We start from the raw sequence: 71807 nt of genomic DNA on the forward strand, positions 1-71807 counted from the left end.
ATAAAAGATATCACACTTTAGGTGTGCAGTGAGGGCAGTATTTATATCAGCCAGATGACGTCTTACGTTGTCATGTACTGCCCTAAACAAACACTAAAGTCCATAGACTTGGCTGACAAAAAATGACATCATAACTTATAAATTAGGCTCTAAAAATTAAAAAAAAAAGTCCACAGGACTTGCCTGGCCTATGACGTAATTACATCACATACCTTATTCTTATCCAAATTAAACAAAAAATACACAGAAATAAAACTGCATAATTATTATTAATTATACATTTCTAGGTATGACAAAACAGCAGCTGGGATATGGGAAATACATGTTTTGTTTTCTTTTTAAATGTAGGCTATAGGCCTACAGACACATTTCCTTCGGTAGGCCTATATTATTCCCATTTAAATTGTACTGTACTGTAGCCAGAGGGTATCATTATCAGACAATCTCAGCATAAGAACATGCGGGGTTGGACACAATGTGGGACTGGGTGGTACGGTTGGAAATCTTCTGTTCTATGTGACATGTTCAATTACTTTCAGAAAGCAGGAGACATAAGCCAGCCCCAGAGTCAAAGAAAGGAATTTACCTGGGTTTTTCCTCAACAAAAATAACGTTTGATGTGTGTGTGTGTGTGTGTGTGTGTGTGTGTGTGTGTGTGTGTGTGTGTGTGTGTGTGTGTGTGTGTGTGTGTGTGTGTGTGTGTGTGTGTGTGTGTGTGTGTGCCACAGATTTGTCCACGGTGTAACTCGGAAAGCCCTTTGGTCTCACATTTGGCCTGCAGGTCTCAAGTGACAACTCTGTATTATAGTTCATAATCCCAAATTGTTGTTTTTCCAAAAACTGTCCATCTATTTCATGGGGAATTGCCCATAGATCCGAAGTCCCGTTAGTCCGAACATGCACTGCTCCCGTGCTTGCGGTTAGGTTTAGGTTTGCTCTCGTGCTTGCGGTATAGGTTTAGTATAGGTTTAGAGATAGGGATAGTAATTTCGGAACAATGAACCTTCTGACTAATGACACGGCACCTATTTCATGTCAGCACTCAATCAGGGGGCAACAGGTCCTGCAGGCGGAATTGCTCTCGAACGTGTGGGCGCACGTCCTCGTTCATATCAACCAACTTCTCCAAGAAAGGAACGAGCTTCAGAAGTTCATTGTCGTTCTTGTCCACGAACCAGCTCTTTATTGGGATCCCATTGGAGAGCTGATAGGCGAAGGCTTGTGGTGAATTGTCAATGATGATGGTCTTGGAGAGGTCTCTGCCTAAGATGTTAAGGTCCTTGATGTAATTCCCTTGGACGCAGACACAATGCTCACGGAATAACCTGTGTTTTACTAGCTTTTTCTTCGGGTCCAAGATGGTGAGGAGTTTGTCCGCATACACCCTTTTTGAGGCTGTGAAGAGGATGACCTCGTAGATTTGAGACATGCGCTCCAAGAACTCTCTGAAGAACGGCCTCAAGCGCACAAAAACCTGATAAATGACATCCTGAAAAAGGACAGGGAATGTAAGTGCTGCGTCCTCCAGCTCATTTAAACTGCAATGAACCAATGTCTCGTCAAGGTCTAGGACCAGAGAGAATTCGGGCGCATTGCGTGTCTTTGGTGGCAAGGCTGACTTACGAGTAAGCTGCTCCTCAGTGAGTGGAGGGATGTGCTTGATGAAAAAATATGGGTCAAAGACATCCCAGTCCTCCTCATAGGTGTCCTCTGCTAGCACTTTGTTTGGAGCATCCACATAGGCCAACTCGGGTCTAGAGCCTTCCTCTGCCTCAAGGGACACCTCTGGGATGTGGTGAGCTAGCATCAGTGGATCTTGGGGCATGCTAGAGTAGAGCTTGTTGTCCATGGTGGTAGTGGCGTTTGGGGAATATGAGCCAGAGTAGAGTTTTTTAACTGGCGAGGAAAAGTTGCAGACGGGGGAGAAGATGGTCCTCAGAGGGGTCTTCCTGGGAGGGCTGGCGAGCACCCCAACGGCCTTGGTCTCCTCCTGGGGTTCGTTCTTCGTGTTCTCACTCCCGTCATGGTTTATTTCCTGTCCATTGGCGGAGCCCCCCCTACTAACCCCGGTGCTACGGGGCGCAGAGGTAATTAAGTTGTCGTCCATGTCAGGGTGGAGGTGTGCACTCCTGGCTGGGGTCTCCTGTTGCACCTTGACTGTATTTCCGCCAATGACCTTCTTGATGGTGGTCCATAAGCCGATGAGGCCACCACAAATGGTGCTGTCCTCTTCTACCTCTGAATGTCTCCGCTTGGTCCGGTGCGGGCGGGCCGCCTGCAGGCTAGGGTTTGGCTGCTGGGAGGTATGCACTCCCAGAAGGGTGGTTCCGGGAGGGCCGATGGGCACCTCAAGAGCCTGCTCGTTGAGATTTCCCTTACTCCCGTCAGGTTTTGCTTCCTGCCCATTGACGGAGCCCATCCTGTAACCCTTTGTGCTCCGGGGTGTAGAGGTGATCGCGTCGTCCACGTCAGAGTGGAGCCACGTCCTATTGGCTGGGTTATCCAGTTGCACCGGGACCGTATTTCCTCTGGTGACCTTCTTGATGGAGGACAATAGGGCGGGGCCACTGATGCTGTCCTCCTCTACCTCGGTATGTCTCCGCTTGGTCCAGGACGGGCGTTCTGCCGGGCTGGGGTTTTGTTCCTGTGACACCTCACGTACTTTCAGCCTCATTTCTTTAGCAGGTACGCGCGAGGTTGACAGCGATGCACAATATATCCAAATTGAGAATATTAAAACTTCAAGCTCGGGCAGCGGTGGGGCAGCGGTTGTAGTGTTCTGTGTAGTAGTCTCAATGGCCATTAGTGAAATGACACTGTTGTGTTTCGGGGTGACATCTCCGGCCTCAGACGTCTGTCTCGTCTTACACACCTCCTGTAACTTTCATTGTATTATGGAAGTTGACAGGGTCGGATCGGGCTGAAAGCTTTCATAGATACATCAGAGATATGTCATAGGTACGTCAGAGATACGTCATAGATACATGAAAGATAATATACAACACTGGTTCTCATCGTCAGGTTCGGGGACAACCAGGGGTGCCAGAGGTAAAGGATGGTTTCAATTGGGGTCCATGGCCTATAGTGCATAGGTAGGGGTCCCCAAATGAACAAAGGTTGATAATACCGTGAACCCATGTATACAGTAAACTCCTGTATGGTTCCATCTGTACACTCCCAGACTTACAGACAACTTAAGTCCGCTGAAGGCAGAGCCTATAGCGGAGCTGAAGCTGAACGCACGGGTTGCACACTCACATTCCGTGCTCAGCCAATCAGCTGAGCACATTCCGTGCTATACAGATATACACACAAAACTGTGCACGTAGGGAGAAAAACTATCACACCCGTGTGAAGTGAGGTAGGCTCTTATCTTACTGGCCAATCAGAATGCCTGTTGCCTGCGATTGGTTAGCTGATTTTCAAGTCTATACATATGACGTAAATTATACCTTCATTGTCAATGGCATTTAATGTTTGTGTTGCCACAAATGTACGTCAAATTTGACAGACATATGACTTAACTTGTCCTCTCATTGTCAATGGCAAATATGAGACGTGTGGGGATGAAAGCTGTATATAGGAAAAATCCACAGCACACGGCTGGCCACAGCAATTTGACGTCACAGTGTTAATAATATGATCTCATCACACTATAAGCCACGAGATCACTGTAACTTACGTTGTGACGAGGCATCTCTTTTCGCAGATAAGTAAGCCTGGGACCGAGGCTATAGGTTAGGGGTGGAAGCATCGGTTCTCTGGGCTTCTCTGGCAGGTGTGTGAAGCCCAACAGTGAATCTGTGAAGCACACCACTGGAAAATAGAACAGCGGCGTATCGGAGCGTCAGGCGAGGCGTGACGGTGAACGCGCGGCTGTTTTGACGCGCAGCGTTCACAGACGGTGTGTTGTTGGGCTTCAGACTCCTTGAGTAAGAGGTAGGGCTTCGTGCAGAGACTTTGCGCGGGGCCTCGGGTGATGTCATGCTGGGTCTGCGAACAACACATTCAAAAGGGACAAAGGAGGGAAGGGGTTTCATTTGAGGAGGGAGCAGGTTGGTGCTCAAAGTGCACAGAATTTGTGACCGGCTTTGTACCATGACTATAGGCCGCCACCCGTCCTAGTAAAGATTATGTCAAGAGGAAGTCATGCGTTAGAGACCCCATGTTGTTTGCACTACTGTAATATAATAATTCCATCAGCTAATGTGCCTCTTAGATCGATGCCTGAAATACAAGCATGTGCATTTTTTTTCATTGATCATTGTAACTCTGATCACTGTGAGAAAAATCCAGCTCAGATGTCAGGAGGCTTGTCAAAAGGAGATATTGTAATTTAATAGTATCAAATAGTTTTGCTTCCCTTGCAACATTCGTATAGATCCAGCATTGTATGGACTAAAATACTGTACGTATAGTACTTACTCTTGTATAGTTTTATTAACCAGTAAGACGCCCTGAGAAGGTAAGGGGTGTGTCTCATTTCTGTTTCATATAGCCAAATGATAATAACGATAATAACCTAATTTGTGGTGGCGCTACCAACTGAAAAGGTAGGTGGCACCAGTGCTACCTGTGAAAAAGTTAGTCTGTAGCCCTGTATGTGTGGCTTTCTGGAAAACAATCAATGTTTACGTTTATAGGCACCCCTGCGATCGTCACACTTTTTCTGTTACAAACTGACCCCGTTTTCCATCAGAGAAGGGAAAAGTTATTTGGCAGTTTGGGGACCCCGGCATAGGGGGTCAGATCAACATTATGGAATGTATTCTGTACCAGCCATATATGGAGCGTGTCTTGAGTGTACAGGGTTTGATGAGGTCAGGTCAAGTCACTGGCTCACACTAAAGGTCCCAAATGTAAACACAGAGTTGGGGAAAACAGCATTTTGTTTTAGTGTCCCAACCACGTGGAATGACCTACAGCTTAAATTAAAGATATGTTCACCCATAACATACGGTCAAATTTGAAATATGTGTATCTCAACAACACTTCAAATGAGGGTGACCTCAATGTCTTTCGAGAATGAATAAAGGTTTGAATGAATGAATGAATGAAACTCACGTGGCGTGATGACTGAAAACTTTATACGGAGGCGTGACACGAGACGCCAATAAACACTACAGTTGGTCCATCCGAATTGCCATTCGGCTCGGCACATGAGACAGACACCAAGTTATGTGACACACACACACACACACACGCACAGATTGGGTAGCAATTCTTCATACAATACTGTGCTCATTCTGTTTTTCAAAGCGACCGTCAGCCGTTCTCAGACTGGATGGATGCACATTATCCTTGAGTCTAAACTAATCAAATTCCGTTATCTGATGATTAGTTTTGACATCAGAGCTCACCCAGAATTACTGGCGGAATCTATCCTCTACACTTTGAAAGCAATACTGTACCATTATGCACAAGTTACTTTAGTTACAAATCCGCATTGCCCTTAAAAAGAACGCTGCTAAATTATATAGATGCACTTTACACCTTTGTACTTTCTTTGTGTATGTTTTTGTATGCTTTGTTTCCCAATGTAAGGTACTGTTTGCTTGTTTTGTTTTATGTTTTTATGTGCAGGGGACTGTGGATGAAAATTAGCATTTTTGCTGAAGCCGGTATTATTTACATTGCATTAATGTAATGTCCATTAATATGCATTGCCCCGTCTAAATAAACAAATAAAGTAAAGTACTGTGGTGAAGGAGAGGAACAATATATGACAGCAGGAATGCCCTATAATGTGGAGATGACCAGAGATATTGTGGCTTTTCCAGTGATGAAGACAAAAGGGGAGAACTAATTCCGCCGTGCGATAGTGTGTGACCCTCAACTAGGCTAGCAGCAAGGACTGAAACGTGTGGCGACAGAGGCTGAACAGCACTTAAGTCTCAACTGGGTCTCAACAAATGAGAGCCAGCTGTGATCTGTCGCTTAGCTAGCCTATACAGTCTTCCTTGTGAGACATACTCTAGTCTGAAACGCAGAGGAAGGCCTGCGTGCCGAAACACGTTCGTTTCTCTAGGTGGAATGACGTGTTTTCATGAAATAAAGAAACTTAAACTTTATACAAGAGAGTGTGGATATTCCCTTTTTCCTTTGCACTTGAGTCTCAAGTCATGGGCTAATTCCCTGAAAGTGAAAAGGGGATTTATTTCAGTTAAAATACTTTTACATCGACATATCTGACCAAAAAAAATAGCCTCTGTTCCCTTTCCCTGACAAGCGTCCAGTTGATGTAAAAATCAATTGGAGTGAGATAATTGTGCTGACGTTTAGAAAACACTTTAACCTGAGCTAAATATATTTTCGTTGGAGGACAGCCCAAATTACCTTTTCTTGTTGGTCGGCACATTCTTATCTGAGGAAGAGATGGCAGAGACAGTGACTGCAAAGGGATTGTGTGACACAGCATGTTAGCAAGCAGGAGAGTATTTTAGAGGTATAGGGTCTTTGCAGACAATGTCAAATCCAGGCTGTTTTGTTAAAGGGTTACCAATCTTTGCAATGCCAATCCTCTAAAATGTACTATTATTAAATATGCAACAATTTGCTGAATGAGTCCTGCACTTTTCAATACTTACTGTAAGGGTCGTGTCATTAGCTTGTGTGACCCAACAGACAGTCCATGAGGATTTTTAAAAACATATTATTTATTTACAGTAAACTTTGCTTATCCAGGTACATCATTGCGTGGCATACAGTATCTTTCTAATGGCAGAAAACCTTTGGAGAGACCAACAAAGAGATGTGATAACAGCTACATGCAGATCAATAGCATGGGAGTAGTATACATAACAGGCAATGTGGGAACCCATCGGCAAAAAAAGGGAGAAGAAAGTCTGTCTCTAGAGAGATTACACAACAGGTAATAGGAAACTACAGACATAATGATTATGTCACTTCAGTAGGAAAATATTCGACTTGTTTCTAAAGATATCTATGGTGACCTCAAATAGCCTACGCTCGTCTTTAGAAATATCAAAAATTGCAGAATAAATTGCACTTACTGTTACAGTAGGCTACAACCTTATTTACTGCCTGTGGTTGAACCTATATAGCCTACTGTACAAATAGCCTACTGTACAACCTATACAGACATGTATATTTAAACTTGCACCATATGCATTATTCACCAACCAACCATGATAAGCCTCAACAGCACAAGCAGCTAGAAAAGTGTACTGCTCAGAGCGCAGATCTCCGCCGGGCCTAACCCATTTTGGGGTTAGGCCTTTGTTATGCCTTTGTTATTGAAAATAACAGATCTACAAGCTCGTAGCTACGAGCTTGTAGGTCTGCTATTTTAGAAAAATCGAAGAACGACTTCACATATTGCCCACGATATAGATATACCGTATATTACCAATTAACAGCCCATGCGCAAATAACCGCCCAGCTTCTTATAACAGCCCGGGGTCCGAATCGATTTTGCATAATAACGGCCCGGGCTACTATTTGGTAATATACGGTATATATATATATATATATATATATATATAAAGGCATAACAAAGGCCTAACCCCAAAATGTATATACAGTATATATATATATATATATATATATATATATATCGTGGGCAATGTGGAAATTAGGGGTGAAAGTGATGTGCTCAAACAGGTGATTATTCAGAAAAACAAAAGCCTATCATCTCATGGGGAATCTCTCAGTGGAGCCAAGTGGAGTTTCAAAGCCATATGACACTTTGGTAGAGGATTGGGTTACCTTATGATGTAACTCCACATAATGCTAGATATCGTCAATAGTCTCTCCACTGATCACTGACACATGCAGTAACAGTTCTCAAAGTCACCATTTTAGCATATAAATGGATACAAATAAAGTAAATTCAGCCAACATGACAGGAGTTTTTGTTTATTAAATAACAACTTTCTATTGATTTTGCCATTTGAAAACCCGGACCCAGATCTGCGGATCCTGTCCAAATCTTTTTTTTACTGCGTTTGCCTTCTTTTGATTGGACAATACGGTGACATAGCCAACTCAACTCTTCCAATTGAACAATATTCCTATAGAGATAGGAAAAGGAAACCACACTCGCAATTCTGCAGGATTGCATCTTTCTAGTAAAACCAGTAAGACGCCTGAGGGCGAGAAGCGACCTCGCCCCTTTCTTGTCTTGAGTGTATAGGGTTTGATGAGGTGAGATCAACATATGGAATGTCAGAACAGAATGTCAGAACAGGTCAGCTCCATATATGGAGATCTAAGGGTGGCAGCGTGTCTTGAGTGTACAGCGCTTGATGAGGGCCAAGGTAGGGTCGGGCTTTAATTTTCGGGCCTTTTGATCACTCTAGTTTTCGCCGGCTACCGGACACGGCTTCACTAACTAGAAATGCACTCTGCCGAGCTGCAAACTTGTGCTTTGCACGATTTCATAGTAAATGCGAATTGCTGTCGCAATAATTGACAACTTTGTATATTAATTTAATTCATTCATGCATTTTGTTTGCCTTCATTTGTGTGCTAAAAGTAACTTTGAGAGCTGCAGGTTCACCGTTGAATTACATTTACATTACATTAACAATTACATCCCTGATGTTCAGTCATGGCAGACCCTGATTTGTCCCACAGTAGAGACGCATCTAATTTTGTATGCGTGTCCGCATCTACTTATTTCTGTCTCTGGTAGAACTTGGCAAACTTGTTGAAGATGAGAGTAATGGGCAGGGCCACCACAAGCATGCCGCTAAGGATGCACAAGGTTGCTACCAGCTTCCCAACTGGTGTCACGGGGCACATGTCCCCGTAGCCCACCGTCGTCATGCTAATGGTGGCCCACCACCAGCCAATAGGAACGGAATGGAACTTGGAGTCCAGCGACTCGTTCTCCACAAAGTACATGAGAACGGCAAAGATGGAAGTGCCCACAGACAGGAAGAGTATTAGCAGCCCGACCTCCTGGTAGCTGTTTCTGAACGTGGCCCCGAGGGACTGAAGGCCCGCCGAATGGCGGGCCAGCTTTAAGATGCGGAACATGCGCATCAACCGCAAGATCTGCACCACTTTGCCAACATTCCCCAGATCTGCGGTCTCCTCATTGTCCATTAAATCCAATGCCAGGGTGATAAAGAAAGGCATGACAGAGATAAAGTCAATGATGTTGAGGGGGCTGCATAGGAATTTCCTGGCCGAAGGTGCCACGGCCAAACGAACGACAAACTCCACGGAGAAGAAGACGACGCAGATCATTTCGACCAACACTAGCCCTGGGTCCTCAATCTCGTTGTCATTGATATCCACCTGATGGAATTCGGGCATGCTGTGGATGCACATGGCCAAAATGGAGACAACAACCACACTCATGGAGGCTATGGCCATTATCTTAGCGGAACGGGAGTAACCCGGGTTCTCCAGCCTGAGCCATATATTCTTCCGAACATCTTCACACCAGGAGCCCTCAAACATCTCCAACTCATTCTCCGACTCAGACGTTTCCTCAATAGAAGAATAGGAGCCTTGGAGTTCTTCCCATTCCTCCGAGTTAGCAAAGTTCAGTTCTTGAAATACGTCCGTGCAGCACGAGTCCAGGTGCCGCTCCTTAATGCCCCAATACTCAATCTCTTGACTGAAGGAGACGACGCACAGCCCGTCCATCAGGTGCATTTTCCCGGTGAGATAGAAGTTCAGGACGTAACAGAAGAAACTGGGGCTGCGGTCAAAGTAGTACTCCATTTCGGAAGGGCTGAAGTCGTCGCAGAGCTCCAGGATCGCCTCGTCGGAGCTGCAGCAGAGCAGGCGTCCGAGACGTGTCTGTGGAAAGCGTTCGAGAACGTCGCGCTCCACGCGCTGCTTGAAGCCTCCGACGTTGAGGTTGACGGAGCAGTCGCCTGCCTGTCCGTGCCTGTGAAGAATCTGTCCATACACCATCATGGAGCTGTGGTGGTTTGGGGGTTATAGGTCTGACTTATGTCAGCACCCAAACTCTGATGGGCGTTTGGTTGGAGGCTTGGATGAAAGGTCCCAATGGCCGCACTGTAGACAAGTATGAAAGTTTAAAATGTCACTATATCATTGGCAGTCCTGTATCAAAGTGAAAAGAGTTTATCTGTGGAACCATACAATGTAGGCCTACTGTAAGGGTGAAATATATAGCACATGCATCATGCATGCACACGAACAAGCACAATGTAATAAAAGTGACTTACTAATAGACAGTTTATTGAAAAGGGTATATATTCTTGGGTTACAGGCTATTATAGGATGTTTTATATTACAACAAGAAGTCAGGACAATGGTAATAGCGGATCAGGCCACAAAGAAAAGTCATTAAATTGACATGATGATATGGCCGATGATGATGCATGCAAAATATAATGCAATGGACTGTAGGCTATACCACTGATAGTCACAAAGTATAATTATATTCCTGTAGGTGGAACATGGAGGATCCATCCACCAATAGCCGGGGTCATCCCGAGTTCCATAGTATTATGTTCCCTGCTTACCTCCCAAAAAAGGTTAGGCTTAGGATTTATTAGATTTGTTTTATTATGGTGTCTATAGTGTTTTGCTCTTAGTATTATTTCAGTTGCAGTGTCACATAACATGACCTACAAAGTCACATTAACGCTTAACAGCAATAATGGCAAGAATAACATCCTGGTCAAGGTTCCATGCACACAGTAGTGGAAGAAGCACTTGTTTTATGTAAAAGTAGCAATACCACAATATGGAAATACAGTAGGCGCAGGCCTATACTGCATTAATGTGTGCATGACTTTAATGTCGCAGTTGGTGTTGCCGATTATTGCCTAAAGTAATTAGTGCGGCAGATTAACCTATAATAATAATAATAAATCTGTTAGTATATGTTTTGCATTTGCATTAATCAAAATCTGCAATAGCTAGTAGCCTAAGAAGGATGTCAAATGATGTTAGTGGAGTAAAAAGCACAATAGCCTAAATGCCCTGGAATAAAAGTATGAAAAACTATTTGAACATTTGAATAAAGTAAAAGTACATCAGAACTGTAGTACAGCACAAAATACAAATATTTTGACATAATTTGTTATCAGGCCTATGAGTTTTTTGTAATGCCTTTAGCCATTAAAAAAATGTGTAACGTAGGGTTTACACAGGCTGAATACAACATAGTAATTGGATACATTTTAAATGAAGTATTGCCTTTCTTTCTACCATTCCTTCTTTCTGCTCATTAATCAGCAGTAGTGGACTTAAATGTATAGGTCATACTTCCATTTGTAGTCAATCGACATCCCAAATAACACAGGAAATAGCTATGAAAACTTAATTCACATGAAATATTCAAATGCTAAATAATGTCCATGCGTGCATGCAGTTCACTCAGAATAATACAACCACTCCACAGAAACCATAGGAATGCAATGATATTTCAGAGACGCGTAGCCTGTACCTGCTGGCTGCTGCTGGCTGCTGCTGCGGATGCAGTGGGTCGATGTGGAGGCTGCCTCGGGGCATGTGACAGACAGACCCAACTGTCACACGCTGCCTGCATGGTGTCAGTCTGTCCGACTCCGTGGCAGTGGAGGAAAAAGGTATAGCCTATATACAGTACACTCACAAGTTATGTTTTACTTAAGTAAAAGTGTCAATACTGCCATTGTACTGTAGAAATCCTCGGATATACGAGTAAAAGTCTGGATTTTAAAATTAATTTGATTATTGAAGGTACAAAGGTTTTGGCATCCGAATGTACTTAAAAGTACAAAAGTAGTAAAAGCCTTATGCAGAATGTCCCATTTCAAGTTATTTCTTTTTTTGTTGATCGGTTATTATCAAATGGCCGAAATGTATATAGGACGCTGAAGTGGTTAATGTATGTTTTGTAAAAATGATAAAAATCTACAAAGTAATTAAAGTTTTAAAATAATTGTAGTGGAGTAATAAGATCGAGGTGTAGTGGAGTAAAAGTAAAAGTATGCCTCCTGAAAATGCCTAGGAAATAAATAGGCAGTAAAGTAAAAAAAAGATACCTAAACTGTGTTACTTATAAGTAGGCTATAGTACTTGTACTTAAGTTACTTTACACCACTGTGCCATGGAGGCATATCATTTCCCATACAGAAAACTTTTTCCTTCAAACACTACACTATAAATAATGATAATACAGACTGGCACATGTCTTCTCAAAGTGAATCTGCTATAGGCTACAACAGCACAGTTCTGGGACACTTATGTCATGTCATGTTGTGTGTGTGTGTGTGTGTGTGTGTGTGTGTGTGTGTGTGTGTGTGTGTGTGGGGGGGTACATTTGTGTAAATAATTTATGACTGCCGACCGGACATACTGTAAGCTAAGTGCGCACATGATTCTTTTAAGATCTTCTCCCGTTGTCAATTAGTTTACTGGCCTAGTTTTAAGACAAGATTTGTGTAGGCTTACACTGTATACTTTCTCTCCAGAACAAAGTTATCAACAGGACGTTTGGAAGCAATTGTTTAACTAGCCTATATATTGATATCGTTCTTGTCGGGCAGAAAGCTCTTATCTCCAAAAAAAACTGTGTTATTTCATAAATGAATGCCCTAATTGATCATACAATAGCATCACACAAAAGTATCAAAGATTTGAACATAACAGTAACAGTTTTGAGAAAGAGATGATATCCTGAGAGGATTATGAACTTTGTATTGTATAATTCGTAATTCCAACCACGAACTGTAGATGGCAGAAAAAGACTGCATTAGAGGCAAGAAAGAGCCAAGCACATCTTTGAAGTTAATTTCATAGTAATCAATCAGATGTAGTGATTAGTGAACATGTTTATTTGTAGGCTATAGTTTTATACGGTTTTAGTTCACGCCCAAAATGACTCTCATCAATAACTCACCCCATGTAGACTTGAATTCACGGATATGTTTTTTGGCGCATTCCTAAGCCAATCATTTGATGACCAGCTCCCTATGCTGGAGACACAAAGGAGACTCTTTGCATCTCCATAGGAAACCACATTCATCACGTTTCCTGGCCCCTTGTCTGGTGAGCCCTGCACGCTTGGCCATGGAACCCTGCATTAGGCTACCCAGTCTCAGTCTGAAACTCTGAACCTGTGGTGGAAGAAGAATTTAACGCCTGTACTGTACTTGAGTCATATACAGAGATACTCCCTTGTCAAATATTACACAATTACAAATTAAAGTTGCTCAGTCAAATCTGTACTGAATTCAAAAGCACAAAAATGTTTGTTTTAATAGCAATGCATTGCTGTATTAAAAGTTATACATTAGAAAAAAATAAGCTGTTTTTCCAGAAAATTTACAAAAAAGCAAATAGTGAAAACAGCAGATTTACAAGCCCACAGCGTGACGTTGTTTCCTTGTATATCTGCTATTTTCACTATAGGGCTTAAGTGATAATTCATAATGTACTGTACTTTTCCACACCCAACAAATGTAGTGGACTCAAAAGTGCAAAGTCTGTCTGTGAAATGTAGTCATAAGTATCAACAAAATACTAACTTAAAGTAAAGTACAGATACTAAAAACACAGGCCCAGTACTCAAGTACTGTAAATGTACAAAGTAACTTGTAACTGAAATGTTCAAATAATAGTAGTGGAGTAAAAAGTACAATATTCTACATTGAGCTGTTGTGGAGTAGAAGTATAAAGTATTGAAAACATTAAGTACCTCAAAATTGTACTTAAATACAGTAAATGTACATTATTACTTTCACCATAGTCCTGTCTCCTTGTCTGTGTGTCTATATCTACCTGTTCTGAATGCCCACGTAACAGTAATATTAGTTTCGGTCTAAAAGTGGTTTTGGAAAAGAAAAAAAACTACTTGTAAACGACAGGGCTTGACAGTCATCTCTCTAATGTGTGTTATGTGTTTCTACTATAGAGACTGTACAGCATGATAGCATTTAGCAGCCAATACAAAACATTATCAGCTTGAGATGTTTCTTGGCAATGAAAAATGTCTACTTAAAAGTATGAATAATACAACAAGGCTAAAAGTCTAATAGCCCTGTGGCTCCAAACAGGACATTAACAGGTTCAGTAAGACTTTATATTAAACTACGGGCAACATCAACATTTCTGTACGTGTTCCAGTGTTAGCCAGCTGGCAAATCCCAAATGGTATACACAAATATGTATGGAATGTTACTGGTAACTGCACATTGGAATGAACTGTGAAGCAAACTGACGTGACATTTTAATCTTACTGTAATAGACCATTGGAAAACCAAGTCTATCATCGTCGTTAATGTTCCTGTTGTTCTATATTATATTTACAACTTGGTACAAGTACAAACACACAGTTTGTGACAGATGTTTACTGTAAACGGTGATTTATAATTTGTACGGTAGCAGATCTACAAACTTACAAAATGACGCATCTGCGACATGTATGGGTATCTGTGTATACTATACCGTCGCTGTTAACATGTATGTAGGCTATAAAATATACAATGTACAAAATACACTGAGAAAAATAATTATTTATATCATCAAATTTCAATGAATATTTTAGAAAGCACACCAACGTTTAGTATTAAGGCAAAGGCAAAACAAATATTTCACCCGAAAGGGTCATAATTTAGGTGATGATCTGGTTCACACAAGACTTGTGTGCACGACGTCTGTATTAGAAGTCTAAAAGTAAAAATCGTTTTCCACTATATCTAAGAACGTCCTTGCTAGGCTTCAGGTCAGAGGGCTGTGACACAGAGGGCAGAACCTATATTTGCCGATCTCCTGCTCGAGGGCAGAGTGTTTACACACGGTGCACATCCAGAACTGGTACTCTGGGATCAGGCGGCCAGTCACAATGCATGTGGGCAACTTTCCATCCACCCTGACGAGAAAACAGACCACTGTGAATTAGATCAACACTTCAGGTTACAATTTACAATTTAGGCATTTAGCAGACGCTCTTAATCCAGAGCGATTTACAGTACATTAACCCATTCCGACCTGAGATCAGATTCTAAAAATGTCTTCTACATCCTGACAGTTTTCTGAAAAAGCTATGTTTCTATGTCAGTGGTTCTTCGATTTTTCAAAAACAGCAGACCTACAAGCTTGTAGATCTGCTATTTTTATAGCCATAACATAATGCTAACACCAAAAGGGGTTCCCGCCCAAAATGGGTTAAGCAGGGGGGAAAAAAGCATCATACATCACATAAAATCACATAAAAAGCATTTATCATGAAACATGCGTAAGCTAAGAACGTAACAGTGGAATATCTATATAATGAAACTATACATATAAACTATACATACCTGTATATACTATACTATGCTATACATATGTACTATGACGTGCTACTGTATGACTACATACAATGCAATTATAGTGCCGTCTACATACCATGCTATAAATCTGTATCAAATGCTATCTAAGTCTACAGAAATGCTATCTAAGGGGGTATAGCCAGGTAAGTGCTGACATGACATGACATAAGGCAGCTTGCAAACTCTAAAGGTTTACAGTAGACTTTATTCATTTATTTTAAAAAAAACGTGTTTGTACTAGTCCTAGTCCTATAGAAGTTCTACTATTTGAAGGGTGACATCGATAAAGCTCATGATTAGATTGTGAAGAATTCTATTTTCAATTCTCCAGGCACTAGGGAATTGACGCCGGTGGCGTCTAATGTTACCTTAAGTACCGCATGCGGTCTATATGTGGGTCTATAGGTCACACACAGTACACACACATAGCGGTGAGAGATGGGTGGTTTTTTTAAGTAAGTTTCAGGTTTGTGAGGAGAGAGGCAACCCAATACAACAGGTCCACAAGCCATTTTGGGTCACGACCGGATTGTATGTCTCAGTGCTGATTGCGAGAGCTTTTTGTACCAACATAGAGGGGAACAGCACAGGACACGGCACCTCGGTTGTTTTCCCCACAGATAATAGGCATGGGAAAGAGCCCAGGACACACTGGGCTCCAGTTTGATTAAAACCCATTCAGGCCCGACGTCGACATTTTAAATAAAAGTTTTCTAAATCATGACAATTTTCTGAAAGATTTGAGGCACATTTTGAACGATTTTAAAGAAATAGCAGACCTACAAGCTTGTGAGCTTGTAGATCTGCTATTTTTCAATAGCTAAATTATAACATAATGTTTGAAACACCAAAAGGGGTTCCCGACCCGGGATCTACTGAATGTGTCAAACTGCATATTGAGTCTATGACACAGTGTGGCTTTCCCCCAGTAGGCCTCCTTCACATTCAGTAGATCCTGTGATCTTCTGTGGCCAGATGCAATTTCCTGGGGTTTATTAGGACTATAGTAAATAATAAAAAAATAAATCGCCATAATATTTTGTAAAAAAATACATATTTAGCCCCATGCTTGAATGCCCCCGCCCCCCTGTCAAAAACAGCTAAAATTCCTAAAACGAAAGAAAGCAGCAAATGAAAAGAATTAACACTCATCTTTTACTTTCTCTAATAATAACCTAAAACATGAACCTTGGTTGAAAAAAACAAAAGTTGTCCTTTTTTTGTAATAATGATGTACAAGAGTACTGCTTACGCTTCAGCCGTCGGAAATCGGGTTGGTTTGTTTATAAAAGGATAGTTTACAGGAATTTAAGCACTTTATACCAGGAGCTCAACGAAAAGACGTGCACCTAGCTCAGAGCCATAACCACGCCCCCTAAAGTTGTCCTTTAAATTAATGCCCTACTAGTACTTCGTCATACAACGGTGCCGCGCAAAAGTAGCAAAAATAGGCAATCTACAAGCTCACACACAACATGCCACACTGCGACACGTTGCGAGCTTGTATACTGTATGCTGTTTTCGCCATTTCCGAAACAATTTTAAAGTTAATATTGAAGTCCTTAATACAGGTTATTTTTTGTGTGAAAAGTGACGTACAGTAAAGGCTCATACATAGTCTGGATTTTCGGTGGTGAGGTGACCACCGAACTACAACATGACGTCACGAGCCGCGGTGAAGCGCAAACCACCACCACCGCTCCAGTCCTTCTCTCTGTTTTTACTCACCACCGCTCAACGTTATTTCAGCTCCGGTGGTCACCTCACCACCGAAAATCCAGACTATGAATAGGCCTTACAATGAGGTTACTACTGCCCTACAGTGGCTCTGTAAAGGCTCATACATACTCCAGTTTGTGGAGATAGGTTATCACCGTTTTAGGTGATAAGAGTTTGAGGCCATCATACTCGCGGTGATGTCCTTAAGGATTGACCCCGCCTCCCTTTACCCAACTTCTAGACCAATCAGTGAACGGGGGTGATAGCGCCAGAGTGAAAAGAGATGGGTCTGTGTCCGCGGTGATAGCTGATCATCACCGCGACTGACGTAATGGTGTAGTTTTCCAACCCTTTAAAAACTACACAGTGGTGATAAGCCATCACGAGAAAACTGGAGTATGTAAGAGGCTCCGTGCTGCTCACCCCTCCGCCGTGCTCTCCAGATCCAGCGTGCGGTTGCTGTCCTTGGGGCTGTGCTGGGTGAAGATCTCCAGGGCCAGGTCCTCGTAGGGCTGCCTCTGCTCGGGCTCCAGGCTCTCCAGGGACTCCAGCTTGATGAAGGCCCGCGAGCAGGTGCTGAAGGCCCGGTTGGCCGAGGAGCAGATGGCCAGCAGGGAGTAGATCTCCACGGCCGGGATGATGTCCTCGTAGTCGCGGAGCTGCAGCGCTTCAGAAACAAAACCACAATGTGCTGGTCAGAGGGAGACAGTGGGGCGGACAGTACATACAGCGCACTGTATGTCGAGACCAGGGGGGCAGTCAGACAGATATTCTGTGAAGCCACTGAGGAAAGTTCATATAATGGCCTGTTGTGGCGCTGTCATTGGACCCAGAAAAACCCATAGCCCCGTAGAAGTCCATGTATTTGGGCCCAACTTCACCTAGACTGTATTATCTTAATAAACATGGTCATGAATACTTTCTGCTTCCAGTCACTAGTTTAAAGTGGAAAATGATGGTCCCATTTATTAAAAAAATTACCATAAAGTCACGTATGTTCTGAGGGGCGTGGCTACCGTTACAGTCTATGATCGGGATTCCCCTCCCACTCGAGTCAAAATAAAAACCAACGGAGAAGAAGGGGGGAAGTCCCGCCTCGTTGTCTGGGCCAGCCAATGGCCAGCTGGGCCAAAACGGATCTAGAAAGATGGCGACTTACAATACAAGGACTGACAGGCCAGTGGCGGAAGGTTCCTATAACGACAGTGGGTGCCCACCTTAGAGTAGCCTATATATTTTAAGGTGCCCACCCGCCCCGCAACTTATTATTATTGGCTTATTATTTTGCCAGTGGGTGCTTCGGCTCCTGCGCACCCGCGGAGTTGACGCCCCTGCTGACAGGCTTCATTTTACGTTCATGTTAGACCCGGAGAACGCTTTGTCCATATTTTTTACAGTCTATGGTCGAGACCCATGCGACCCAGTAAATATGCCCCTTTGTATGCATTATTTCAAAAGTTTAAGGAAATGTATTTAATAAATTATATTAAAACATTTAATAATCACCAAATAAAATTAAAAAAAACATTTAAAGGGATATTTCACTTTAAATTAGGCATTAGAATGTCCTACCCAAACTAGTGGAAATAGCAGATCTACAAGGTCACAACACACAAAAGGTTTGAAAACCAACCACTAAAAGGTGTATGTACTGTATTGTATTTTGGGCAGGAACCCTTTTTGGTGTTAGCATAATGTTATGCTTTAGCTATTGAAAAATAGCAGATCTACAAGCTGGTTAGGTCTGCTATTTTTGAAAAATCAAAGAACGACTGACATAGAAACACAGCTTTTTCGGAAAACCTGTCAGGACATTTTTAGAATCTGATCTCAGGTCAGACTGGGCAAAAACTCTCTAGGATGCCCAGCTCGAGGTGGGTGGGGCGCCTATACCTGTGCGCATGGCGTTCTCCATGTAGCCTTCATACAGCTGTCTCTGGGCCAGGAGGAAGAAGTGGTAGGCCTCTGCCCCGCGCCACGCGTGGTCCACCACGCGGTCGTCTGACGTGGACGCGTCCTCCTCCAGGAGCCCGGCTAGCGCAGACGTCGCCTAAATCAATGACATATATAGATCCATGGGTGTATGTATGTTGTGTGTCACTTTACTTTCAGCTTCTATCCTATACGGTATTCTGAGCATACAGCCTAAATCTAAAACGGCAATGAATTTGGACTCGTTTTGACATACCTCAACATTTTGTTACGGAGATAATAATAATTTGTGAAAATATTTACCCATTCTAACTATTAGAAACAGTGGTTGGGTACCATTAATATAATACAGCCCCCGGGGAGTAGTTACTAGTTAGGGGTCAAGTCTCGAAGGGACACTTCAGAGAGCGAACCGGCGACATTCTGGCCCCTATACCCATAGAATTAAGTATATTCTATGGGTACTAGAGAGGCCACAAAGTCGCCATAGAACATACATATTTATTCAACATACGTATGTATGGCATGGCCTACCTCAAATGTCGAACATGCATATGTTCTATGGCATGGGCAATTGGGCATGGCCTACCTCGGATTTCTTGCCTTTGGCCTTGCTCTGCTGGGACATCTTGACCTGGTCGTGGTAGTTTTCAACCAGGAGAGCAGCCAACACGTAAAGCTTCTTAACCCTCAGTGGCCTGGTTCGTTTACTGGCCTCCTCATCAGCGATCTGAAAACAGAAGCCATATAAACACTACAGACCCAACCCAATACGTGTGCACAAAACGTGAGGAGTGCCAGATTAAACGAGCCGTTTCAGTGCCCCCGGGATTGTTTTTTCAGCACCCGTGGGGGTGGGGGAAGCGCAGCGTGGAAAATGGAAGCTTTGCGGACGCGTTTCACCGTTCCGCCGAGCTACACCAGGGCTTTTCAAAGTGTGCGTACAGCCGGCTACACTGGGCGTGAGGAGGATATGCGAGCACCGCATACGCAGACTCTGACGCAACGGACATCTGAAAGAAAAGATTTGCCTACCTTAAACATGAGCTTGGCTGCATCGAGAAAATGATGTGCTTTCCTATAGAGCTCCACGGCATCCAGAGTTTTATTCTTCTCGAGGAGATGTGATGCGTACTTGGCCAGAAGAGACTTGATCTCTTTCATGTTGTGGTTCTTGGCCAGTTCCACGGCTTTGTTCCACTGTGAATGTGAATGAAAACACCACAACCGTTCAGAAAAACTAATTCATAGGATTTTAATATAAAAGGTCTAGAGGTTTGGTTTGTGTAGTTACCCGTTTCATGATGTAACTCAAAAGGTGGTGAAGAAATAATATCCTCCTTGTCCTCATTGACTTAAATCTTAAAGTCACTATTTAAGCCCATAAAGAAACAGAAAAAAAAGCTGATTCTGCCAATATAGAACACCACACAACCCAGTACTATTTTTAAATTAAAAATGTCAACTTTGTGTAGATTAAAACCAAACTGGGTCTTATTTGAATGGATATTTGTCAAAAATAAGTAATTTTAAACTTCAGCCATACCAATAACCAATATGAGCTTTCAGTGAAAATGTGCTGTCAAATACATATTCTAAACCTGGATACAAACAAAAAAAAAATCTGTTGATATTAAAAAGGGCATCGTTCATTAGACTGCATCCCACTGACCTCGCGGTCCCAAAACACTGCATTAACTGAAAATGGAGGATGCCAGTGAACTCCCTTTTTGATACTGGTTAAATTAGAGAAAGTTCTCTTGTCTCAGGAGGTAGAGCAGCTGCTTGGGAACCAGGGGCGTTCCAGGTTTTATCCCCAGCTAACCGCGGTTTTCGGTCTGCCTCTCACCTGGTTCAGGTGCACACAGACGTCGACGGCGGCTTTGGCCTGGTTGCACTTCAGGTAGGCGTTGACGGCCTGCTCGCACATGCCCACGGTGGTGAACATCTGTCCAATGTCCTACCACCCACGGACCAACGGTATAACAGCAGCATTTGTGAATGAGGAACAAAAAGGCCAGTAAGAACAGCACGCGTGAACGAAGAAAAAGAAAAAGGTCAGCTATCAACACTGAAGCTGAACAGCTCTTATCTCACCAGTAGCAGTTTGTGATTCTCCGGTAAAGAGCTGGTGAGTCTCTCAAGTCCGTCATAGTCTTCCAGCATGTAGTAGCATTCCGCTAACCTCTCCTGATTCCGCCCCTGATTGTAGTACTGCACCGCGTTGACCCTTGGAAAAAAGAATCACGTTTATTAGCCACATCGCAGTTTTACCGGTGTATAAGCTGTGGGTGAAATGTTGAATGTTGGCACCTTCTGCAGGTGTGTACATGTTATTTTTTTAAACATTCGCATCGTACGCAGAAGGTGTGTATAATGCAGCTAATCACAAATGCTGGGGGAAAAAAAACTCTTATTTTACGTTGAGACGGCCTGACAAGCAAGCCCTCGAGACACAGAATGCACTGGAAATTGTTGCGTCAGATTACTAACAATCAGGATCATTCACTGGAATAGGGCTATACAAAGCGAAGAGTGGGGGGAAATAAATTGTACCACTTCTGTCTGTCAGCAAAGTAGTCTCCAATTGCGTTGTACGCCTGCTCCAATAGCGAATCATCACAGTCCCCAGAACCCGTTTTCAGTAGCTGGAGAACCCTGAACCAGTCTCCCAGCTTGATCCTGAGATTGATAGCCAGGTCCCTGAGAGAGAGAGAGAGAGAGAGAGAGTGAGAGAGTGAGAGAGTGAGAGAGTGAGTGAGTGAGTGAGTGAGTGAGTGAGTGAGTGAGTGAGTGAGTGAGTGAGTGAGTGAGTGAGTGAGTGAGTGAGTGAGTGAGAGAGAGAGAGAGAGAGAGAGAGAGACAAACATATATTACCAGTGGTGGAAAGCAACATTTGGAAAGTACTGTAGCCTACTTAAGTACCATTTTGATGTTTTTTGTTTTTGTACATTATTGGAGTATTAACAATTTCTACGTTTTTACATGAGATGTAACAATAATTACATCTCAGAGACAATATTGTACTTTAACTCCATAATTATTTGAAAAATTTTAAATTAATGTTTAATCTACTTTGTAGATTTGTCTTTTACTCAACTACATACCGAATACCGGACTAACAGACTTTGACTTGTAAAAGAGTATTTGTACTTGATAAAGGGTACTTTTACTAGAGTAAAAAAAAATGAGCAATGTTAATGCAAGTTCTTCCACCTTTTAACCCGAGTAAAAACTCCAAACGGTAATGAAACTGTCGTGTCGGAAACTTTCCCCAACTTTCAAATTGTGGGAAAACAACCATTTTGGGCGGGAACCCCTTTTTGGTGGCGCGCTACGAGCTTGTAGGTCTGCTATTTTTGAAAAATCGAAGAGTGACTGACATAGAAGACATTTTTAAACTGCCTCCCCCTGGCCAGCCGGGGCACCTGATGGAGGGGAAAGGAACTGGTTGGAATAACGTGTTCCTTCCACGCGCTATGTCCAACCAGGGGAACTCCCCCCTGTCAGGTGTAAAGGAGCAACTTGGACACTCAGGCATGAAGGAAGCATGAGTTCAAGTCCGTTGTTCTCCCCTTGTCCCCCATATATGGGGACTAGGTTGGTGGAGGGTGTGTAGAGCCCAGGATCACATTAGATGATTGACACAGGGGTGAAAAGTGGGTTACAAATCTCAGGTCAGAATGGAAAACTGTCAGGATGTAGAAGACCTTTTTTTAGAATCTGATCCCAGGTCAGAATGTGTTAAAAAGCTTGCTTCATTGTTTGCGACTATAATACAGCATACCTGCGGTCCATGTCCAGGTACATCCTCTCGGCCTCCTCGAAGCGGCTGAAGTAGGCCGCCACCTCGGCCTGCTTCATGGCCTCGCTCTGCAGGTTGCCCAGGCGCTTCACAAACTCGATGCCCTGGTAGTCCTTGCAGCGGACGAAGGCCTGCTCCGCCGTCTTCAGGTCCAGCTTCTGGAGCGCCGCCTCGGCGAGCAGACGCCTGAGAGAGGTGGACAACACGTGACATGGCGGTCAGACAGGAGGCCGTGTTACGGTAGTAGTCACTATAGTTGCCACCACTTGGTTCCATTTATGGACAACAATTTAGGCATGTTTTAGCGGACGCTCAAATTATAAATACGTATACAATAATAGACGTCTACTACCCATAGCCATATCGCACCCATGTGAAGTGAGGGGCGATATATACATTATATATATATTTATATATCTTTTATGACGAAATTATCAGACAAAACAGTCCAAACGGTCCATGTCAATGGCGTTTTTAATGTTTGTTTAAGGAAAAACAAACATTAAACCTGTATATAGGAGGCGCTAGTGCCCCTGGTATGGAGTTGCTGCACCCAGCACATACTCCATTTTTCCGGGTTGAACATATTTGATTGTCGGGGGCCTAATTGGGTTCTATATCACGTGTTTTCGGAGTCAGTCAGTCACATTATGGTCATACCTCGTGACATCACGTGAAGTCATCAATATTAAGCCCATATATGGAGATCCCCGATGTCATCAATATTGGCCAGCAACAATACATCTCACCTCAAACCTTCATATATGGAACTGACCTGTTCTGACATTCCATGTTGATCCATCCTTCCGTCTTCGATGTCTCGCAAAAGTTATTGGTGCAGCCGCGCCCGGCAGCCGGAGAAAACTAGAGTGCTCAACAGGCCCGAAAATTAAGGCCCTACCTGGGCCCTCATCAAACCCTATGTACACTCAAGACACTGCTCCCGCTACCACCCTTAGATCTCCATATATGGAGCTGACCTGTTCTGACATTACATACGTTGATCTGACCTCATCAAACCCTGTACACTCAGGACACGCTCCATATATGGCCAGTGCAGAATTCATTCCATATGTTGATCTAAGCCCCAATTCCAGCAGTCTGCCGTCACCCAGGCGGATGCGTAGACTGGTATCTATCAGGAGACTAAAGGGGAGGTAAATGTCATTTCCCATTGAAAGGAGGCGTCATTAACTGCTGACGTTTTTCATCCGTGTTATTAGTGTTCTTTTTGAATGATGAATTGAATACATATGACCACAATGTAAACAACATAATAACCTTTTGTCTTTTAACCATAATGTCTGACTGTAGCTTGTGCTGTTTATATTTCTGACCAAATAAAGTATTCAATCAATCAATCAGAAAAGAGCAACTACAGACCTATATCAGAACCATTTAGTGACTTTTTTATCTTCGAGTGATTGCTTATTATTAGCTTAAATCAAACGCTCCCCATAAAGATCGGTTTGCAACTGTACTCCTCTGACCCTCATGGAAATTGACTAATACTCCTGCAATCCAGCCAGCATCACAGCGTTCCTTGGCGAGGAACTATTTGTAAGCAATACATCTGTGTCAAACTCTGTGGGATGACAGGCATGGCTTTCTCACAGACTCGTACCAACTCCCATGGGCAGAAAGGGACATTTTCCTTTTTTAGGTTACCACATTCCGAGGGATACTGCGAGAACCGACGCGACAGCCAAGGGGCACCTTCACGCTACATCAATCAGATTACTGTAACGAAAGCTTTACCGTATACATTTCCAAAAGCTGTCACTTGAGTGGATGGCGTTCCCTTCAAAATGAACAGCCTTATAGAATTGGCTGGCTGAATCCTAAATTGTAATAAATGAATACAACTTTAACTTGAAAACATTTAAACTTTTCAATGATACTGCGGTCATACCAGAGTCTTGGGTGGGGATTGTCTTCAATGAACTGTGAAGCGTCTTCTATACCGACTTTCTCGATCAGCGCTCTACTGTCTCTCAGCGAGCGGATCTCAAAGTTGATGAGCAAGTCCTTGTTGGGCCTCTCTGGATCCTGTAAGACAGACACCGCTCCGGAGCTGAGCACTTCAGTCCACCCATAAATAATGGTACAGCATTATCCAGGAACTTGCAGGGTACAGGCTACCTAATAAACCACTTATTAAACCCCATATGGTTGATATAGTATATAATATATACTATACTATACTATACAGGACTTGTCCTGTTGTCCAGGACAAGTAATACATCTTTCCGGGCAAGTGCATTACATTTTTACGAGTGACTCTTGGGTTTCACTTTTTCTGTGGCGCTACCTAGCAGCCAAAAATCATGTTTAAACTGAGAATATCCATCTAATATTCAAACATGACATTCACCTAAACCAACCAACTTACAGTTCGTTGACTTAAAATGTATTCGTGTGTGCTCGTGCTCTGGACAAGTGACATTTGTGCCCGGACAAGTGAATGGGAAATGTACTTCTCCGAAGGACAAGTGCTTCAAAAAGTTAATGTCAAGCCCTGATATATATAGAGAGAGATATAGAATGGAGCCTCAGGGCTCTATACCTGTTATTGTGGCCTTAGCCGACTGTCAACCTCACGTTGTGAGCTTGTCGACCTGCTATTTTTCAGCGAAAGCTTTCCCCACAATACGGATGCTGGGGTTTAAGTGGCTAAATAAATACCAAATTATAATTCAGCAATTCAGGCAATATTTATTAATACCATTACAATCAGTTCTTTTAGAAAAAGAGTATAGTCCCCACACAAATGTATTAAAGTACCAACGTTTTGGTATCATGTGCCAGATACCAGATGAGGCTAAGCTGACCGAAACATTTTGAAAGACTAAAACCTGAGGTTTTTCTGAGAAACTTTTCTGAGAATTTAATCCGGATTGCAATCCGGAAAAGTACAGAAAAAGACTACAAAACTACAAAAACTAATAGCAGATCTACAAGCTCATAGTGCGCCACCGAGTGGCGCGCTACGAGCTTGTAGGTCTGCTATTTTTTTAAACTGTCAGGATTAAAGACATTTTTAGAATCTGATCTCAGGTCAAAATGCGTTAAAGAACCACCATTCTTCTGTGCGTTAGAATCTGATCTCAGGTCAGAATGGGTTAAAGCATTATGTTATACTGTAGCTGGGGGGGGGGGGGGGGGCGGGTTACAGTAGAGAGAACAGTGTTACCTTCATGATTTCATCAAGGAGCACAGATTTGATTTCCAGGTCCTCAAAATTGCAAATGTAGCCAGATGTTTGGATCGGTTCCTGATTTAAAGGGGACATACAAATAATGTATCGTTACAATAATATAATAATAATAATAATAACATTTTATTTATAAGGCTCCTTTCAGGGCACTCAAGGTCGCCGTCGTTAAAAACAAGTTAGAAACAGTTAATACAAAACACAGTTAAAAGCAAAAGGGAAAAGAAATATGGTACAGCTTGCAGCACAAAAGAGGTCAGCCATAAGCCTGCCTATTTAGGCAACCTTTCGGTCATTAGACCATATTCACAAGGCAACTATAGCCGCAATTTGCAATTGACAGCCCATGCGTCCAAACAGAAAGTCCTATCCGATCGCATTAGACAACGTTAAACACACCGACATTGCAGCTGTACGGAAAGCTTGAATTGTCCTTTTTCCATCTGCAAACCGTAGACATGTAAAAGAGCTACTTTCTGTCAATATACTGTATTCCTTGCAAGTGATTCATTTATTTTTATTTTTAAATCGGAGTTTGGAAGCAACGTCCTGCTGCCTCTTGCATTATGTGCAATTTCAAAACAGGTGGTACACACAGGGCCGTTGATTGGGGGGGGGGGGGGGGGGGCGCGCAAACAACTACCGCGCAAACAACTACAAAGCAGGCTTTAGTAAATGGTGGCTGTATATAAGACTGTTACAGCTCTGTGGTTCGAGTGCATGGTTCTTCTCACCTCCGGGTCTAGATTCCTGAAGACATACATCCTGGTCTTCTCCATCATAGCAAACAGGTCGGGGTTGTCGTTGGCCCACCTCATGTCCCACACGTCCTTCCGCTCAAACTTGGACGGGTCCCCGGCAGACGCCGGGCTCCCTGCAGAGGCGTCCCCCGAGGAAGAGCGCGCCTCGAGGTCCAACAAGGTCAGCACGCCCGAGATGTCGATTATCGCCAGGCGGCTGAGAGAGAGAATGTTCGCGTACGAGAGAGCATTGTTAATGCCATGTATGGCAAAACAACAACGCGCGTCATGCAGCTCAGTGATGAGTTGAGGCTCAAACCGTGACAACAAATAAACATCCACACTATCACAAGAAACAAAAAGCGTTACGAAAGGAATTAAAGGCCATGAGGTCGAAACGCATTTGTTTCTTGCATTGCATTACAGACTTTTAGAACGCGTGTGTGGGTGCGAATCATTCATAACGTGCTCAAACAACACATACAGTATACCTGGAGTTGCAGTTCAAGGAGAGATGGTAGGCCCGGTTGTTCACAGTGTATTTCTGGATGAGTGCCACGTTAGGGAGGCTGTATCTGTGGAGGGTACCAGACTCACGACCCTTCGATCACACACACACACACACACACTAATTATCCATTTAAATTAAAAACTTTCGTGAGAAAAAGAGAATATTTTACTTACCACAATCAGAGTTTTATCTGTTGCTGTAACACAACAGATGGGGTCTCGTGTTGCCTGAAACAGAAGCAGTATGAATTTTCAATGTATGTATTGAATGGGGGGAAAAAACCCATCGGCCAATTAAAAGAAATAGTTGAAACAAACCAAAGTAAAGTAATTCCATGTGTTGACTGTATTTAGTCTTTAGGCAATGGTCATTACATAAATAAGAAACATTATCGTTGCTGTCGGGCAGAAACCTCTTATCCTCATATTTTAACTTTTTGATTTATTTTGTAAATGAATACCCTTCTTGATCATCATCATACAGCGTCACACAAAAGTATCAAAAGTAGCAGATGTAAAAAATGAAAACATGAATGAATGAATGAATGAATGAATGAAAGAAAGAAAGAAAGATGCCATTGCAGAATAGAAACACATCACAACACAGCATATTTTCCTCTGGACTTCATTTTGGTCACAAGGGCAGCCAATGTGCGTTTCTCAACATGAACCACTCACTGTGAAAGCTTTAGCAAAGTCCAGAGCACCCTCATTGGCCCCTGACGGACTGCTGTCAATATGATATACCCTAGATAGGCAGAAGCAGAGAGATAGATAGATGCATGATAGAGAGCAAGGGGGGGGAGAGAGACACAGAGAGAGGGAGAGAGAGAGTGAGGAGTTTGACCTTCCACTGAGGTTATGCTGGCAGGACAGTCGGGTCTTACCCAGCCTCCGTCTGGGACAGGAGCGGTACATTTTCATGGTCCTGTCAGTACAAACACGCTGCCCTGTCGCGGCACGCCACAAACACCGCAGGCAAAGTGGAAAACACTTCATTTCACTCGTCCGCCCATGCAACCTCACCTCATGTGGGTTAATCTTGCCTTCCCGTAAATTTTCCGTGACGTGCGTGCGCATTGGTCAAACACGGGGTCTTCCACTTCTCTGTCCTCCAATAACTCTCTTACCGAGCTATGATATCGTTGCCACACAGGCCCCTTCAATCCGATATGTTCAACATGCTTTTTTTTACACGTCCACAGCATCGCCCTCACCTCTCTCTGCCCTCCTTCCTCGTCCGGGCCACCTGGTTTATCTCCAGAGCTGTTAATTTCTTGGCCACGCGGTACTGCCAGGCGTAGAAAGCCTCCTTGGATGCGGCGATCACATGCGTCTTGGTCATGGTGACGAACAGCGGATCTGTCAGGGAAAGCTGTGGTTACGACAACGACGACTATGGCAACGTGAAGGTTTGCTTTTGTGCAGTCGTCTGCGCCAGGTCGAAAGGCAAAAGGGAGAGATCATGTTTCCGGCGCCTGTCGAACCAGAAACGGTTGAGCTTTTTAACCACATGGACCCTGGCATCAATATTCTGCCTGGGCATGTCATAGATATTATCAGTGTTGGGGAGTATTAAGCTACATGTAGCTGAGCTACGTAGCTTAGCTACATTTTGCTGTAGCTTGTGGTATTTTAGCTACATTCATATTTGTGTACCTCGTCAAGTAGCTCAGCTACTTTTTGGGTCATTTTTTGTAGCTTAGCTACTCAAGTTACAAGCTACAATTTTGGGTCTCCCAGAGGGGAGGAGGGGTCTCCCAGAGGGGAGCAGGGGTCTCCCAGAGGGGAGCAGGGGTCTCCCAGAGGGGAGGAGGGGACTCCCAGAGGGGAGGAGGGGTCTCCCAGAGGGGAGCAGGGGTCTCCCAGAGGGGAGGAGGGGTCTCCCAGAGGGGAGCAGGGTGAGGAGGGGTCTCCCAGAGGAGAGCAGGGTGAGGAGGGGTCTCCCAGAGGGGAGCAGGGTGAGGAGGGGTCTCCCAGAGGGGAGCAGGGTGAGGAGGGGTCTCCCAGAGGGGAGCAGGGTGGGAGGGGTCTCCCAGAGGGGAGTAGGGTGGGAGGAGGGGTCTCCCAGAGGGGAGCAGGGGGAGGAGGGGTCTCCCAGAGGGGAGCAGGGTGGGAGGGGTCTCCCAGAGGGGAGCAGGGGTCTCCCAGAGGGGAGGAGGGGTCTCCCAGAGGGGAGCAGGGGGAGGAGGGGTCTCCCAGAGGGGAGCAGGGTGGGAGGGGTCTCCCAGAGGGGAGGAGGGGTCTCCCGCATGTACATTCTCAATTTAACGCTGAAAAATAAAAAGTAGCTGAGCTACTTTTCCTATGTAGCTGTAGCTTTACAAGCTACATTTCTCCAGGGGTAGCTATGTAGCTTGATCAAGCTACTGCCATGGTGAGCTACTTGTAGCTTTACAAGCTACGCTTTCAAAGTAACTTCCCCAACACTGGATATTATAATGCGAACATTCAGCAAAAATAGCAGCAGATCTTCAAGTTCGTAACATCCCATGACCTTGTAGATCGGCTATTATCGGCGAAGATATTTGGTGAAAAGGTTAAAAAAAAAAGAAGAATAAAAGGGGGTCAATCAAAGACCCCTGGGGGACCCCGGTCAATGGGGCTGAAGTGTCTAAGCATATTTACTTTTCTTTAACCGAACCTGACGCAGAAGACCAAGTCAGGTCAAAAGAAGAGACTCCTCCACTGTACATCCTGTTTATTTAACCGTCTCCGATGTCTGGAACACCGTCAGGCCTTCACATCTGCACACTTTTGAACTTCCTTGGCCTGCGGTCCTGTACAAACATTTCACCAGCAGCCTTGTTGTGTCATGCAGAAAGGAATGCCGAATGTCCAGGAGACATAAAGATGCGAAAGGGACTCGGTTCGTTTTTCATTGGCTATATTGTGGGCAGATGAAAGGCTTACTTGTAGGAGGGCAACCCCCCCACCGCCCAGACGACAATGAGCTTTTCAAATTGGTCTATTGAGAGGCAGAAATCTGTCGGACCAGCTTAACTTTGACAAATATCAGGAAGCAATTGGTTAACAGTTAAGCAAGCATGCCACTTGCATTGCGTGTCGGGATTCAAAATGTAGGCTATTCGAAATCGACGTTCAATTCAGGGAGTCGACGTGCATGAAAGTTTAATCATGCACGTCCGAGGGAAGCCACGAGGCTGTTAATATGTTAAACCTCATTATTCTAAGTGTTATTTGTAAATGTTATGATCAAAATAAGTTACTTTTCAAGTCTCAATACTAATGAATAACGAAGTTTTAAAATTGAAACCGAATCGTGACCTTAAAATCACGATTCAAAGTGAATTTGAATCGTGGATTAAGCAAATCGTGACAAACTGACGACCCTATCGTTTACATCGTTGGATCATTTCAAAATTAAGTATTCTTGACAGATGACAATAATGTTGGCTTATTGCTTTCTGGCTTTTTCCCCTCCTCAACTGAAGAGGTTAAAGAAATGTCTGGCTGTGTAAACATACCCAATGTTGGCCCATGGCTTCTATGATACATTCTAAATTCTAAACATATAGGGCTCCATTTTCGTCACCGCTAAAACCCTTATCCCTAAACCACTAAAATAGCCAGTCTACAAGCTCACAACGTGTCAATGTAGATTGGCTAGTTGAACTATTCAAAAATGTTTTTCAAAATGTAGTATGTAGTGTTGTTTTTCTGTCACTTGTACTGTTGTGGCGTGTCTTGTATTTCACTTGTATTTGAACATTTTAAATGAAATAATTATGTAAAAAAAAAAAAAGGCTGTGTAAACATTTATTTATATTTGGTTTTTACAAACTCACCAATGTCGATGTACTTTGAATCCAGCGGAGTCCCAATGGAGTTACACAGAACCAACACATACTGCAAAACAGACATTGAGGCCACGTTAACCCTAAGTGTCAAATTAGCATCCCTCCTGAACAAAAGTGTCGTGATTTGCACTTTATTTAAAATAAATCAATTTATTTGATAGGGACAGAGCTCATTAATGAGCGTCATCCATATAATAAAAATATAATTTAGAAACATGCCGGAGTTAACAGTGGTAGTCACAGGTAACAGAGAAAGAAAACTAAAACAGAACTTTACCATTGAATGCCTCCCAGACTCTACCTCAGCGTCCTCCTTTGTGGCAGTTACAAAAAAAAAAAAAAGGGGGCAAGACATGCAGAGAGACATTTGGATGGCCTTGTGATCACCGTTAACATTTTTCATTTGATTAGAGCAGTGGTTTCCATCATTCAGTGTCATCTTGAAAGCGTGCATTATTTTTTTGCATAATGATGATCAATCAATCGATTGTGTTCCAGGGACTTTGATCAATGGAACTAACGTAGTAACCCATTTAGACCTGAGATCAGATTCAAAAAATGTCTTCTATATCAGGACAGTTTTCTGAAAAAGCTCATAGTGCGCCACTCGGTGGCGCGCTATGAGCTTGTAGATCTGCATAACATAACGCTAACACTAAAAGGGGTTCCCGCCCCCAAAATGGGGTAAGTTTGTATTTTTCGTTACCACACTGAAAAGTCGGGAAAAGAATACCATGGCATTTTCTTTTTACTTTTATATGTATCAATGTTATTTTATCAATAAAGTGCCAAAAAGGGGCCCACTTACAATATCCTCAAGGCCCACCAGTACGTGGGACAACCGGCCCACAGTTGCGGAATCGCATGGCTGCATTAGAGCTTTCGTTTCCTTGACATTTTGATCCGAAACAGTGGATAATAATGGATTCATTTATAAATGGCACTTTTACATTTGGGCAACATCAAATCTCAAAGTGCTTAACCCATTCTGTACTGGAACCCGTTTTGGTGTTGGCATTATGTTATGCTTTAGCTATTTAAAAATAGCAGATCTACAAGCTCATAGCGCGCCACCGAGTGGCGCGCTACGAGCTTGTAGGTCTGCTATTTTTGAAAAATCGAAGAACGACTGACATTTTTCTAGAATCTGATCTCAGGTCAGAATGGATTAATCAGACCAGTGTGTGTCCTAGTGGAAACCTCGTATGAATCTGATCTCAGGTCAGAATGGGTTAAATGTGCTACCTGGGGGTGGTTTTCATCCGACTTGGTGGCCAGGATGCAGAAGTCGGCCGACGTGGTGATGGACATCAGACTCTTGACGTACTTGACGAACTTGTCGTTGTTCCGGGTGTCCCAGAACACCACGCAGTACTCCTGTCGGTCGGGCTTGGTGTAGGCGTAGACCACGGTGTTGCAGCAGTAGCCCCACTGCACAGAGAGGAAACCAGTCCGATTCATTGTCTTCTCGGTCATGCTGTGACAGACATGTGCTCTTTACTTTGGGACTCTTATTTTTCCCATCCGTTCGGTCTTTATCTCGTCTTAGTGCAGTGTTAGCTCTGGTCCATAGCCTTAAAAGGCCACTTTAACCCAGATTATTTTAATGTATGTTTAGGACACAAGAAACACTTTCCTGGGGGGTTTTTATGTGTGTAATGTGTTTTTTGTAGATATTTTTGTAGATATGATCATGACCAAAATGAAAATGTGGCGAAAGCCTACCTTCCCTAGTGGACGTACTCTGAGCCCCCCACCACACAGTATAAAATGCACTTTTTGGCCAGAAAAGAAAATATTTCACCGGAAGAAAAAGTATGTTTTAGTTACTCCACTGCGCCTTTATACAGATATTGTCAATAGAAAATCCCATTGACAACAATTTTCCTTCCCGTGAAATATGTTATTTTTCTGGCCAAAAAGTGCATTTTATTTTATGTGTGGTGGGGGGCTCAGAGTGCGTCCATTATGGGAAGTCCTTAAGGCTATGGACCAGAGCTAGTGCCTAGTGTAGTGTATGTCTCTTGTCTTTCAGCGTTGCTATGCCAAGACTGTACTGACAAACTTCACTGTACGGTCTTACGTGTTTATTTGAAAAACATTATTAAACCCATTAAGACCCGAGTACGAGTCAAATACCACATCTCTCGTACAGATGTGCCGTTTGAGAACTTTACATGTCCTGCCATTGGCAATTCAGTAGATTGTCAGTGCATTGTCAGAAACAGAACATCGTCAGTGAGAAAGGGGGGCATTTGCCACAGTGTTATATGTCTATTCAGATTCCCTGGATAGATAGAGTTCTACTGCTTGTTTTAAGTAGCAAAGCAGTAGAGTTAGCGAGGCTAATAAGTGAATAATACCTGCAGGGAAAACGTGTATTTCCATAAACTCTTTAGTAGAGTTGGAATGGCACATCTGTAGATACTGAGACTGCATATTCAAAATATGCAGTTCAATGTTGTGGGAGGAGAGAGAGAGAGAGAGAGAGAGAGAGAGAGAGAGAGAGAGAGAGAGAGAGAGAGAGCGTGCTTAATAATTTGACATTCCTCAACAGATTTTGGAGCTGGAATTCACACTGGCCAGCCACTCCGGTCACTAACGATTAGGCTACTGGCCAAAAATTTGGATTAGACTTGACACTTTGTAGCTGGTGCTTGTGGGTCCCATTCACCTCTTATCCTTGTTATTGTTTTCGTTCTCACATTATTATATAATATGGAACAGTCAAAAGGAATTACAATGAGGGAGAAAGCCGAGCAAAATTATCCAGGGGGCAGTAGACCTGTATATACATGTACCTTGTAATCTGGCCTTATGTTGGCAAAGTAAATGTAGGAGTCCACAGCCAGGCCAATGCGCAGCCCTCCACCCTCCCAGGCCACTGCAGTCATCTGCTTTCCAGGTACTTTCAGAGTCCTGAGATGCTGTCCCAAAGAACAGAGTAGAGGATATTTATTATTATGTCAGCGTACACATCATATCGTCTGCCGTTTTGTCACTTTGGTGGACGTCGAAGGCTCACCTCTCCGAATGGCGTGTAGAACTGCACCACGTTGAATTCCTTGTCCAAACCCGCTGCTTTCAGGGAGCCTGCCACGGCTAGGACACTGCCACAGTGGTTCCACTGGATACTGACCACACTCATCAAAGTGTCTATGTACACTGGGTCTGCACAGGCAAAGGGACAGTCAAACCGTCTGTGTTTAAACTGTTTATTCAACCATTTGGGTCCATTCATTTGTACACTTGTACAGATAACCACTAAAGCGATATGTTATGTAATAACAACAACACATTATTTAAAATAGCCGATCTGCAATCTCAAAACGTGGCAAGCGTGACATGATGGCATACGTAAAATACGGATGCCAGGTTAGTGGTTCAATTAACACTTTACAGAACATTTTAACCAGGCTGAAACCTCATAGCAAAGTACAATATCGGGCAAACTAAAATAAAAATGATCCCCTTTACGCAGAGTAGAGTATAGTGTTTGCGTCATACGTTCTTTCTGAGCCCTCACAACCCACCTAATAAGTAGCCAACAGTGTGACACGTTGTCAGCTTGCGGGTCAGCTCTTTCTGGCAGGTTACGTACGCCAGTGGTTACCAAAGAGGGGTCCGGGGACCCCTAGGGGTCCTTGAGGGAGTACCAGCTAAATAACAGTTGGGAACCGAATGGAGCCTTATGGGTCTGTAAGTGTAAGTGAAAGTGTACACTCTCAGAGTTAAATTAACTTCTCTCAGAGGTGGAAATGCCATTAAATGGGGGTCGGTAGCCTAATGCATATCAAGCTGGGGGTCCTTTGTAATTAAACGGGTTGAGAATCACTACTAGAGCCATAAAAGCCTTCTCTTATGGGGGTCCTTGGCATATATTTTCTAAAGGGGGTCCGTGGGCTAATGAGTGTCCATTTGGAGGTCCTTGGCATGGAAAAGTCTGGGAACCACTGACGAACACATCGCACGACAAATCAGACTCGACAGGGGCCATGCGCTTACTTTCATCGCTCTCGTAGCGCATGATCTGGCATCTCCCGTTGTCAAAACAGATGGCCAGACATGGACAGTCGGGCTCCACGTAGCCTTCAGTTCCCGTGTACCAGTGGATCCCTGCTATGCTGACGGCTCCAGTCATGTTACTGAGGCAGCTGATGGTCATCTTCACCTGCAACATGCAGTTCTCCACGTTCACTGAAGGCATGTTTCACTTTCAAAACATGTTTGAAAGTGAAACATGCCTTTAACTCTCATCTATCTCATCATGCCCTCGGGGCCAGGGGAACTCTGGAACACTGCATTGGTGCCCCTCCAACAGAATACGACATATTTCACAATATAACATGAATAGAGCTATTTCACCGTTCCCAAACTGAATAATAACAGGACTTGAAAAACCTCCACCAAGGAGACTGAACTCGGTTAACCATTTTCTGTATTCTGACATAGTGTTCAGCATATAGCTATCATCAGAGCGAGTTAAAATGCCAGTCATAATTTTAACTCTTAGCTCTGATTAAGGCTACATGCCGAAACACGTAAAAATAAAAGAACGGGTTAACAGAGTTCAGTTGTTTCATTGTCTCCACCAGGTCGGAGGCATGGGGAGAGAGTATGTTTTGCACTCGGTCCGTCCGTGTGTATGTGAGTTCATGCGTGTCCGTCCGTCCGTCTATTACCAGCTAATCTACGGCACCGTTAACCCGGGCGATGCCAGATTTTGCACACACACTCCCTGGATGCCAATGATGAACCTCTGCCCCACATTTTTTTAATATTACTCCTCCAGATTATGTCCAAAACCCCGGCAAATCGTTACACGCCATCTCTATACTATAGTCATGTGTTCAAGAAGGATCTGTCCGATATTTCAGATTCCATCCTAATTGGCTAACATTGGCTTTCAAAGTTTGCAGGAATGAACAAAAAGCCTGGTGGAGACCTGTGCCCCAAGGGGCACTTTTTCTAGTTTGAGTACGTTTTGGAAGGCAGAATCCACTTTGTTGTTTGTTGTGTGTTTATTGTGAGCTAGAAGTGTGGTTTTGAGTGCAATCTCTCACTTCACACGCGGAAACCACCAGTGCAGTGCAATATTAAATATGGAGAAAAAGTATTTCAAGTTTTCAAGTCCTGTTATTGGTTATTACATACTGACCCCATGAAATCCGTCAGTCAGCAATAGCAACCCGTGCTTTTTGTCCATGATCAGAGACCTACTAGGCGGCCATTAGTATTTAGCTTCAGCTAACACTCTTACAATGAAGTTTCCTTGATTGTCATAGATGTGGACTTCCCCATTAGCCATGCCGAAGAGAAGTATCTTGCTGTCTGGTGACCACGCCACATGAGCAAGTTGTATACCCTTTAGCTCCTTTCCCCAAATCCGGTTACCTGCAAAAACAGAAAAGCTCAAATCCCATCATGAGCACTGTTCATGCAATAATATGTATGACATATCCCATGCACCTGGTATGTGGTCTGATCTGATACATCTATTCTATTAATATTATGCTGTTTAAAGGGTGTTATTGTGGCAGTATGAGCCACGGTAAAATATGTTTTAGTTATGCCATTCAAAAGCATTTTAAAACTATTTACAGACTGTGTAATTCTCTCAAAAAAATAATTGAGGAAAAAGAAACCCCATTTGCTTTACCGTCCACGGAACCAACAATGACAGCACCGTCCTCGTACACAATACAAATCTTCTGACCATCTGCGTTCCAGCTCATGCTCCTCACCACCGATTTGTTCCTGTTGTTGATCATCTCCTCGTACCATGAGCCTAAGAAAGAGGCATCGTCAAATGAAATGGCAGCCACATCTAAGCTGGTGCACTGCTCGCACAACTTGTGCTTTTAAATTTGACCTGCATGCAGACCTTTGTAGAGCATCCACACGATGATTAGACCATTCTGATCGCTGGTTGTCAGCTTTTGGTGCTGTTCATTCCATGTGACAACTTGCACGGCACCTGTGAGTGTTATGAGTTTTATGATTAATTAATAGTACACAAATAGAAAAAATGAATGTTCTGCTAATCGTCATAGCAAGTCTTTGTTTTGGGTTGCAGTATATCAAGCAATATAGTGACTGAGGTGTATTACATTAAGTGGCTTAGTCGCAGCTCTAGCACTGATCTAACCAACTGTTGCTGCCTAAAAGTACCTAGACACAAGGCTATTATGAAAACATGTTTGTTGACGGTCTGACTTACCACTGTGTCCATCTAGAGTCTGGTTCATTGACAGATTACTGGGTGCAGCAAGTCCTTTAAGTTTGGCATCCTCTATTGAAAAGATACAACCAGACAATTTTGTGTTGAACGAGATCACTGAATACAACAGTCCTTTCCACCCATGGATTTAGTCGTTATGCCAATTGATCCCTCCAGACACACATCTCTGTGTGTTGTCACTGCTGTTGTATCATATAATTTGCCAGTGAGGAGCCCCTACAGGGAGGATGTAGATTCTAGAGGCTTCGTCCTGCCCAACACTCCCTGCCGACAGGTGCTGCGACCCAGCAGTTGCAGTGATATCACCCTACCCAACCGGCTTCATTCCCCCGAACACAGGCCAATTGTGTTCATCGAGGCACTTGACAAAGCCAGTTGCACCACGGTGGATTCTAACCCACAACCTCTGTGGTGGTGGGCAGGCACTGTGCCGCCCAGGCGCCGTTAAATGTATTTCTGATACACAATAGAGCGTCGCCGTCCCGCCCCCTCGAGAGACCCGGAAAAGAAATCCCAGTTAATTTTCCTCATAGACTTTTCAGAAAGTATTTATTTAAAGACGTTTACGCCGCGGACAAAGTCAACTGTTGTCGTGATAAATCATTACAATTAATTGTTTTGGGCCAAACAAAGGAAAAAAAACGCAGGTTACAATACTTTTTTTGTTGTTTTTCTTCTTTGTAATTATTTGTTTGGTCCAAAATATTGTGTTTGTTGTCATGATTTGTCACGACTCGAGTTGGCTTCATACGACACTTAAAAGGTCTTTAAATAAATACGTTTTGAAATGTCTATGGGAAAAATGCATTGGGAATTATTTCCTGGGCCTGGCGTCGTCATGAAAGGGGGAGGGACTGCGACACTCTATAAAGGGAGCTGTTTCACAAATCTTGAAATCTGAATCACATGGACCAAGAGTTCAAAAGGTTTAATCCCTAGCTATCCGAGTGGATCAGATTTGGATTGTGGGTATTTCTAAACAAAGAAATGGTTTGGGATCACAGTCACTTTGATATCCGGTCTGTGATCATAGAATAATCTCAGAAAACATTATAGCTTCAGAACCCGATAACTTTATTTCATTCTTCGCCTTGATTCCATTTAGTTTGTGCCATCATCATCCCCAAACACTCACAATTACTTGGCTTTAATAGTAAAACAAAAATGCAATTGAATTACTTCGCAATTTGTACTTTTGAAAAATGTTATGAACTCTTAAATAGGCTAGCCAAGTACTGTGTATTTTGTCCACTGACCAATGGTATTCAGGAGGACAAACATACAGTGTCACATGCTCATACTCCTACCTGTCTGAATCTCCAGCTTCAGTACTCTCAAGAGGCCATCGTCCCCTCCACAGGCAATGAAGCCTTGATCTTTGTTCCAAGAAACACATTTCAGATGGGTATTGTTGGGAATAGCGATCTATGAAGACACGGGGGTTAACAACAAGCAATAACTGCAGCTGAATCTTTCTTTACAAGTCAATCTTAATAGACGTCGTGTGTGTTTGTTCGTTATGTTAATAAGCTGTCATAAAGCAACACGCACTAACTCACCTTCTTGCTGAGGTAGATAAACATGTTGGCTGTACAGTGTATCAGTGTTGCTTTATCAATAATATATAACCTTATCCACTGCACAACATAATTTCACTTGTTGGTGTTGTTGCCATACGCTAACACATTGCTAATGATACACGTTCAGGAAGAACCTCAACACATATACGGCTTCGTAAATCCATGTGCCTGCCAGGTGAGGTTAATAATAAACAGTTAATATGTCTGGAGAACTGATCCTTATCCCGGTCTCTTACGCTCTTTAAGTTTTATTGCATTTTTCTCGTGCATTATTTCACGGATAGCCGATAGCTTCCCTCGGTCTCCCGTGGTAACCGTAAACCGGAAGCTGTCATTAACACGGCGATGTGGTTTTTGTAGTCTTATATAACTGATTGTAGTCCTTTCATCCTCTCCAACATTTCAGCTGGTTGATTGATATGCAGCAGCATGAAACCTATGTTTTATTATTATTATGATTTACAAACGTATCCCATCTTGATTTGTGAATTTTATGAAAAAAAATGCTCACACAATAAATATATAGGCATTTTGTTTTTATCTATGCAGAAATGTACAAACACTCTGCACAACAGGGACTTTAGACAAAGTAAACCTTATAACTCAAAACACGCACACACACACACACACACACACACACACACACACAGAGCCTGTATATTCTGTTAACACTCAAATTGCATTGTTTTTCACTGAAATATTTAAGAGCTGCAATAATTAGTGCATCGACAAATGCATGCCTACAATTTCACACATAAAAATAATGAAATGATATATAACACCTGAGGAAGCATCAAGCGTGCATATCAATGCATCAATCAATCAGGTCATCCTGTATTTGAGAAGTGTGCAGTCCCTTCTTTTGAAGGTTACTTTTTAAGTATTATTTTATAAATGTTTATCTTGCATTGACTAGAGACGTGCAGGAGTGTACTAGTGTGTGTGTGTGTGTGTGTGTGTGTGTGTGTGTGTGTGTGTGTGTGTGTGTGTGTCATGTATATATATATATATATATATATATATATATATATATATATATATATATATATATATAACCAATAAATGCAATTTTAAATCCATCCTGGGTCCCCCCATATAATTCCACTTCTCCAGTTATTTAAATAGTTCCCCTTGAAATAAAGTGTAAAAAAAGAATGTGCAAAACTCTCCCATGAAAAATCTGTGACAATTTTATTATAAAAAGTAGCACCCAGTCTCTCCTTTGATTTAAGAATATTCTTGGTATTACAGAGGTTTGGTCATCAAACAAGTTACAGTTTAACACAATTAATTTATATATTCCCTCACGTTAACAAGCTTTGCTTGTTATTACTAGTGTACAGTGTACATACGCTAATCACATACAAGATGAAATTCCAGTGGTGCAAAATAGATACAAGGTGACATCTGAAAGGTTATTGATTTGTTGTCATTTCACTGGTCATGAGAAGATGACCCTTATCTGGATCCACAGCTGGATCGTGTTACTCTTCTTAGAAGTAATGCTGCTGGCCTTCCATCTGGCTAATTCTGTTTGAGATGTCATCAAGTGGACGGATATAGTCAAGGAAATCCATGCTAGAGATGTGAACAAAATGTGAACTCAAACCACATCATGGTATACATTTAAATGTTTAGCCACCACGCATCATCATAACACATTATAACTCTAATTTAATATTCTAAGCATTTTTGCTAATTAAGGCTGCAGATTAATGGAATTATGAAAATGTGTTATTTTTGCCCATGTAGCAGAGACAAAAGGATATGTTTCCTGGTCAGTTCTTGTATAGTTGATATGACTTTTTTCTGGAATGCAACCTGAGCTTCACACATGCAGGCGTTCTCAGATATTTCACTTCGCATTTCCTCTGAAAGTCAGATCAGGACAAAGTTAAGTCACATTTAATCTCTCAAATTGTATTATTACATTACACATGGGTGATTTCAGTGGACTTAGCATTATGTGATTATGATTATGGACCTAAAAATGTTCTGTTCATGAAGGCACAATATTGTGATATGTGTGGCGTGATTATGGTATGGGTACATTTAGTAATAATCAATGAGGTGACATCCTTTTTTGACATTAATCAACAGAAAGGATTTCTGTGTGGGAAGCGTGAAGCGTCTAAGAAGGCATTTATTAGAGGTAAATTCATAGCGATCTAAAAGGAAAAAATAAAGCATTTGAACAAATACATGAATTGAAGGTGAAATTGCAAATTGGTAGGCCTACATTAGAACATTATACAGACGATGTACATCAAGAATTATGCATGTACATTTCAATTGAATGGGATAAGAAAACAGAATTATTTAGACACATTTTTATGAAGTGGGAGAGAATAACTGTGGAATAGTGTTAATTAATTAAGAAGGGAGATAATCTAGTTCTAAAGAAATCAATACAGTATTTCAACTGTTTAATATAAATATATACCCATCCACCTCTAACCATGAGCAGAGGGAGTTAGAAGATTTTCTCTCCAGGATAAATCTGCCCACAATGACCCTGCAACAGGCAGAATGTCTGGATACACCGATTACTGAGGAGGATGTCAGAAATGCCATTACAGTGATGAAAATGGGGAAGTCACTATGGGTCTACATGGCTTTCCCATTGAGTATTATTTAAAGAAATGTAGATATATTGGCCCTTATTTTGACTAAAGTATATTTAGAAGCATTTACCATTCTACCAAATACTATACATTGTATAGGGACACCACACCACAGACAGACCTATGAACTTATAGGCCTTTGAAGTTTAATTAGTGATTAATCGATTATTTAGGATAAAAAATTGATTGTTAAAATATATAGCCTATATTTTTTAATATAAAAAGACAATCTGTTGTAAAAGCTATATTGTCATCCAAACCCTGCCAATAGTAACTACACTTTAGAGGACACCATTTATTTTGTTAGCTTAGGCCTACTGCAGGTGACTTGAATGCTATATGCTATGATGCAATGCTGAGTACATGGGCCACAGGGCATGCCTACCAAAGTGTGCTTGCATTACTGGTATTGATGGTAATGGTATCTGTTATCATTAGCCTAATCGAGGCAACATTTATGTGGATGGATAACACAAACGTTCTATTCCACAATGTATGTTTTTTTTATGGTTTATAAATTATTGACCAAAATATAAGCCATTTTGAGAAAGTACCAAGTGACAGGTTGTTGCACCTCGCGTGGTGGCTCGCATCGTGCACCACCCCAGTCGCCACCATGCGATTGGAAGCGACCAACCCCAGTACAGAGGCGGTTCAGCAGGGTCCAATGCCGGCGTGGTAGATGTTCTCCTTCGACTCCATCTCCCGGGTCTTGGATGTAGCGGTGCAAACAGTCTGGGCTCAGCCGACTCACCATTCCCGCTTCCAGGTATAGGTATAGCCAGCCATGCCCTTGTAGACAGGTCCTCAGGGATGGAACCAAGCATCTCTTGGGCTGTCCGGTTGTAGGGGTGGCGGGACTTCAGTCTGCATGGGGGCGCTGCCTTAGTTGTGGTTTCGTGCAGGATATGCCAGTTGTGTTCTTGGGCTTTCCTTACAAGTGCGAGGAGGCCAGCCGGGGCAATTCCCGCTAGGACGGGCAGGTAGGACACAGAGGTGGGCTTCAGGCAGCCAGTTACGATCCGAAGGGCTTTGTTGATGACAGGATCAACCTTCTTCACGTGTGGGCTTCTACTCCAGACTGGGGCACAGTATTTCGGCAGCAGAGAACACCAGGGCTTGTATGGAACCCATGACAATTAAATAAAATTTCTCTGCATTCGTGCCATCATGTCTCCCACCTCTGCTCAATCAAGCTCAGTTCAATACCAGTACCAGCTTTGATAGAACATCTGGAAGACTTAATTTACTCTTTTAATCATGCTTCAGCAACGTTTGCCGTTTGCTGTGACAGGAGCTGACACCAATCATATTATTTTGGTGGGGGGGGGGTATTTAGACTCAGCAGCCTTGTGAGAAACCTAGTGCCTAGAAGTAATATACAATACTTACGTGAGCATGTTCTCTGGTCTGCGTTAAGCACGTATCCCCTGCGACACTCGCAGATGTATGAGTCACCGTTGTTAACGCATGTATGCTGGCAGTTGTGCCCCCGGGCACACGCCCCTGGAACTGGAAAGGGACACTGCCATGTTAAATTGACAAAGCCATAGTGACTGACATAGTGACATAGTCACTGAAGAATATACTGCATGTAGACCATTTTCCAAAACATGTCTTTATTTTCTGAAAACAAGCTCATAGCTTGTCTGAAAGTCTTAAATGGACGAGAGAGAATAAAAAATATTTTCGTGTCGGCCAATGTTAATAAATGTAAGACTTTGGGACTGAAGCTGAATGTGCGGCAACTTTGATTTCACAGTTCTGCAACCTCAAAACGGATAATTTTAATTTATACGTTTATTTGGACGGGACAGAGCATACTAATGAACACCACACATAAAAAACAAGCAACATTACAAAATAGAGCACATAAACCTTACTAAAAGGGTACAAACAGAAGAGAAAACAACCGTAAAAAAAGGCCTAGTTTTGACCTAAATATAAATGTTAGTGTGCGTTGCACTCCTCTGAACAAATGAAAGTATTTGAGGCAGGCAGATTGTAAATGTTCTGCCTTATGTTCAATTGCATCATTGAGAAAATACTAGTAATATTAGATTTTTTTTCTTGATAGCATTCATGACTTACGCGTGGTTTCCTCTCCTGTCATTGGCTCCCCCTCTTCGTTATCGTAGCCGGCGTAGACTGACACCTGGTAACGTGTTGCTGGAGTGAGATCCTCCAAAGCCGTGTCTGTGATGGCTGCTGGCACGGTCTTCTCACCGGTCTCATCAGTAAACGGAGACTTCCACGTGACCCGGTACTGATGAACCTGACCAGGTGCTTTCTTCCAGGACACCCCGAAACTGGTTGACGTGACGTCTTTGGTCACTAGTTCTCTGGGCGAGCCGATGTCTGTGGGACAAAGGCAGGATGTCAGCAGTTACTACTAGTACATACAGAAAGCATAAGCCAATAAATTTTCAACTATATCATTACTTCAAACGATTTCTGATAATATCATTCAGAGATATTTCTGTTCTCAATATGTAAGTGCTCATATCATTCATAAAGGAAAACTGGCATAAAAATACTCTACTACTCTACATAAACCTTTAAGGAAGACTCCTTCTTAGACAGAGTCTAAGAAAATAACATTTATTTTATTTTAACATGCTAAGTGCTCAAAAAAGCAACATTTCGGTCAAAGGCATGTTGAAAAAAAACAAAAAGTATTTTCTTTTCGTCTCTTGTCTTCTTGTCTATAGAGGAATCTTCCTTAAAAGTTAATGTAGAGTGAGAGTCTTTTTCAGTTTGCCTTTGTGTTTTTGAGAGCACCACCACACCTGCAGCCAACCCTGAACAAAGGATAAAGAAGTGTGCAACATATCATTCATCAAAAATACATCTAGTCATAGAAATAGAACATATTTTTGGGAGTGATTATAGACGACAAATTCAGTTGGAAACCCCATATAAAATATATCCGTTCAAAATGAGCTAGAAGTGTTGGTGTACTAGGCAAAACCAGACATATACTAAATTATAAGTCACTGATTACAATATAACACACTAATATTACCATATCTGACTTATCGTGTGGAGGTGTGGGGAAACACCTATAGAAGCAACCTACAGCCTTTAATTATAATTCAAAAAAGAGCATTAAGAATAGTACATAAGGTAGGTTATTATAATCCTACAAATGAACTGTTCTTAAGGTCTTGATTCAAGATACTATTCAAGCATATCCTTTTGGCTAAATACAGTATTTCATAAGATCATTTGTATATAACATAATTATTTAACCTATGAGGATGATGATGATGATGATGATTATGGTAATTAATTTATAGGGATCCTGGTGGATCTCTATGGTGACACGGCCCGGGGGTGGGTGGGGTATGGTGTTGGTTCTCGTCAATTGGTTATGAATCTTCTTGACGATGGTATTATTGTATTGTTTGGATTGTTTATTGTAATTCCATTCAATTGCTGTAACCACGTGAGGATTTTTTATTTTGATGTTCGTAGGATAGGCATTTATAAGCTTTCAGCTTCAGCCTATTCCTTTTGATCACCTCCAGTTCCTTTTTGTTGTAACCGTGTGTTAACAAATAAGTTGTATTGTTACTGTGAAGATGATCAAATAAACTAAACTAAACTAAACTAGTACCTTTCGTGGTTTCCATTCCTGTGAGTGGCTCCCCCTCCCCATTGCCGTAGCCGGCGTAGACCGAGACCTGGTAATGTGTTGCGGGAGTAAGTCCTTCCAGAACCGCAGCTGTGATGGCTCCTGGCACGGTCTTCTCACCCGTCATGCCGGTGAACATCGACTTCCACGTGGCCCGGTACTGACGAACAGGACCCGGTGCCGGTTCCCAGGTCACCCTGAAGCTGGTTGTAGTGACGTCTTCAGTCACTAGGTCTCTAGGTGAGCCGAGTTCTGCTGGACAAAGATTAGAAGTTGGGGCCTTCAAATTCAAAAATAGCTAAAGTATATCCACAAGCTCATTCGAGCTAATAGATCTGCTACTTTTGATACGGATACACAAAAAGTTTCTGCACGTCCGACAGCAACGATATAGGCCTACCGACCATATTAAAATGCCATACATAGCGTACGTACATAAATACTCACCAGTGCTTTTTGTAGTTTCCATTCCTGTTAGTGGATCCCCCTCTACGTTGCCGTAGCCGGCGTAGACCGAGACCTGGTAACGTGTTGCTGGAGTAAGCCCCTCCAGAACCGTAGCTGTGAGGCCTGCCGGCACGATCTTCTCACCGGTCTCCTGAGAAATAATAGACTTCCACTTGACCCGGTACTGACGGACGTTGCCAGGCGCTGCAGTCCAGGACACCCCGAAACCGTTTGTTGTCACGTCTTTCGTCACTAGATCTCTAGGTGAGCCAAGTTCTGTGGGACAAATGCAGGATCTTAGCAGTCAAACTGGAAAGTTTGTACACATTATAGTACACATTATTCCACGGAACGAATTAGGCAATGGCTTAACAATTATTACTTCAGATGTGTGGGACCAGGGTTTATTAAAACAGTGCTGATTGAGAAAGTGGACTAAACATGAGTTGGAAAGCAGAATGAATGTCACCAGGGCAATATGGTGATAAATATCGTCTCCACGACATGCATTTTCAGAGATATCGTATAGATTTTCCATACAGTGAATAAACATTTTCTGATTTGCAGTTCTATACCTTAATTTATACTTCTGTAGAACTATGGTTTCCTTCGCAGAGTATTTTGGTCTAAATCGTCTCTAGGTGGTTGTACAATTTGACAAATAACCATAAAACCAACCTGAAAAATAATTGTTATAATACCGTGGATCGTGATACTGCTTGAAAAATAATTGTGATATTATATTTTTCCAAAAGAGTGGCCGCACACACACCAAAAGTGCAGATTATTTATCAGGATGCAGAGTAGGAACCAACGTTTCGGCAGATGAAACTGCCTTCTTCAGGGTATCGGTACATGTAAACAGCTGCTAAAGACATCTTAGTTCTTTTTGTAATACAATTTAAATAGTCTTGAGAAAAAATGCTGCCATTTGTCCAAAAGTGACTGCAAAACAAATGCTATTTGTTTCTTTATACCCTGTATAACATGTATATAATGATGCAATGTGACATAGCTCTGTTTACAAAATGCTGTACCCCCTCCAACTGTATACTTTCCCCATTTTCAACTGTTTTTATTTTTGCTTTGGCACTTGCTTTGGCAATGTAAACATATGTTTTCTCATGCCATGTGATTGCCACACTTACCTCAAAATAGTGGTCATAGGAAAACATTCTGTGGATATAATAAATGTCTCTTAGCCAGATGGAGTTCTGCCTGCCTACGCAATAGCGTTGCAGAGATAACATTCTTGGCATAAACACAGCGAGGGTCATAATTCACTTAATTGTTCCTGCTACCTGCATTCAACTGTGATGACGCAGAGGAGTGTCTCTCTCCTATTAATGGAGTGAGATGTAACCTAAAGTATTGATCAGGTCAAAGTTGCTGATAAATCTGCAAGAATTAAATCTAATCTAACACTGGCACTATACCACCTATACTATTTCATTTGGTAAATTGTCTACATTTATATAGCACCCTTATCCAGTATCCGGGTAGCTCAGTCGGTAGAGCTTTCACCTTTGGAACAGAAGTTCATGGGTTCGATCCCGGAACACCGCCATGAGTAGTATCGCTTGGGTGTAGTAAGTCGTGCGGGAAGTATTGCGAACTGATGGTAGGTGTGGAGCTCCACCTCAGCAATCCATCTCCCAGGGGTCTAGCGCATTGTTACGGGGACAGTGTCTGTTTTTAACATTATATCCTGCTTGAAAACTGGCAGACATATGAAGTGCCACCAGTGTTGGGCAGTAACAAGTTACTAGTAATATATTACTGATTATTACTTTACCCAGTAACAAGCAGTGTAAGGTATTACTCTGCCAAAACAGTAATATTATACCATATTACTTTTGGGTGGTCATAAACAAAACAAAAACATTCAACCTGCCATCCCTATTTTTGCCATTACATCAACATCTTTCAAACGACACATTGTGAGCCTGTAGATATTTTTGTGGGTTTCTTTGGTTGTTTTTCTTAAGCTATAGGGGGGGCTGCAGCCAGAGGCTATAATGGCTCCTATAGGCATGGAAGGGTTTGGAAACCCCTTACCTAGACTACTAGAACAACTCAATACATTTGTCACACGACCCGGCATGTGCACAGAAAGCATAGGACAGGGCTCACCAGCTCTCCCTGACTGACAAAAGGTTTCAGATAGGCTTTTGGCTAAAAGCTATTTGCCAGTTTGGGAGACATCATCTATTGAAATCATGTTTTTTACTGTACACACATAGTCCAAAAAGGTGCAAGCTGCCATTGTTGACACATTGTAGACATGGACATGGTTATCTATCTCTGCATCCTTTCCAGCTGTCCACACTCAAATCCACACTGAATAATCAAAATGACGGAGAACAACCTCAAACCTAAGATCACAGTGCAAACGTGTTCAACAGCATCCACTAGCTGTGGATGGAGCTTCGGGACAACATGTATTGTATTCAATCTTAGAAATGTAACGGACTCCGTATGGAGTTTGCATGTTCTCCCTGTGTCCCCTAGGCTAAGGTAGGTACCCTCACAAAAAACGTGCAGTAATCCTGGTCTCCAGCTCAGTGGCCTTGTGTTTAGAGTGTCTGCCCTGAGACTGGGAGGTCGGGGCTCAATCCCCGGCCGGGTCATACCAAAGACTCCCAAATGGGACCCAGTGCCTCCCTGCTTGACACTCAGCATCAAGGGTTGGATTGGGGGTAAGTCCCTGCGACATACTAGCGTCATGTCCAGGGGGTGTACTTGTACATCAAGCTGCGTCACACTACAGAAACAGGAGATAGCCTCATGGCTCGGCAAGGCTACTACTTATTAATCCTGGTCTCTAAACTACCCGTATCGTGGGATAAAAAAATATATTTAAAAAAATAAATGTAACGGACATCTGTGGGAAAGCCTGACATTTTCCATTAGTAAAAGGTCAGGATTCTTACGTGTGCATGTTTTCTTGTCCGCATTCAAGATATAGCCCGCTCGACATTGGCAGATGTACGAATCACCACGGTTGACACATATGTGCTGACAGTCGTGTCCAAGGGCACACGCATCCGAACCTTGAAAAGAAACACTTCCATATTTGACTGGGTTTGCCTGAAGACATAATCATTAATCGGATAGTATTGATGTATTAGTATTTAAGTATTTGTTATTTCAATAAAACACTTTTAAATTCCCAAATTATATCAAATTTGGTTTCAAAGTTACTTAGTTAGTGTAAAAGTAATTCACATCTAAACTAATTGTTGTCTCCTACTTTAGCTTAGACAGAACCACATTTGTGCCATGCGTTTAAGTGTTATTTGTTTCTATGAGTAATGGAAGTTGAGGTAGTTCCTCATCACATTCAAATGCTACATTTCACCTTCATGACGAAAAAAAAACTTTTGAATTTGGTATTTGCATTTCAAGACACTGTATTAACAGAAAGTGATAGTACTTTGTTAGAAGGAATTCCCCACTTGGAGTCCCAGCATTTTCTTTGTGCAATAAATTCGCCCAAAAACATATTTTATATTTTTGTGTTGTTTGTGTCATGAACGATGAGCACATTCACAAATGTGAAAATAATGCGGCAATAAATACTATACATTTTTTCCAATGCAAATTAATGATTGATGCATTTTTTTTATCGCATTCGTCACTCTCCCAGTGTGAAAAAATCAACCACTTGAACCCTATAGCATCCCTGTGGGGCGAACATTCTGCGAAAATAGGTGATCTACAAGCTCACAACGCACCACAACATGAAGGGGTTGTGAGCTTGTATATTACCTTTAAAAAAAAAAAGTAGTAGGGTTTAAGAAGTGGTTACATCCGTTAAGTGGTTAACTTTGTCCCGCTCAGCTAATTCAAAAGCAAGCTTTTGAATTTGCATAAATGGTACAAATACAGCAAATACAGTAAATACAGCACTCGACAAGCTGAAAGCCAGGAAAGCCCTTGGTTGTTAATTCATAACGCATTGCATTTCTTAGCACTCTTTAGTTTAGCAGCTATTAAGTTCTGTTTGGGTGGTGTCAAAGATTGGGGAGAAAGAAGAGATGTCGATGTTAATGTTGATATTTACAAAATGATCTCTATCTTGTAATCTTCAGAACAACTGCTCTATTTACTGGAGTTTTGAAATCCTTTAAAGGTCTACCAGTTGCCATTTCCCTGAATCCAAAAATCACCCAAATTCATTGTCACTAAAGAGGCTTGTACAGTATAAGAGACAGAAAGATGCAGCATTGCCAACAGCCTGCAAGCAGTCATAGGCTACGTACTTGTACGTAGTAAGACGCGAAATATTCTAAAGCAACTTGAAATGAGCTACAGTAGCTTTTCAGACATCTTTTCTGAGCACCTTTCCTAATTCCTTTAATTTTACTACCCATTAGGCCCAAACCACACCAATGCAACTCCTTGCAACTGCCATTAGGGATAATGGTTATTATGCAACTTCATGCAACTACTCTCAGCCGTTTGGTTGCAAGGAGTTGCATGGCAAATCATTGGTGAGGCTTGGGCCTTAGAAGAGGACTTTGGTGACATGGGATGTGTGTTGATAACTTGATACACTGGTGAGCAAAATATACATAATACTGAATTGTTAATTTAAACTATACTGTACATACTGAATTTGGTTTTGGTATCCCATAGTGATTATAACCACTTCATTAGAACCATTTCTTCTTAAATATGCAATATAGTATTACAGTGGGATAGGTAGTGGTGTATTTTTTATCTGCTTTCTAATATTGTTGTTTGGAAATGGCTAGAAAGGCTATCACAACCCTAGTGTTCTCTGATTTATTCTCATATTGTAGATAAATTGACTATTTTGCCTTTTTCTATAGTGTTTATTGAGGCTCCGTCAGATATTTCAGTCCAAGCGAATGCAGCAGCTTGTGGCCACAACAGGCAGCTGAGCAGGGCACAAGGCGTATGGTGAAAGGCACCGTTTAGCGATCAGTGTGAAAAATATGAGCATCGCCACATAAGGTTTCCACCATTTTAAAGTTGTCAACTAATCAGGGCTGACTCTGAGTTGTCACTGTAGGTCAGCCAGTGGTCATAGTTGTGTCTTCTTCTTTAAGCTGGTTAATAATAGCAGGTCTGCACTGTACCCATTTACAGGAATCACCTTGAAAACTAGTACAATTAGTGGCTGACCCTTTCGGAAAAGTAAACAAGTGGCGGTAAATCGCCAGTGTTACCTTTGCACTCGTTCTGAATCGTAAAGAAGAGGACAGTTGACTTTAGAATGGAGATGGCCTTCTATGGTGGCGCTGCCCATAAATTCACGTGCGAATGCAATGGGATGAATCGGACATACCAGTGTTTAGGCCTACTCCGGGGATGTCCGCACTCCCCTCATCATCATCCTTACCACACAAGGTTTCCCTAAATTTGGAAGTGAGCTTCTCCATGACACCATAGGTCTCCACATAGAAGACGTGCTCGTCCAGTGGGAGGCTGGCCATCTGGCGGAGAGACTCCATATCAGCTCTGTCCACGCCTACCGCGTAGATCTCTATCCCTGCCGCCCGGGCTGCCGCCGCTATGTCCTCCACCTTGTCCTGGGGTCTCCCGTCCGTCACTACGATGGCCACCTTGGCGATGGACATCGAGCTGGGCCGAGCGCCAGACTCCGCGGTGAACGCTTGCTCCATGGCCGTCTTGATGGCCATGCCCGTCATTGTGCCTGAAGCGAGGGGCTCGATGCCAGCAAGCGCCTGCTTCAGGGCGCCCTTATCAAAATGGGTGTTCAGCTGGAAGTCAATCTGCACGGTGCTGGCGTAGTTGACAAGGCCCACTCGCGTGGAATCTGAACCGATCTCCAAGCTGTCCACCAAGATCTGCAGGAACTCCTTGGCCTTAATGAATTCAGCCGGGCGCACACTGCGGGAGCTGTCTATGATGAAGACCAGGTCTATGGGTCGATTTCTACAATTTGTGGTTGCTGTAAGAGACAAAGACGAATAGAGATTACTTCTTCTTTTTTTTAATACGGCAAAATGCATTCCATTTTATCATTTTGACATACAGGGAGCTTAGATAGGAAGGAAGATGCGGACACTATCCTGGAGAACCCCTCCATCACCTAAATCATCACGTGCACCATCAACCATCACATGCATCATCAACTATACTCTCCTCTGACACCACCTGTTCCTTGTGCCAGTTGCCACCAGGCTCCACAATAGACTGCATAACTGATTCTCTTTTCCAGAAGATGGCATAAAAAAACCATGTCCTGTTCTGGGGTCATTGTTCCATAGCTTAATTTAATTGGGTCAGCTGTCTGTCTGTGTGTGTGTGTGTGTGTGTGTGTGTGTGTGTGTGTGTGTGTGTGTGTGTGTGTGTGTGTGTGTGTGTGTGTGTGTGTGTGTGTGTGTGTGTGTGTGTGTGTCAAAACATGTAATTCAATCACGGGTAAGTGATATATTTGGTTAAAACAAGGCATTTTCTGTTAAGAAGTTGAAGTCCTATATTCTGATCGTTGCTATAGTGTTTCCTCAGTGCCAGGGGTCTCCCATCTTTCCAGAGCTTTAATAAACAGAATGAAAATACATTTTCAGGTGGGTTGCCAAGTTCAGGCAATCATATAGTGTATACTGTATAGTTCCCTTGTTTATCCTGTATCCTACATGAATTATCTCAATCGCTCATCAAATTGGTAATAGACCTGAAAATGGATTTTCCAAGAGCTGAACAAACACTATAGCAATGAGTAATATAAAAATATTTAGCTATTTAACATTTTAACACAAACACAATATCACTTACCTATCTTTAGATAGTGGCCACCATTTGTTTATTTATTTTATTCATTAATTTAATTTATATTTCATAAATCATTTTTTTAATAACATTTAAGGCCTAATATTTCAACAATAAGATACTAACATGAGAATAACATTTTGGGCATAGCCTAAGAGTGAACTTAAGAATGATACATTAATATGATAATACCTTTTATATAATCACCAAAATTAATTATGTTTGTTATTTACAGCTATAGGGCGAGATGGAAAGGGGTCGACCGTACCTGTTACCGTCTGGTACTGCATGGTGATGATGTAGCCTATACCAAATACCATGCCTGTTACAAACTTACAATTATGTATTTGCATAACTTTTGGCGATTTTCCAAAGCATAGGCTTCTATATTTAATTATTTAAATGGTATTACATTCCACATCCACTGACATAAATACAGTATATAGCCGGCACGCCTTAAAAGGTATAATAATAAGACATATGATGTACCAACCTCCATAGTCCCGTCCACGTGCATTGTGTGACAGGTGGTTGTTGATGTTGACAGCGGGTTGCTGAGCCTGCAAAGCGGGCTGGATGCTCGGTCGAAACCCTTGGCTCAACGTGCGATGACTTGGACGAACGCCTTTACCAGACGTCGTTTCACGTGACAAAACTTGATGATCGTACGTTTGTTCAACCACCGGTTGTTGTCGGACTCTTGGAGGAGAGAACAGTGGAGACACTGGCGAAATGGGCCTGGCGACGACGACTCTGTGGTTTTGGTGAGGTGACTGAGGTCCATGGCCACGGCCATTTAAACGTGGCTGCGTCCCTTCGGTCCCCGACGCGATGCCAATGGAACAGACAAGAGTGATTAATAATAACATCATTTTTGTCTGCTTTCTATCCGCTCCCGCAGCAAGTGCATGAAGGCAGTGAGTGGGCCCTCTCTAAAGAGTTGACAGCATTTATATGTCCACACAGACACATGCCAATGGTGTGGGTGTTGAACTACCCAATCCTGAAGGACTTGCATGGGACTTGGGAGGTGCAGTGGAAGGACATGTGAAGGGATAAACCTAAACCTCAATGTATTACGGCCCGGGTAAACGAACCCCGTCCCAACTTGGGGTGTCAAACCACAATGCTACGAGGTGCTCCAGTCCAGTACTAAGTCCAGTATTTAACCTTTAAATAAATGTTCATAAATAAACAAAGTCCAACTGAGATTTGTATCTTCTCAGTTTGTAAACACACCTGCAGGCTACTCGCTTCCGGAAAAGTGCGAGGCACCTTACACAACTCTGACATCTAGTGGTATGTCTAAGCAAGTACAGGTTACCCAGATTAAATGGGTCTAGTATTTAATTTATCTTCCTGTGTATAATAATTAACGATTTACACCCTGCTACTTGTAGGTCTACGTAGGATGTAGGCCTTTCCCATCTACTACACCAAAATGCTATTACGTATGTTCCGCAGGCCAGAATCAGCTTTATTGTCACAGTTTTACAGGTAAAACGTGGGTGAAATTAACTTTGTACTCCTTTACCATAATTTGAGAGGCAAGACAAATGGAAGATTGGCACTTTTATTTTAAAGGCAAATCATACTAGCTACACACTGTCCCCATAAACATCCAGATGCTTTTGTAAGATTATAGCCTATGCCGTAAACACTGGCTTGCCTTTAAATACAGCATTAAAATAAAGGCAAAATAGCAATAATTCCACTATGACAATGAGCGATGCCACAAAAGATGTATGTGTCAAGTCTAAGCCATGTCATATTGTTGTACTGTTATGCCAGTTTCTATTCCTTCTATGTGTATGATTGATGATATGAACATAAGAGTTTATTGTTCCCTTGGTTTATTGCTCCCAAGGCTTCAGGAAGAGCAAGCGCATCATTCTGCAGATAATATCATAATGCAAATATATCTCACTTCCTCTTGTTGTTATGCTCTTCCTCCAGAAGCCCTTCATTTAAACTAACGCATGGGTACATACAGTATACATACTGTAGCACAACGTTGTGGTACTAGTAAGGTGTGGTACAAAGTGTGCACAATGTGGCTGTCATTGCTATTTGTAAGTGCCTTGTGTCCACTTTGCTCTTGTTCAACAATGGTGTCTGCTCCTGGGGACATACTCATCGGAGGACTTTTCCCTATTCATTTGGGTACTAATAAAACCAAAGAGCCTTGGCCTGGCCCCTGCTATAAGTGAGTACAATTTGACAAAAGGTCGTTGCATTGTTTGAACAAAGGGGACTTCAACTTAGTTGTGTATACTGTCAACTCATGAGTGTTACAATTTATTGGAGAGCTTAGATTTTTATTTCATTTTTATTGATTGATTGATTGATTGAATACTTTATTAACAGTTTGCAGAAAAAAGCACAGGAAAGTACAGTTCAATACAAGGTAGAATTTAAACCCAAGAAAGCTTATTGGCTTGTTTCCATTGGGGTGATGGGGTCCTTCACAGTTCACACTCAATTCATCAAAGTGTACAAATCAAATCAAATGGACCCCTACGGATTTTTTTAAATTGATTTATAGTATACGTACTCAGATTTACAAATGGGTAAGCGTCCATTTGGTTCCAGTTGTGCACTCAGAGTTAAATTAAACTTGGGGATGTTACTGTTCACTCTATGTTTGCAGCTATGATTTCCAGGTGTTCCTCAGAGCTCAAGTGATGATCTTTGCTATCCAAGAAATAAACCAGCAAATGCCAAAAGTTTTGCCCAATGTGACGATTGGATATGAAATATATGACACTTGTGGAGATGTAACAAATGCCATCAATCATACCCTCCGCCTGATGTATGGCAAACCGGATAACACAAGCTATTGTGAGCCCTATGATCTATCTAATCCACGTGTTAAAATAGTGATTGGTGAGAGGACTTCAGAGGTGTCAATCGCTGTGTCACGACTCCTTGCTCTGTCCTCAGTACCTCAGGTGAGTTTTTATTTATTATTAATTCTTACTAACCATAGTTGATATCCCTTTTATTTGATATTTGTTTTTTAGAAGCTAATACTAATGAGTAGATTTACATTACAATGACAAACCTTATGTACGGCAATTGAATGCAAACAATAGTTGAGAGAAACCTTTGCACACCTGGCTTAGGAGCAGGTGCATAGTCAGTAATCAGAAATACAATAAAATAATACACCCGCACACTGTCAATCTGCACGGTACAGGAGAACATTTATTAAAGGAAGCAACGTTTCGGTCACTTATGTGACCTTCAGAAATCAATGCAAACAATAGCTCATCTCTTTGGTTCTCCAATTATTTGCAGCTAAAACAGGAACTAACAACAAGCGTATATGGTTTTGTTTTACAGATAAGCTATGCAGCAACAAGTGAGCTGCTAAGTCGCAAGTACAAGTTCCCCAGTTTTCTACGAACTATTTCCAGTGACGCATATCAAACAATGGCCATTGCTGAGCTGGTGAAGAAGTTCAACTGGGAAACAGTGGGTATCGTGGGAAGTGATGACGAGTATGGCAAGTACGGCTCTGAACGGCTCATTGACCACTTCAACGACAAGAATGTATGTATTGACTTTAAGATGATCCTGCCTGATGATTTCAGCTTCAACAAGCGTAAAACAACTGATATGCTGATGGAATTGATAAAGAACTCCTCTGCTGAGGCCATAGTCTTGTTCACGGCAGAGGCCAATGTTAATATCATCTTAGAAGCGGCCCTTCAACAGAACCTCAACCGGACTTGGATCGCAAGTGACACTTGGTCCACGTCCAGTTGGATCTCAGAAAAGACAGAAATGTTGAAGCATGGGCAGGTCTTTGGATTTGTCTCTAAGAGGAATGAAGTGCCTGGTTTCAAAGATTTTCTCTTAACAATGATCAAGGAAAACACAAGCATTCTCTTCAAAAAACATTTGTATTACTATCCTCCCTGTCACAAGTCATCTGATTTGACTGACACTGAGAACTGCTCAAAGGAGCGACAATGTATGGACCCAAGCTGCCTGGTGCATTATATTGACCAGGATGAATCATACAACATCTACTTGGCTGTCAAAGTCATTGCCGAAGCTCTGAGAAGCCTGCTAGGGTGTGGTAACAAAATGTGCAAACGTGGTCCCAGAGATTTTACAGCCTTGAAGGTACATCATAAATAATTAATAATTACTACTACTATTACTATTATACTATACTACTACGTACACACACACACGCACGCGCGCGCGCACACACACAGTCACACACACACACACACACACACACACACACACACAAACCCAATGCTTCGTGTTTTGTGAAAGTAACACAAATCATGAAATGTCTTGCACAAGTAAATAATATTATGCAACATTACTTTTAGTTTAAATGAATAAGCCATATGTAGACTAATAGATAGATGACATGTTTAGCACACACACACACTGATTTGCTCATTGACTCCACAGCTTCTTGAAGAGATCAGGAGAGTCAACACTTGTGTGAATAACATTACACACATATCCTTTGACCAAAATGGAGACCCCAGCATTGGCTATGATATCGTTGAATGGGACATGAATGGAAATTCGATTAATATAAAAAGAATAGGAGAGTATTGGCCATCTGGAAAAATTGAACTTGATCATGATCTCCTTTTGAAAATGCAGAATGTTACGGTAAATTAGCTGCCTATATTTGTAGCATCACAACAGATTGTTGTCTAGAAATAGATAGTATTCCCTTATTTCATTTATCTTGTTCCTTACAGGTAACGGCCTTCAACTGTGAAAAAACCTGTGCACCCGGATACGAGTTAAAAAGTGACGCGGAGCAGTGCTGCAAGAAATGTGTACCATGTACTGAGAGACATGTGTCCCCTGGAGAAGGCATGTTTTTATATTATTAAGCTAAATGACTATTTAGACATAGAGGGTGCCATTTCCCTATGATCCACTGCTAGAGACTTTAGGTAGCTTATAGTATAAGCTACCCAAAGTGTATAAGCCTTATACAGCCACTGATAGTTTGCATGTTATGTGATAGCATAGTAGTTTATATGTATATAGTTTCATTATATTCCACTGTTACTTTCTTAGCTTACGCATGTTTCATGATAAATGTTTTTATGTGATGTATTCCCATGCTTTTTTGTTCTTGCTTAATGTAAGTCGCTCTGGATTAAGAGCGTCTGCTAAATGCCTAAATTGTAAATTGTGATCAAAAGACTTGGTTTGGCAGTTACTCACTCACGTGACATACATGAATCTGTATTTTACAGGCATAGGAATTTAGAACCCTTTCTAATTATTTTATTTGATGGTCTGTAAGCCAATAATGTTAGATAATACTATATTGAATACTGTATAGGAATTTAGCTCAAATTGCAATTATTTGTTTTATTCCCACAGGTTGGGAGTGCACTCCTTGCGATGAAGACCAGTACAGTTCTAAGGAGATGGACAAGTGTTTGAATATGACTACTGAATTCCTTGAATGGTCTGATTCCTTCGTTGTCATTTTGACCTCCTTTGGAATACCGGGGATCATCGGCACGATGTTGGTGACTGTTTTCTTTGCGGTCCACAGAAACACTCCAATTGTGAAGGCTGTCGGAGGCTGGCTATGTTTCCTCGAGCTTCTATCTTTGCTTGCCTGCTTCTGTTCTACATTTGCATTCATAGGAAAACCCACTGAACTGTCCTGTCGGGCCGGCTTGCCTGTTTTTGCCCTGGCTTACACCCTCTGCGTTTCCTGCATTAAGGCCAACCTCATGCAGATCCTAGTGGGTTTTAGTTTTGACCAGAGGGAGGGATCGCAACGCCTGCTAAAGAAGCTGAACAAACCTGTGGCTTTGGTGGTCATCTTCTCTATTCCCCAGTTGGCTCTGTCTGTGCTGTGGCTGACCTATCACCCCCCTTCTCCAAAAAGAGAGACTATTCACTCGAGTCACTCCTTCATCCTGGAACACTGTTCCAATGGCTCCGATACGTTTCTAATCTCCATGTTGGTCTACATTGCTCTGCTGGCCGTGGTCTGTTTCCTGTTGGCGTTCAAGGGGAGGCGGCTGCCTGATCTGTATAGAAACGCCAGCTTCATCACGATGAGCATGTCGCTGTTTCTAGTGGTGTGGATCGTTTTTATTCCCATATACATCTATGTGAACAATAAGTACCTACGGGCCATAGAAGCTGCCGCCATTCTCGTCTCCAGCTACAGCATATTTCTCTGCCGTTTTACCCCCAAGTGTTACATCATGGTGTTCAGGAAGGAGCTGAATGATGAGAATGCCATCGTTAATTACATCAGAAAGCATTATGAACTGAAAGGCATGTCTGTGATGAAATCATAGATAGACCTTTATCAGAATACAAATCACAACATGGTTCAAATACAACATTTTCTAGAGTGGGTTCACTTTTGTAGAATTTGCAGACTGTTGGGCGGTCAGATCAACATATCCGCCTGGGTGACAGTAGACTGCTGGGCGAGCGCTGGCGCTTTGGCATGGGATGAATTCTGTACTGACCATATATGGAGCGTGTCTTGAGTGTACAGGGTTTGATGAGGTCAGATCAACATAGGCTATGGAATGTCAGAACAGGTCAGCTCCATATATGGAGGTCTAAGGGCGGCAGCGGGGCAGTGTCTTGAGTGTAGAGGGTTTGATGAGGGCCAAGGCCGGGCCGGGCCTTAATTTTCGGGCCTGTTGAGAGCTCGGTTAGTTTTCACCGGCTGCCAGGCTACACTAATAACTTTCAACAGTCGACTGCATGCCATGAACAGTGAACACATTGTTGCATAATCACCTTAAAGAAATACTTCTTTCCAGTGGTGGAAAGTAAACTAAATACATTTACTCATGTACTGTACCTGAGTACAATTTTGAGGTATTTGTACTTTACTTGAGTATTTCCAATTTCCAGGACTTTTACCACATTTCAGGTCAAGAATTTCTTTGTACTTTTACTCCACTACATTTATTCGAACACTTTAGTTACTAGTTACTTTGTAGATTTGTATTACAAAAAACATACATTAACAACTTCAACCTTGTATACATTTCGGCCATTTGAAAATAGTTGATTTACAAGCTCACAATGTGTCACATCTCGACACATTGTGAGCTTGTAGATCGGCTATTTTCAAAAGATTTTGTACACATTATAAAAATTGCATATATAAAAACTACAGGTATGAATAATGTATCTCTTAATTGTTTTAATGTTCTTAGGATTATTTGTAACTATTCATATATCCTACTGTACAGTATGTTTATGAATCAAAGCAGTATATTTATTTGATTCATTGATTGCTGCTTACTGTTAGCCTATACTTTTCATCATTATAATTTCCCAGAGATGACTAAACTGTGTAGAGAAATGACTATTCATTTGTAATAAACATTTTAAATAATGTCTATGGCATTGTTGTGCAGTTATAAACACATACAAATAACTATTTATCCGTTTGTGACTTGATTTACTGGCGCCACCAAAAGGTCAGAGGTCAACTTCCCTTCAGAATGACCTGACTGACACAAGGTAGTGTTTCAGGCTCTCCTTAAAACTCCAGGCTTTATCTGCTTATCAAAGGCTTAGCCAGAGTAATGAAGACATTATATTGATAATCTAGTCCAGTGATACTCAACCTCAGGCCCGCGGGCCACATCAGGCCCGCGGGACCATTATGACTGGCCCACCAATGAAAATCTAAAAAAAAGAAGAAAAAAAATCTGGAAAATGAAATAAAAATAAATAAATCTGAATGAAGTTATCTTTAATTACATTATTATAAGTAATACTATTAGAGTTGTACTATTACTCGAACGAAAATAAAAGCTTGGGGGGGGGGTGGGAGATGCAATGCAAATGAAAAACATATACTGTGTATCCCTATTCCCTGACATAATTTTATAGCTAAACGGACAGAATTCTATTTTATTTGAATGATGAAACCCAGCTGCCATTAATAGTTGGAAATGGAAATGGAAATTGCGGAAATTGCGGAAATTGCGGAAATGGAAATTGCGGAAATTGTAATTGCGGAAATTGCGGAAATGGTGGAAATGGAAATTGCGGAAATGGAAATTGCGGAAATAGTAATTGCAGAAATTGCGGAAATGGTGGAAATGGAAATTGCAGAAATTGCGGAAATGGAAATTGAGGAAATTGCAGAAATTGCGGAAATGGTAATTGCGGAAATTGCGGAAATTGCTCTTCACTTATAGCTATCTATTTTCAGGTAGATTGTTTTATTTTACTCAGTCAGCCATATCACTACTCTTTTTCATGAAAAAGGTCATAGCTGGGTAATCTATTTTCAGGCAAATTGTGTTTATTGTATTTTATTTTACTCAGCCATAACAATTTATTTTCTGTTAACCAACTTGCTGGCTGGCAGGCAGGCAGACAGCTACTCATAGACAGGCAGACAGACAGACAGCTACTCATGGAGAATTGGACAGGCAGGCAGTCAGACAGCTACTCATAGACAGGCAGACAGACAGCTACTCATGGAGAATTGGACAGGCAGGCAGACAGCTACTCATGGACAATTGGACAGGCAGGAAGGCAGACAGCTACTCATAGACAGACAGACAGCTACTCATGGACAATTGGACAGGCAGGAAGGCAGACAGCTACTCATAGACAATTGGGCAGGCAGGCAGACAGCTACTCATAGACAGACAGACAGCTACTCATGGACAATTGGACAGGCAGGAAGGCAGACAGCTACTCATAGACAGGCAGACAGACAGCTACTCATGGACAATTAGGCAGGCAGGCAGACAGCTACTCATAGACAGGCAGACAGACAGCTACTCATGGACAATTAGGCAGGCAGGCAGGCAGACAGCTACTCAGACAGGCAGACAGACAGCTACTCATGGACAATTGGACAGGCAGGGAGGCAGACAGACAGCTACTCATAGACAGGCAGGCAGACAGCTACTCATAGACAGGCAGACAGTAAGACAGCTACTCATTGACAGACAGACAAATAACTACTCATGGACAGACAGACAGACAGGCAGGCAGGCAGGCAGGCAGGCAGGCAGGCAGGCAGGCAGGCAGGCAAAGAGCTACTCATGTTATTTTATTATGTTATTATAACAGCTACTCATGTTATGTGCAATAATTTGTGCAGTTATGGAAACAGCTCTTTGTGTTTATGCAAGAAAATGTAACACATTTATTTATTTACATATTGTGTGCATGCACATTGTACTTTGATACATTTTGCGAAAATAAAGCAATTGAAAGAGAGAAGTTATCAAGTATCATTAATGTCGTAATTTTATCTACTGGCCCCTGGCCCCTTGCCATTTTTGTAATGTGGCCCACAGGTAAATCTATTTGAGTATCCCTGATCTAGTCTACCAGCCTGAATTGAATGCATCTTCAAAATAAAGTGGTCTTTGAGTCAGCAACACTGGTGGTGCCACACTGCTTGCACGTCCACTAGGTGGTGCAATGGTCAAGTTGAAACCATCTGTGAATGACACATTTTAAGTTAATAACACATACAGTGAACAGTGGTCACCATAACTCTATCTGCCAGCACATGTGCCATTACTTAAAAGAATAATAATTTAAAAACTCTCCCTTTGCTAAATCCCCTGACAAACGGTGTTCCCATATGTATTCATTGATGAGGCCTGCTGTTTTTAGATTGTTGGTTGCATGACATAAAAACATCACTGTTTCATTCTAGGGTTGGGGGAGGTTGTATTGTGTGTCTCCTTTTTATGATTGTTGTGGTTTGTAATTGTATACAAAATTATACATTTGCAATAATATAATATGGTTTCTATAATATAATTATATATTACTGTATATATATTGTGTGTGTGTGTGTGTGTGTGTGTGTGTGTGTGTGTGTATATAGAGAGAGAGATGCATTTTCACTTCAAACATCTTGACCAATGATCACAAGTCAGCTCTGCAGCACCTAATGCTTTTATTTATTAAAATACAAAAATTAAAAAAGTTTCCATAGGAAAGCGATACAAATGTGCAATCCAATCCTCTTTCATATCAATTTTTTTTTAGGTGTATCGTTAATATTCTTTCCCATCATTAATATCATAAACAGGCTCACCGCGTACTACAACAAGTTTCATAAGATATAAAATACAGGAAAGTGAGAAGAGGAGAGGGACAGTCTGCTTGTTGAGTCCCTATGTTTCATGTTAAGGGGTTCTGTACAGAAGTGGGAGGCCATGGAACAAGATATAAATATACATGTAGCAGCCATTCCTGAGGAAACAAATCACCACTCTGACCATCTCGTAGTGAGTTTGGAGATAGGGGAATGGAACCAGCTGTAACAGGGCGGTGGTCCATGACGTTTGGAACACATATTCCATTAGTTCCGACATTATGTTGCAAGGAGTATTGTTGGCCGTCACTGTCTGTCACACACCAAAAAAAGAGAAACTAGCACGAAACTAGCACGAGAAACTAGCACTGCTCTGTAAACAGTCTGCCTCTAACCCACAGAGATGCTCAGAGAGTGATTCAGCCTCATTTCAGTGAGGGGAGGGTCAAGCTCCGGCTTCTATACAGAACAATGAGATTTGTGCGCTAACATGTCCCTCCCATTCTCTCGTCAAGTAACTGGCCTTTCAATGTTGCGTTTACATTAAAACAAACAGACACACACGCACACGCACGCACACACACAAAAAAAAACAATTATTATTGACACAGGATGATGTATCTTGGAAAGCGGTGCTGTGTGTTTATATTTAAACCACACGGGTCTGGCATGGCTTGGCAGGGATCTCCAAGCCGCTCTCGCGACCACAGCAGGCCGGCACTCCGGCCGGGCAAGAGTCTTCCACGGGCGTGGGCATGCCCTGTGCACTGATCTGCTGAACGCGTTGCCTGTAGAATGGGAACACAGAAGTGATTTAGGAGGAGGCTATAGAAAGATGTAGTGCAGAATCGAACATGCAAGCGCAGCAAATATTATGATGACATGCTTTATTGGAAAGCAGACAAAAATTGGATGATATTAATATTATACATCCCTCATTTAAGTCTCCGCCAAGAAGAAAAGGAATACGGTAGTTAAAACCGATGATGTGTTGTACTCACCAGGCAGGTCGGGACATGACATAGTGAATGTCAGGCCTCTGGAAGCCATTGAAGGTAGAGGCAGCGGCCACAGTGTAGGCGCCCATGTTTTCGAACAGGAGCCAGTCGCCCACCTGCATGTCAGGCAGGCTGCACACCTCTGCAATGCGGTCCAGGCCGTCACATGTTGGTCCCCAGAGACTGCAGGGGTACATAACCTCATCTGGCTTCGGCTTCTGTTGAAAAACACAAGGGTTCAGTCAGTGTCAGTGTTAGCTTGTTATTGCAAGTTAGTATGAGCCACTCGCAAATGATTAATCTGTTGTTGATCCAGTCCATTTGAACTTGCCTTGTGCAAGATTGGCATGGGGAAGGCATGGTCATAGAGGATACAGTTGAAGGAGCCGTACACGCCGTCGTTGACATAGTACATCAGGGTCCGGTCACTGGTCCAATCGTCTTCCTCTGTGAAGAAGACACCAATAACCCCCCCCCGTTAACACCAGGAAGTGTCACCAATAACTATTGGAATTTTCAGATTGAATAAGAGGAATCTTCCCCATAACGCAACGCTCTTACCGTCAACGCCAGGTTCGTTCTCGTTCATGATGACTTTCTTGGCAATGATGTTAACTGCCAGTGTGTAAGCAGAGGCCACGTAGTAGCGGCCTGGCTCAGCAATGACCCTCACGCCAGAGTCAGCTGGGAAATACTTGTCCACGGCCGGGTTGATTATAGCCGTGATCTGGCAACGACGAAAGAGGACAAGGGGTTGAATAAAACACGACAAATCTTTAAACGAGTGTACACATTTAGCTTATCTGATGCTCACTGATGAAATGCACAGACAAAGTACCTCTTCAAATTTCAGCTTGGTGTCATCCGAACCAGGGAATCCACCGCCGATGTCCAGGAGGGTCATGTTGTATCCCAGCTCGGCCTAGAGAGACGACAGAGGATTCATATAAGTTCTATTCACAATAGTTCGCGTGACATTTCCCATGCGAGTATGTATCACGATCACGTCACTAATAGTACTCGTTCCCTACTACTCACCCCCATGTCGAAGACACAGCGGGCGTCAGAGATGGCCTGGGTGTAGGTCTCTGGGTCAGTGCAGCCACTGCCCACGTGGAAGCTGACGCCGATAACGTCCAGGGCCAGCTCTTTGGCCCGCTCCAACAGACCACGACACGACTTGAGTTGGGCTCCGAACTTCACGCTCAGACGGCACACCGCCTTGGAGTCATCGGTGGCGATACGCAGCACCAGCCTGAACGCAGAGACAAATGACCATTAGAGTAGTGTGTAATGTGACAAATGACCATTAGAGTACAGTGTGTAATGAGACAAATGTACATTAGAGTAGTGTGTAATGAGACAAATGTACATTAGAGTACAGTGTTTAATGAGACAAATGTACATTAGAATACAGTGTGTAATGAGACAAATGTACATTAGAGTACAGTGTGTAATGCGACAGGACAAGGGGACTCTAAATTAGGTTTTATAATAACAAAACAATTAAATCAATAATGATCGAGTGCTTAAAATGAGCCCTTACTTGGCATTTTCGTGATAGCGGGCCACTTTCATGAGCTCCACTTCGCTGTCAAAGGTCATCATCTGTACGCCATGGGCAGAGGCATACTTTATCTGAGAGACCTGCTTGCAGGGGTTGGCATAGATGATCCTACTTGGATCCACTCCCAGCGACTGGACCAGCTGTATCTCCGTCTGCATGGTTAAAAAAAAAAATCAACATTGAAAGGTTATAAGCGCCGTGTTCCACTGTGACACGACCATTTTAAATAGATCATTGCATGTGCCGCCTCAGCGGTTCATAAAAACCAATGATGTTACTTGCTCCTGGGAATGTAATCAATTCAGACACATTCGAGGAATATCTACAGTACGACACTCGGTGTCTTCCAAACACACCTTGCTGGCACAGTCAAAGCCGGCCCCCAGGCAGGCCAGCGTCATAACCACAGTCCGGCTGTCGTTGCATTTGACAGCGTAGAAAGGGGTGATCCGAGGCATGGCCCTCGCCCAGCGCAAGTGCTTCTTCAACACGTCCCCCAAGTCACAGACGTAGAAGGCATCTCTGTCATCCTGGAGGAAACAAGACGTATCGATTTAACGCTGAGACTTCCAAACACCGACAACCGAGTGGTATGACAATCGGAAAGCACAGCGGAGAAGTGTGGCTTACCGTCATGGATGACTCGTTGATCTTCTGCTCCACGATGTCCCGGGCAGAGAAGCCCTCCTCCAGGAATGCAAAGTCAGTGAGTGTGTTCATGGTCACAGTACAACCTTTGGATTGGTCTCAAAAGGAAACTGGAATAGAGAAAGAATATGCATGTTGAGATTCACTTCACTGCATTTTGCACTGCTGGAAGAAGTGCTCAAATGTCTTGAGTAGCTATACCACAATGTAGGAATACTCTGTTACAAGTACAAGTCCTTTATTCAATATTTTGCCGTGCATTTGTCTGTCTATTTTCACTATATTTGAAATAGGGCTCAAGTGGTCAATTCATAATGTACCTTCCAATTTGTTACTGGCCACCACTGTATGCTATACTCACTTTGATAGTAAAGAGATGAAATTCACTTCAGCTCTTATCAGGTGCAGAGCAGCCAAGGAGGTTCACCAGTAAAGTTGAATCCTTTCAGATAAGACTCGAGGCCAGGGCCTGAAGAGTAGCCAGTGTGTGCTTTCCTAAAGTGATTATTCTGAAAGAAAAAGCACAAGTGGTCATTGTTTAGTCTCAAAATCTTCATTACCACAAACAATAATTGTTGGCCAGTAAAAAACACATTTGAGCACTTTTTAACACACACACACACACACACACACACACACACACACACACACACACACACACACACACACACACACACACGCCAACCTGAGCTTCTGAGCTTGTGACTAAATTTGGTGTATTGAATAATCAATCACCACATGCCCTCTTACACACACTGTTCTACCACATTGATTCAGGTCAAAGAGACCGCCTGACAGTCCAACTTTAAGCCTGGTAAGAATTACTTCACAAAACATAGTATTTTTAACATGTATGCTGCCTACTATAACTATTAACTACTATAACTCTATGCAATATACAATTAAAAGTTAAAACAAATAGTTCCTCTAAATCATTGACAGAAGATACAGCTTTTCACATAATGGTTTCTTTGGTCTCTTTGTACTTTTTTTGTAAATTAAATATTGTAAATGAATTAATGTATGAATGAAAGCACAGGCCAAAGCTGTCTTAAATAAAAGTAGGGTGACGACTCAAGCGTTTAGAATGTACTCACTCATGACTCATTGATCAAAAGAACGAATGTACTTGGAATTATAGAGGAATGCAATGTAATGACGTAATACGCTAGCACCGCCCCTGCTACGACTCAGTCCAATGGAAAACGGATCCGCCTGCAGTATGATGTGATTGACGCGAGAAGGAACCAATGATTGGGCAACTTAAATGACGCAGGCACGCAAGCGCGTTAATTTGCCGGTTCCGGTAAAAGGCTCTCTCGGGGCGCCATGCGGCGTGAGCTTTTGGCTTGAAACAGCATAGTGGAGGATTTATCGCACATTAGTCATTGTGTACAACGGACATATAACCGATCACAAAACCAGTATTATCTGACGAATAACAGCCAATTAACGCCATAAAGAACTAAGAAAGACATTTTTTCCCCCTTTGATAACGCCGGTGACCGCCCCCGGCGGCTGAGCATGAGCCACGTCCCAACCAAGACACCCGTTATGTCACCTAACGTAGCGTTATAACGGTTTTAAAACAAACATTACAAGACACACATTAAATACTTGCATACGAACAATGCCAAATCATAATGTTACCTGCCCATATAGGCGACAACGTAAATGAACAAGCAAGCAGTCTTTCTTAACACTAAAGTTAAATAAATGTACGAATCACTTCAAGTGCTAGACTTACCTTAAAAAGCATTTACAAAGAGTTTGTCCATTAGACTAGAATTCTGGGGTTAATAAAAAAAGAGTGATCCAGGTTCCTGTCGGCACCGCAGTGGAAAGGCTGTGTGTGTGCGAGCGTGTGCGTGTCTTTCTGCTGTGGGCTCAGAACTGAAGTGGAGGCTGATGAAAAGACACCGACTGCATTTATAGCGATCTGGTTTCCAAGGCGACGTAGCCAGCTGAAACCGGCCTCCCATCTACGTATGAACCGGTTTAGGCTTGTCACCGAATCACATGGTGCTTTACTGCTTTACTTCAGACAGACAGAGAGGGACAGAACAGACAGACAGAGAAGGACAGAACAGACAGACAGACAGACAGACACAGACAGAAAGACAAATAAATGGTGCATTATATAAAATGCACCATTTACAGACAGACAGACAGAAAACCCAAAACTGCTTCACGTTTTGTTCATACTTTGCAAAAGAACGCCAACCCCATAGCAGAAACAGTGAGAAGAAAGTATTTTTCCACCTTTTTTGTAGATAGTTAGGCTACTGCATGTCTTTTGAATGGTATTGGTAAATTGCATTATTGTTATTCTGTATGTGAATGCCATTGCCAGACATGACATGCATGCACGCACTGCAGCCTTGCACACCGCAGCTGTATTCAGCAGGAAGCAATATAGTCAGACCAGTGACCTCTCTCTCGAGTCTTGACTATAGGCCTACTAGTCATGCACTTCGTGCAGAAGTGATGAAAGTGTATAGTAGTTTGAAATGTTGCATTTTAATGAATGAAAAAGGTAACAGCTAATATCAGCTAGAGCTGTCAGTGGTTCCCAAACGTTTTAGCCTGTGACCCGTTCTTCAAATGTTTGTAGTGCCCTTGAGCAAGGCATTGAACCCCTACCATGAAATGTTCTATGAGCAGGGCCTGGCGCTAAACAAGTTCTTGAGCTTAGTCCAGTTACCCTGGGTAAACATGGTAACTTTGCTTTGCTTTGTTTTGTACATGTATATGCCTAAGTAACTCTGTCAAAATGATGTGTTATGCCTGAGGAAGGTCCGGAGGGACCTTTGCATTATTAAAGAAAATACTTTTGTACCGAGCAAATACACAGTGTGCGGGTGTATTCAATTCCTTGATGAAAGGTAACAGCTAATATCAGCTATAGAGCAATCAGTGGACCCAAACTAGTGAAAATAGCAGATCTACAAGCTCACAACGTACAGGTTTTTATAGTACTAATTAAAACATTTGTTTTCTAATTTATGGAATTTCTTAAATTTTTTGTTTTATTTCTTCATGAAAATTACTGAAAATAATTAATAGTTTTTAATTCATGAAAAAAAACATTTTAAAAGTTTTGAAATAATAATTAAAAACATAATGTAGGAAACTAAAAAATAAAGGGACCCGGACCCACAAAGAATGAGCCAGACTAAAGGATGCGGCCCATAATATTAGGCGTGAGTAGTACTGAAGGTGGTTATTTATGGTGTGTGGTTAATTGCCAGGGACGTGCACACACGTTAAAGGGGGCTTCAGCCCCTGCCTTTTTACCTGTCTGTAAAACATCTGCCCTCTACAGACCATGAATGCAGCATTTACTATGGTGAAAGAAATTGAAAGGCCACTCCTTTCCATGCCATGCCGGAAGCAGCTAGCATTCAGGAGAATTGATTTTTTGAAACCCAGGTCGTACACTGCATCTGCTAGAGTGCATGCAGGTTGAGCCCCGAAAATAGCAGATATACAAGCTCTCAATGCTGCAAGTCCGTGCTGTGAGCTTGTAGCTATTTTTGTAATTTTTGTCCAAAAGTGCCCTCTTAGGGGATGTCAGCCCCTTCCTCTCTAACACTCTCTGCCCATCGCTGGTGGTTGCTAGGGGTGATTGGGTGAAGCAGTTGTCAAGCTGTCACTTAGGTGGTTATACTTATGGTGTTGGGTGGTTGCTATGGGGTGAAGCAGTAGTCAAGTTGTCACTAGGTGGTTACTACAGGGTGTTGCTTTGCGGTTGCTGCGGTGTTGAGCGATGCGGGCGTCTTTCACAGCCAGGGCTGAAAAGTAGTGGTGTGTACAAGTACATTTACTTGAGTACTGCACTTAAGTAAAATTTTGAGATATTCGTACTTTACTTGAGTATTTGACATTTCCAATACTTTTACTTCTACTGCACTCCAAAGTACATTTCGATACAGATACTTTTGTACTTTGACTCAAGTAGATTTTGAATTCAGGACTTAACAGAGTAGCCTACACTTAAACAATTTAAACGTATACCTCAGCTATTTGAAAAAGGCCGATCTACAAGGTCATGCCGCATCGTGATGCGAAGCATTGTGAGCTTGTAGAAAAATCGTCAATAAATCGTGAGGGAAAACAATGAAAAATGTGTGTGTGTGTTCCAATATTTACCTTGTTAACTCTGAGTTTGGATATGACCTCCCTCAAAAAATGCAGATCACTTACATCTTTTAAAACAGGCCTAAAAATCCACTTTTCAGCAGGCCCAAGGGAGAGGAAATTATCCTTCCCCCTTAAACAGGTGACAGGTGTGTGTGTGTGTGTGTGTGTGTGTGTGTGTGTGTTCCAATATTTACCTTGTTTACTCTGAGTTTGTATAGATCCAAACTCACCTCGCTGAAGATCCTCTGCTGAGCTCTGAGTGGTGGAGTACAATAGATAATGCCTGCAAGTGGTAATTAAGTTATTAATTAGTCTAGAGACACCATCCATATAACACCAACCTGGGTGTGAAAATGGACCCACAGCTCAACTACAAGGCACACATGCAAAGACCTCATTTTTCCACCTCAGGGACATCTCCAAACTCCGCTCCACACTCACCCTGCATGCCAGATGCTGAGAAACCCGTCCACGCCTTCATCTCCTCCAGGCTGGATTACTGCAACGCACTACTCGTCGGGATCCCTAGCAAGAGCCTCCAGACTGAGGCTCCAGTACATTCAAAAACATAGCACGGCTAGGATCCTGATGAGAGTGTGGAAATATGATCATATTACACCCACCCTCCGTTCTCTCCACTGGCTCCCCATCACCTGAGAGCACCACAGTCCACCCAGACTCTTTTAAAAATGAAGTCGGTGGACCCACCTTTTATTGTTTTTTATTTATTTTATTTGGAGGAACCTGATGTAAACAAGTCTTATAGTGCTTTTTCTGGTTTATCCTCGTAGCAGATTTCGTATTAACCTGTACAATCTTTTGAACTATACCCATTCTATAAACTGTGAACACAATTTTCAATCAATCAATCAATCAATCAATCGCACAGGCAGACAGCTATTCCACAATCTCCGAATGCATACTGTCTGCAACTACACCTACAAATCCAAGCAAGGAAGCTGCCATTTTGGTTCACGAAAATATATTTTAAAATATCATTACATTTTATTTTTTAGTGCTAAGCAGCACTTCTATTTATATAGAGGCTATGCGCGTGACATCATCATCAAACCCGGAAGTTATGCAGGAATGCCTACTGAGTGGCATAAAACTACTTTCTGGCCTTGACAACCCATTCATCAAAACAGAAAAGTCCAATATGATTGCATTAAACAACGTTAAACAATGTTAAACTTACTTTGCATGTTGCTTTGCCACTCGATTTGCCATTCACTTTAAGCATGTGCATACCCTCTATTAGGATAAATTTGCGTGACTGTAAAGACAAAACGGAAGTAGGTAGAAGGCTTTAATTCACGCTTCATCGCTTGCTCATGACCAGCGCTTCCGCTCTCCAGAAGCATTTGAAAATTGCGAGAGGCAACAGTCTGGCCACGCGAGACAGTGGCGGAGACTCCGGGGGTGCCTGGTACTTGAAACACCCACGGTTAAAATAATAAGCCAATATGCACCCACCGTCCCACGTATTATGAAGACTGAATTTCGCCTCCCTTTCCCCTCCCCCTGCTCAAAATGTCACGTAGTCACACACCTTTACAGGGGCGCTTGGGCAAGAGGTGTTGGGCCGCCCAACGTGGGCATTCAAATGCTAATAAGGTGGCTTTTGTTCTGCTGCCAGGTAGAGAGTATAAATGTTGCGGGACTTTGAGCACTCACGATCATTATTGAAACATGACGCCCCTGACGTGAGACTATCCATATCATATATATTTTTCTCTTCCGTGTAAACGTAACTATTCCAGTAAGTAAAATTAGTAGATTCTCAGCAAAGTTTGGGAGGAATAACTCACGTGGTCACCTGTCAACTGGGAAGGAGGAAGTTAATCCCGTAGATGCAGACTGCGGCCTTCTGCCAGTTTAGTGTGACAGCACGGGTCCGCAAAAGGACCCAGTCTGCTCAGACAAGGTGTCAACCTGTTGCTTCTACTAGACCTTGATTGACCCTTTGCCTGGTGGGATTAGCAGAGGGCAGATGACACGTGCATACCTACTATCTGTGGAAAAGGTTTAGTGTGGGCGTGCGGCGTGCAAATATGTTTGCACTAAACTCATAACAAAGCAGTATGTATAAA

General features: G+C 42.4%; 5 protein-coding genes across 7 annotated transcripts; 1 reads left to right on the plus strand and 4 right to left on the minus strand.

Annotated features, from left to right (window-relative positions):
- Positions 1 to 8587: 8587 nt before the first annotated feature.
- On the minus strand, positions 8588 to 9894 carry LOC308329547 (delayed-rectifier potassium channel regulatory subunit KCNS3-like; the record flags this gene model as incomplete). The annotated part of the gene is made up of 1 exon (XM_080783886.1): positions 8588 to 9894. One exon carries the CDS (start codon positions 9892 to 9894, stop codon positions 8638 to 8640), a length of 1257 nt encoding a protein of 418 aa, XP_080640012.1. The 3' UTR covers positions 8588 to 8637.
- Positions 9895 to 13192: 3298 nt separating this feature from the next.
- Positions 13193 to 39108, minus strand: wdr35 (WD repeat domain 35). 3 transcript variants are annotated; one of them, XM_080783262.1, is made up of 28 exons: positions 38793 to 39108; positions 38541 to 38658; positions 37213 to 37284; positions 36877 to 36969; positions 36652 to 36780; positions 36253 to 36386; positions 34998 to 35163; positions 34018 to 34163; positions 33794 to 33919; positions 32238 to 32423; positions 31270 to 31305; positions 30981 to 31041; positions 28389 to 28533; positions 27850 to 27919; positions 27346 to 27399; positions 27153 to 27262; positions 26656 to 26878; positions 25901 to 25981; positions 24620 to 24756; positions 22690 to 22893; positions 21459 to 21605; positions 21000 to 21132; positions 20752 to 20862; positions 19938 to 20102; positions 19492 to 19632; positions 18864 to 19020; positions 17394 to 17637; positions 13193 to 14809 (listed from the first exon to the last, which is right to left on the minus strand). In XM_080783262.1, exons 1-28 carry the CDS (start codon positions 38814 to 38816, stop codon positions 14659 to 14661), a joined length of 3564 nt encoding a protein of 1187 aa, XP_080639388.1. In that variant the 5' UTR covers positions 38817 to 39108; the 3' UTR covers positions 13193 to 14658. The 3 variants fall into 3 exon arrangements, with proteins under 3 accessions (XP_080639388.1, XP_080639389.1, XP_080639390.1); XM_080783263.1 differs by lacking the exon at positions 31270 to 31305; XM_080783264.1 differs by lacking the exons at positions 36877 to 36969; positions 37213 to 37284; positions 38541 to 38658; positions 38793 to 39108 and having other exon boundaries at positions 36357 to 36386; positions 36652 to 36706.
- Positions 39109 to 40306: 1198 nt separating this feature from the next.
- matn3b (matrilin 3b) lies at positions 40307 to 51716 on the minus strand (the record flags this gene model as incomplete). Its single annotated transcript, XM_080784268.1, has 9 exons — positions 40307 to 40391; positions 40558 to 40684; positions 42830 to 42949; positions 43529 to 43795; positions 45057 to 45326; positions 45522 to 45797; positions 48455 to 48574; positions 50893 to 51465; positions 51656 to 51716. The coding sequence occupies 9 exons, from the start codon at positions 51714 to 51716 to the stop codon at positions 40307 to 40309; spliced, it is 1899 nt and encodes a 632-aa protein (XP_080640394.1).
- A 2620-nt stretch (positions 51717 to 54336) lies between these two features.
- Positions 54337 to 58606, plus strand: LOC308329771 (G-protein coupled receptor family C group 6 member A-like; the record flags this gene model as incomplete). The annotated part of the gene is made up of 6 exons (XM_080784269.1): positions 54337 to 54492; positions 54937 to 55237; positions 55632 to 56420; positions 56724 to 56933; positions 57026 to 57143; positions 57666 to 58606. Exons 1-6 carry the CDS (start codon positions 54338 to 54340, stop codon positions 58604 to 58606), a joined length of 2514 nt encoding a protein of 837 aa, XP_080640395.1. The 5' UTR covers position 54337.
- A 3587-nt stretch (positions 58607 to 62193) lies between these two features.
- odc1 (ornithine decarboxylase 1) lies at positions 62194 to 67484 on the minus strand. Its single transcript, XM_080784469.1, has 11 exons — positions 67319 to 67484; positions 65933 to 66080; positions 65554 to 65681; positions 65280 to 65453; positions 64903 to 65075; positions 64395 to 64611; positions 64195 to 64278; positions 63918 to 64083; positions 63688 to 63803; positions 63360 to 63574; positions 62194 to 63146 (listed from the first exon to the last, which is right to left on the minus strand). Exons 3-11 carry the CDS (start codon positions 65641 to 65643, stop codon positions 63008 to 63010), a joined length of 1374 nt encoding a protein of 457 aa, XP_080640595.1. The 5' UTR covers positions 65644 to 65681; positions 65933 to 66080; positions 67319 to 67484; the 3' UTR covers positions 62194 to 63007.
- Positions 67485 to 71807: the final 4323 nt, after the last annotated feature.

The sequence above is a fragment of the Protomyctophum bolini genome (genome assembly GCF_963924005.1).
Source record: "Protomyctophum bolini genome assembly, chromosome: 15".
Lineage (NCBI taxonomy): Eukaryota > Metazoa > Chordata > Actinopteri > Myctophiformes > Myctophidae > Protomyctophum > Protomyctophum bolini.

Excerpts from the sequence above, each read along its gene's own strand:
- wdr35 (XM_080783262.1), bottom strand. The coding sequence starts at position 38,816 with ATGTTTATCTACCTCAGCAAGAAG. Across the intron at positions 36,781-36,876 it reads CGTGTGGATGCTCTACAAAG|GCTCATGGTACGAGGAGATG; the intron begins GTCTGCATGCAG and ends CCTCTTTCTTAG. Across the intron at positions 27,400-27,849 it reads ACTTTGCTAAAGCTTTCACA|GCAACACGAGACCCCATCTG; the intron begins GTGAGTGGTTCA and ends CTTCTGTTTCAG.
- odc1 (XM_080784469.1), bottom strand. The coding sequence starts at position 65,643 with ATGAACACACTCACTGACTTTGCATTCCTGGAGGAGGGCTTCTCTGCC. Across the intron at positions 64,084-64,194 it reads CCAAGCTGAAATTTGAAGAG|ATCACGGCTATAATCAACCC; the intron begins GTACTTTGTCTG and ends CGTCGTTGCCAG. Across the intron at positions 63,147-63,359 it reads GTCATGTCCCGACCTGCCTG|GCAACGCGTTCAGCAGATCA; the intron begins GTGAGTACAACA and ends CCCATTCTACAG.